General features: G+C 35.8%; 2 protein-coding genes and 1 pseudogene across 2 annotated transcripts; 1 reads left to right on the top strand and 2 right to left on the bottom strand.

The window, feature by feature from the left end:
* Positions 1-7983: 7983 nt before the first annotated feature.
* LOC125875883 (probable pre-mRNA-splicing factor ATP-dependent RNA helicase DEAH5) lies at positions 7984-12006 on the bottom strand. Its single transcript, XM_049556934.1, has 2 exons — positions 8759-12006; positions 7984-8551 (listed from the first exon to the last, which is right to left on the bottom strand). The coding sequence occupies exons 1-2, from the start codon at positions 11923-11925 to the stop codon at positions 8158-8160; spliced, it is 3561 nt and encodes a 1186-aa protein (XP_049412891.1). The 5' UTR covers positions 11926-12006; the 3' UTR covers positions 7984-8157.
* Positions 12007-13159: 1153 nt separating this feature from the next.
* On the top strand, positions 13160-13816 carry LOC125877349 (uncharacterized; annotated as a pseudogene).
* Positions 13817-49017: 35201 nt separating this feature from the next.
* Positions 49018-51929, bottom strand: LOC125877348 (uncharacterized). Its single transcript, XM_049558671.1, has 3 exons — positions 51518-51929; positions 49396-51403; positions 49018-49204 (listed from the first exon to the last, which is right to left on the bottom strand). The coding sequence occupies exons 1-3, from the start codon at positions 51927-51929 to the stop codon at positions 49018-49020; spliced, it is 2607 nt and encodes an 868-aa protein (XP_049414628.1).
* Positions 51930-72089: the final 20160 nt, after the last annotated feature.

Here is a 72089-nt window from a genome sequence, read left to right as displayed (position 1 = left end):
ACATGCAAAAGTAAGAACTTGGGTATATTTTCTTTTTTGAATCTGGTAAAATTGTATTCCTCGGCATTAGGGACATGCTGGAGACCTCCAAAATACTGTTAGGAATCTACATTACTTGCAAAGATCCTAAAAAATCTACTAATTGTTCTGCTTCTTCTATACAAGATTCTTTACACAAAAAATAAAAGGTGGCAATGCATCTACCTTTACTTTGTGGATATTGTGTGTCCCATCTTCAAAACATCCTCCATTCTTCTCCTTCCAAATTGTCCACCAAATACAGGGTGGAATTAATATCCCCCGTTTCTTTTGATTCTTGCTGCCCCCTCTCCTTGTCCAGCAACTTAAGAGATCTGTTGTGTACTCGGGCATTGTCCATTTAAGCTCTGTTAATTGGAGGAACGGAGACCATAATTGAGAAGTGAATTTGCAATGTAGGAATGTGTGGTTGTTGGTCTCTCTTTTCTCATAGCAGAGAAAACGTCAGAAGCAATGTGAAACTTTCTCTTCTGCAATTCTTTATGTGTGAGACAGGCCTCCTGGAAACTAGCCAAGCGAAAGCATTTTATTTTTGTTGGTGCCATGTTCCCCCAAACCTGTTTCCAGGGCCCTGCTGTGATCTGAGGCTGCATCCCTGCTTCTTTCTTGTAGCTTCTTCTAACTGAGATCTCATCCCTGTCATGCTTCCATCTGTAGTGGTGCCATTGAAACTTTCTAGGACCTTCATCAACTCTGCAAATCTGCTCATTTCCCAATCATCTAGGTGTTCCGAAGGTGACATCCCACCCTTGTGGTGACCAGCTGTCAGTTAGTGAGACATTAGGATCAGAAAAAATATTGAAGAGGTCTGGGAATGTCTGCTTCAGAGTCCCCTGGCCAATTCATAGATCAGCCCAGAATAGTATTTTGCTCCCATTTCCCACCTTTAAATTCATGTTATCAAGATAACTTAGGCCAAAGGTTTCTGGTAGTTCTCCACACCGATGTTCCATAAATTCTAGTAACATTATCAGTACACCATGAGAGAGCATTCCTTGGATAAACTCCATACCCTTCTTTCATCTCGAATAGGGGAGTCAATTTCTAGTCCTTCTCTCAATTAAAGGGAATGTACCCCTGCGAAGGGGTTGGGATGAACACTCTACCACATAGTAAAGTGGATAGCTAGGACTACTAAAATAGAGATCGTGTAAAAAAACAATCCTATATTTGATGTCGAGGTCCTACTTCTTTCACTACTTATGCCTAATAGCGATAAAAATAAGATTCTTCCAGGACTGAAATTTGGAGAGCAAAAAGTTGACTTCCCACCACACCTTACTTTTCCTTTATTACTATTACGTTCTGCCCTTTCATCGTAAAAGTAAGGGTTAAGCTATAAAACTAGACATGTAAGGGGAAGAGAGAAGAGCAGAACTTTACTTCTCTGCCGAGGCAGAAGCAATAACAAACAATCTCTAACGACGTAGTTTAAGTTGTCCACTGTCTAACATCTTTCATCAGTCTGGCCATATTTGCTCACACCACTGCCTTCAACAGAGCCTCATGTTCCCAATTGAATCTCCATAACCATTTCATCATTGCTCTGCCTTCTTAAATCCCTGATGCCCAAACCACCACACCTTTTATCCAGTTGAACCACCTCCCAATCCAGTAGCCGAGAGCCCGTACTTTCCTCCTTGTTACCTATCCTCAGGGAATCCCTCCCTAGTTTGTCTAACCTTTTGGCCACCTTAGCTAGGATAGGGAGCAATGACATTAGAGTGGTAGGCAAAGAATTTAAAACACTATTGATAGCAGTGACCCTACCCCCTAGTGAAAGGTACTGAGCCTTCCAGTTTGGTAGTTTCATCTCAGCCTTCTCCACTATGCCATCCTATAATATTTCCAGATATAATTCCACTGACTCATTTGTCTAAATTTGTAATAAGCTGCATATACAAACACAAGATAATCTCCTTTTTTGAATTTCAAAGTCATAACAAGGTCATTTGCACCAAAAATCTATTATACACACATGTAGATTCTGTTTATTTGATCCCACAAGGTGAAAACCCATATTGCCACATCTACAAAAATGTGCTTTATATAGTCAACCATAAATTTTGTTTATAGTAATAACAACAACATACCCAGTGAAATCCCACTAGGTGGGGTCTGGGGAGGGTAGAGTGTACGCAGACCTTGTCACTACCTCGTGCGAGGTAGAGAGGCTGTTTCCGAAAGACCCTCAGCTCAAGTACATCGAATCCAAGTAAAAGGCGAGGAAAACAGTGTATAAACATACCATCCAATACGAAAGATAGTATACAATCAACAAAGGAAGACAGTAACATCAATAAACAATGAGAGAAGTGAGACGCATTAACAACATAAGGCTATAGGTATCACAGACAAGAACTGCAAGTGCAAGACTAGGACTACTACACACGCTAACAACCCCTACCCTTGCAAGGAGAGACAACACGCTAGCCCTACTAACCTTCAACCTTAATACGCGACCTCCACTCCTTCCTATCTAGAGTCATGTCTTCGGTAATGTGAAGCTGAGCCAAGTCCTGTCTAATCACCTCTCCCCAATACTTCCTAGGCCTACCTCTACCCCTCCGCGTACCCTCTACAACCAGCCCCTCACACCTCCTCACTGGGGCGTCTGCGCACCGTCTCTTCACATGACCAAACCATCTCAGTCTCGCTTCCCTCAGCTTGTCCACCACAGAGGCCACTCCCACCTTCTCCCGGATAACTTCATTCCTAATCTTATCACTCCTAGTGTGCCCACACATCCATCTCAACATCCTCATCTCCGCAACCTGCATTTTCTGAACATGTGAGTTCTTGACTGGCCAACACTCCGCTCCATACAACAAGGCCGGTCTAACTACCACTTTGTAAAACTTTCCTTTAAGTCTAGGTGGAATTTTCTTATCACACAAGACTCCAGAGGCAAGCCTCCATTTCATCCAAGCAACCCCAATGCGACGTGTGACATCATCATCGATGTCGCCACTTCCTTGGATTACAGACCCAAGATACTTAAAACTTTCTTTCTTAGGAATGATCTGTGTGGCAAGTCTCACTTCCACATCTGCCTCATCCAACGCATCGCTGAATTTGCACCCCAAATATTTTGTTTTGGTCCTACTCAACTTAAACCCTTTGGACTCAAGCGTTTGTCTCCACACCTCCAACCTCGCATTAACTCTGTCCCGCGTCTCATCAATCAGTACTATGTCATCCGCAAATAACATACACCATGGGACCTTCTCCTGAATAGACTCATCCATCACCAAAGCGAATAGAAAAGGGCTAAGGACTGATCCTTGGTGCAACCCTATCTCAACTGGGAAATGTTCCGAGTCACCTCCAACTGTTCTAACCCGAGTCTTGGCTCCACCGTACATGTCCTTTATCGCCCTAATATAAATCATCGGGACACCTTTAGCCTCCAAGCACCTCCAGAGGACATTCCTCGGTACTTTGTCATAGGCCTTTTCAAGGTCAATGAACACCATATGTAGGTCTATCTTCCTTTCTCTATATTTTTCTACCAGTCTTCGCATAAGGTGAATGGCTTCGGTTGTCGACCGTCCCGGCATGAATCCAAACTGATTCTCAGAAATGGACACCCCTCTTCTCACCCTCATCTCCACCACTCTCTCCCAAATCTTCATAGTATGGCTTAGCAATTTGATACCCCTGTAGTTGTTACAGTTTTGGATATCACCCTTGTTTTTATACAACGGAACCATTGTACTCCACCTCCATTCATCAGGCATCTTTGCTGTCTTAAAAATAACATTAAACAACCCAGTCAACCACTCTATACCTGCCTTGTCCGTGCTCTTCCAAAAATCCACCGGAATCTCATCGGGTCCTGTCGCTCTTCCCCTGCTCATCCTACTAATAGGACGTATAACCTCCTCGCTCCTAAAACACCTGCAGTACCCAAAGTCCCGAAGTCTTTCCGAGTGTGCCAAATCACCCAATACAATGTCTCCGCCCTCTTCTTCATTTAGAAGTTTGTGAAAGTATCTTCGACATCTCTGCTTGATGGAGGTCTCATCCACCAATACTTTGCCTTCCTCATCCTTGATACACTTTACTTGGTCAAGTCGCGCGCCTTCCTCTCTCTTGCTTTTGCGAGCCTATACAATTTCTTATCCCCACCTTTGTCCCCCAGCTCGACATACAAGCGCTCGAAAGCTGCCGTCTTAGCCTTCGTAACTGCTAACTTAGCTTCTGTCTGTGTCGTCTTATAGACTTTCTTAAGTGTCCCCTTCTCTTCCTCATCTATGCACTCCACCAACTTTGTGTATGCAGCCTTCTTCGCTTCCACTTTGCCTTGGACTTCCCCATTCCACCACCAATCTCCTTTATGGCCTCCAAATTTACCCCTTGATACCCCTAACACCTTTGAAGCAACTTCCCTAATGCAACTAGCTGCTTTATTCCACATGGTGTCCACATCCCCGCTACCACTCCAAGCCCCCATCCCACTCAACTTCTCACCCATCTCCCGAGAAAGGTCAGGGGTCAAGCCACCCCATTTAATCCTCGGTCGATCAGATACAATCTTCTTCCTCTTATCCCTCTTAATTTCCAGGTCCATCACCAAAAGCTTGTGTTGGGTAGTAACATTTTCACTTGGGATAACCTTGCAGTCCTTAACGAGGCCTCTATCACCCTTCCTAAGGAGTAGGTAGTCTATCTGAGTCTTAGCTACCGAGCTACGAAAGGTAACCATGTGGTTCTCCTTCTTCGGAAAGCATGAGTTAGCAATCACCAACTCAAAAGCCTTAGCAAAATCCAGAAGCGCAGTTCCACCCCCATTTCTCTCCCCAAAACCGAAGCCTCCATGAACATCATCAAAGCCATTAGAAGTTGCCCCGATATGGCCATTAAAATCTCCACCAATGACAAATTTCTCGGTTATCGGTATACCTCTAATTACCTCATCCAAATCCTCATAAAAGAGCTTTTTGGCCTCCTCGCCCAATCCCACTTGAGGTGCGTAAGCACTAATAACACTCAAAGTACATCCTCCAATGACTAGCTTAATCAACATCAACCTATCATTGATCCTCCTAACCTCCACCACTTGCTCCCTCAAATCCCCGTCTACTAAAATACCCACTCCATTTCTATCCCTAGAGCCTCCTGAGTACCACAACTTAAACCCGTCGACATCCCGAGCCTTGGAACCTACCCATCTAGTCTCTTGGACACAAACTATATTAATCTTTCTTTTCTTGAGAATTTTCACTAACTCTAAGGACTTCCCTGTTAGCGAACCTATGTTCCAAGATCCTACCCTCAATTTCTGGGAACCCGTAACCCACTTACCACTATTCTCCCTCATCCTCGGCCTCAACCGAAGACATGACTCAAAACCACCATCAGGTACCAATTCCACTTGAAAACTACTGAATCTACTGTAAAATCTACACAGGAATACACTTCAAACAGAAAAAAATTTCTGCAACAGGTGTATATTCTAAAAGACCAGATAGCAACAACTAAACTAAAAGATCAAGTATAGTGTATTCTCCAAAAGACACGATAGCACAACTATATTATACGCTGAAGCACTGATCAGAACTATAAAAGAAACAAGCAAGAACTGATCTGAAATATATAAGATGGAGCCCTAATATGAGCTAAAATGCTAATCAGAACCAGCCAAAAAATTTAAACAGTCCAAATAATCAGATGTATTGCACAATGCACAATCAGGTAACCTTAAAAATCTACTCCTATGCTCTTCAAATTATTGAAAGTAGGGTGTGATTACCTACCAAGCAAGACTAAATTACCTAACAAGAGGGTTTCAATGAAGAAAACAAGATAGATAGAACCTGGTCGGTGAAGATGGAGGGCTTCGGTGGTCTTAGGGCTTTTTCCGGCCAGATCTGGTCGGTCTCACCTGTGAATGCCTTGCCTGCACCGGAGTTGGCTGTTCACAGCAGCGAGCAGCTGGAGGTCCTGTTTGTTGATTTCGTCCTCACTGGAACAACGGAGAACAGAGAAAGAAGCTCGCCAGTCGGAGCTGGTCCTCACGATGCTTCTGGCCGGCGCAGCCTATGCTTGCCGGCGAGAAGAACGGATCGGCGGCAGCGCCCGGTTTCCGACTGGTTTTCGCGGTTGCTCGCTGACCGTCGTTGGCCGACGCTTCGCCTGAGGGATTGGTGAAGAAGAAGAGGAACGTTGGTGCAGTAGAAAGAGAGAGAGAGAGAGAGAAGAGAGAGAATGAAGACCTTTGTTTATAGTAATAAACTAAACGTATATTCTAAGGTGAAGTATAGACTGTATCAGGGATAGTCTTTGGTCAAAATGGTGAAGCAAACTTGACATGCCTACAAAAGAACTCAAGCATATTGGAAGTCCAAAAATTCAAATACATGGCTCATAAAACAAATGGCAGCTTGAACATTACATGTTTCCAATAAAACTATGGTACTTGCATGGTTCCAAGTGCATCTTAGAGAAACTAGCCAAAGTTCATTTGTCAATTTACACTAGCTGTACGTGACTGATGATAGGTCACAGCACGGTCCAGTCTTGAGTTCGCAAATATCTCGCCCAGGTGTTCACCAAAATCAGGGCCAAACTTATCCTATACAATATGTTATGGATGGAACAACCCATGCAGCTACTCACTTCCGTCACAATTACTTTAACTACATCAAACATGAGAAATATATACCTGGTGTTTCTTGTGGGCAATCAGCAGTAGAAACAGTTGAGAAAATTCAGTAGGAGTTTCCAACCTCTGACTTGACCCGTGCCGATTGAAAGCCAAAAAATCAATCAATTGACAGTCAATTAAGTTGGAACTAAAACTTATCAATGTCTCATGGTTAAAAAGCTAAAGTTCATTACATCATAAATAGTATTCCGGCATTCATCTGGTGCCAACTACTACAATCCATGGTTCATTCAGACTCATGCTTATCTAAGACTTGAAACTACTGCAGTCCATGGTTCATTCAAACTCGTGCTTATCAAAGACTAGAAAATTAACCAATAAATATCTGCTAATAAGTAGTCTTAGAGGTGCAATACAGCAATAACATAAATAATCATACAACAGGTAGAAAGCAGAGACAGTCAAAGCAAGAAATGAAGGACAAAGTACTTGAAACATTATGTGGTTAGTGCAGTTACATCAATCCTAAAATTTACTGGACAACTTTAGATCTAATTGGTCTCCAACTAATTAACTCTTCAATAGTAACCAAAACATAATCTTTTCGGACCTTAGAACTTCAAATGCTTTTCACAGGAGAACCAGCCATTGAAGAGAACACACTTCATTTAAAAATGGATGTATAAAAATGACATTACATCAGAGAGAAAGAGCTAAAGCTGAGAAATAACAGATTTTACTAAATTCACCAACATTGTGAAGGTTAAAGCATTAAATCAAACATGGGGCATAATTTCAATCACAGCTGTCTGGAAAACAACCGTTAGACAAGAAATTTAAGGGGAAAACAACCTTTAGACAAGAAATGGAGTAATAATGAATCTCAACGTTACTAATAAAAAGAGCACTATTCACGACAGTGACAGCAACACCCAGATTCACGTAGAAAAAGCGATAACAAAAACATGTTCACACAATGTTTTAAGTAAATCCCTTATCCATGCTAAAGTTGGAACACATTAAAAATAAGTAAAAGTCGTCAGCAAACATTAACAAAGTCAACCCAGAAAAAATACAAAAAGGAAAAAGCATAAGAATGATTAATTTTGTAATCCAAAGTTATTAAATATTTCATGAAATACTCTATTTACTTTTCAAAACTAAAATATGATTTGGAAAGTAGTTAGCTTGAGTAACTAACATATTCTTTTAGCTTCTTTTTGATCCAGTTCAAAAGGCTTAACCATTCATCTTTGGAACATAAAAAAGATTAAAGTTGAATGTCAAAGATTATGTCCCTTGCAAAAAGCAAATAGCAGAAAAGTTATAACAACTTTGAGGAACTTCACTGAAAACTATAATTAGCTCAAATGGCAAAAAGGCTTATATGAAAGAAGTGCTCCAAATGTCAAAAATTATGTTTTAGATTGACCTAATATATGTCACTCTTACAGAAACAGACACTACGCATTTCAATGAACCAACACAACCAAGAAAAAAAAAAGATATCACGCTCGCCGTTTACTCAATCTCCATGAGTTTGGCTCGTGATATCTGTCGTAAAGAGGTTCAATACGTTCCTGTCTCTTGCGCTTGCTTAATTTTGTTGGGTCAGACACCTTGAAGAATCTTGGTGCCAGCTCAACAAGCCATTTAGGATCTACCACGGTCACCTCGCGCATGTACTCCTTTGTTGTCATAACAAGCTCGTGATAAATAACCCAGTCCGGCTGTCTTTGAAAAAGAGCACTGCTAGGATGGATGTAAACTGGCTGGTTCTCAACTAGAGTTCTATAACCCTCTTGAGGATCCTTTCTAGCAGCATGGAAAAAGAAACCTGCTCCAATAGCCTTCCGGATCTTTGTGAAATTCTTTCCAGCACTTACAACATCCAATTTATACCTGCAAGAGCAAGCAAGTATCAGAATCGAGTCGCAACCATATAAGTTTCTAACCTAAAAGAGAATTAATAAACATCAGGCAGAGAGATCCACAAAATAAGCCCAAGTCAATTAAGCTAACAGTCAATAAAGGTTAATAAGCAAACAGTAAGAGAGAACAAGGCTTGAAATCAGAAGTACAGTATGAAAAAGGAATTGAAATACATACTTATCCATGATGGAGAGCAGCTGTTTTCTAACATCCTGTGCCCTCCTAAGTGATCGTGACTGGACAAAATTTTCAAAACACCATGGACCTGAAAAGTTTTTTGCTTTCCAAGCCTCATAAACAGCAAGCAAGGTAAGATGATCACCCTCAGGCTGAAAAAATTTGGCCCTTTTCTGATCAGCCTGAGCTTGTTTTTCTCTTGGTCGGTAAAAGATATTTCCAGTTTGAATCATAGCAATGATGGTCAAGATCTCATCACTACAGCCAAGGTCCACGCTAGCAAGAAGCATCTTGGACAAAGGAGGATCTAATGGAAATTCTGCCATTTTTCTTCCCAGTTTCGTCAGAAGCCCCTCTTCATCCAATGCTCCAAGAGTATAAAGTTGCTCCATGGCAGATATGAGAGCCTGAGGGGAAGGTGGGTCCATGAAATCAAACGACAAAAGATCATTAATACCCATTGCTTTCATCATAAGAACCGTGTTCCCAAGATTTATCCTCTGGATTTCTGGAATCGCGGTAGGGGACATTTCACTGTGGAAAGCGCTCTCAGTATACAGACGGTAGCACTTCCCAGGTCCAGTTCGTCCAGCACGCCCTGCTCGTTGCTTTGCTGATGCTTGTGAAATTGGGGTAATAACCAGTGAATCAAGCCCCTGTTTTGGATTGTAGACATTTTGCTTTGCGAATCCAGGATCAATAACATAATATATACCATCAATTGTCAAAGAAGCTTCAGCAATATTTGTAGCAACAACAACTTTTCTCTTCCCAGGAGGGGCAGGATCAAAAATTCTGGACTGCATTTCACTGGGCAAGGCACTATAGACAGGCAGTATGATCAGTTCAGGAACATTTTTACCTAGACCTTTCATCCTCTCATAGAGACATTGGCAAGCATAATCAATCTCCTCTTGACCAGTTAAGAAGAGGAGGATATCACCTTCAGGTTCTGTCAAGTGGATCTGCATAACAGTAATTAAAGCTGCATCAAGGTAATCACTTTCTGGCTGCTTTGTGTAGAGTATCTCTACTGGAAAAGTTCTTCCTGGGATTGTAAAGATGTTGCAGTCGAAGAAATAACCAGAAAATTTCTCTGCATCCAAAGTTGCAGATGTGACAATTAAACGAAGGTCAGGTCTCCTCTTCATAAGCTGCTTAAGCAAACCAAAGAGAACATCAGTGTGAATTGTTCTTTCGTGTGCTTCATCAAGCATTACGACTGAATACTGGGATAAGTTATCATCAATCAGGATCTCCCTCAGAAGCATACCATCAGTCATATATTTGATAACAGTTTCTGGCCCAGTACAATCTTCAAAACGAATAGCATAACCAACTTCTTCACCTAATCGACAACCAAACTCCTCAGCAACTCTCTTAGCCACTGACATTGCAGCCACTCGACGAGGTTGAGTACAGCCAATTTTTCCCCTTGTTGTATACCCTGCCTCAGCTAGATACTGTGTCACCTGTGTTGTCTTACCAGAACCTGTCTCACCGATGACAACCAGGACCTGGTTATCATGGACAGCCTGAACCAGTTCTTTCTTCAATTTGTAAATAGGAAGACTCTGCCTCTGCTCCTGGAGGGATAGCTTAGACCTCTGGCCAAAGGTCAAGGCTTTACCATAAGCATCCTTCTTCCATTCTGGCATGTCATAGGCAGACAAACCAACACCCCTAAGCTCCTGTGCTAGATGCCTCTCACCTGTCTCTGGCATTGGGTCTTCCCAGGGTCTGTTGAGATCTTTAGGGATGGAATCAAGCATCGTTCTCTGTTGCTGCTCCCTTACTTCCCTTCTCTCCTTTATCAGAGCTGATTGTAGTGCAGCAGCACGACTCAATGATCCTTCAGGATTTTTAAAAATTTTAACAGGGGACATATCAACTGAATAACGACTCTGCCCTTGCAAGAAAGGGGGTTCATCTTCGTTCAACTCAACCTCAAGCTCTTCTTCAGCACCTTCTTCCTGATAGAGCATTCCGTCCCCTTCTTCATCAAACATGGGATGTTCCTGCACCCCCAAAACACCTGCAGCAATAAGTTGTTTCGCTTCCCACTTTTCAGGTGAACTCATCCTCTTCAGCGGTCTACGTGATGGAATTACATCCTCCTGGTCCATAATCCTGATTCCTGACAGACCAATCCTGGTCTTAGAACCTTCACCATTCATGGTTGAAGGATTAGTTGTCAACCGATCGTCGCCTAAGCTCTTTTTCAATGGCAACAGATCCTTTCCTGTATTCTGATCAACATCTCTCATTGACAAACTCAGCTTCTGCCCACTAATAGATATAACCTTCACAAAAACCTCCTGGTCCCGCTTTACTAAATCTTTGGCATTAGTGATCCTTCTAGTAGCAAGTTGTGAAACATGCACCAAGCCTTCTTTCCCTCTAAAATCACTCAGCTGAACAAAACAACCAGAATCCATCACCCTTGATACCCTCCCCTTATATACTGCATATAACTCTGGCTCATCCACGTGATGCCTTGATTTTCTCATATCCCTCTGATCATCATCGCTTTCTTGCTCATACTCATCTCTCCTACCTTTTGCATATGCATCATCCACATCATCCCTGTCCCTGTCTCTAACCTTGTCCCTGTCTCTGTCTCTGTCTCTGTGCCTTTCTGAAGTCCTACGTTCAGCTCTACCATCATCATAATCATCCCTATCTTGATCCCTACCTCTATCCCTGTATCTACCCCTTTCTCTTCTATAATCTCTATCCCTCTCTCGCCTACTACCGTGTTCTTCTTCCTCCCCATCTCTCCTCTTACTCTTGGCTTCCAGCTCAATCTCCTTTTCCAATTCCTTAACTCGTTCTCTATTATCTCTTATCTTGAGAGCGGAAAACTCAGAATCATTATCATCCTTATTGAAATCCTTGTCCGACTTAGACGTGGGTTTAGGAGGCAAAATAGCATGTATTATAGTTAGCAATGTTCTAACAAAATAATCAGGCATTTCAGCACCACTTTCTTTCAATTTGGCATCAAATTCATCTACTGTTGAGCAATTTCTACCAAGTTCAGTTATAAATTCAGCTAAAACTTTATCACCAAACCCTAAATGTGCTTCCAATTCAGAACATACCTTAGAAATTAGAGAGAGATATTCCAATTTTTCCAACTCATTTTCTTCAGTGTCGGTTCCCATTCTTCGAACGATTTCGAATAGGTCTTGCGCTGTTGCTAATCTAAGGGATTTCGTGTTTCCTGTATTTTCTTTTCTACTACATCTAATTACAAAGAGACAATTAAATGAAATGTGTCAATTAAGTCTTGCTTTGGTTTTTGGCGACACTTTGACTAAGAAGGGTCAAATTCATTTTAAAATATAATTAAGTAAATTTGGGACTAAATTAATATTTTTAAAATTTTCTAATCTTTTATAAAATACAAAAAAAAAACACTTCATTTTTCAACTTTTATAATTCTATCCAAACCATTTTTTTAAAAAAAAAGTAAAAGAAAATAGAATTTTCTCTTCTTCTTCTCCCAACGTTCTCTCTTTTCTTCTTCTTCCTTAGAAAATCCAAAAATCCGACTATTGAAACAAGTATTCTTCCCCATTATCTTATCTTCCTCCTCATCTCCGGTCGTGACTCTCTCCTCTTTGTGAACTGAAGATTGTGTTCGACTTAAAATGGGTAAGTCATTTTTTTGAAAGATTTTACAATTTTCGAACAATACTAAGGTTTTTCTTCGGTTAATGAACAATAAATTGTTCTATAGATGTGAAAATTGAATAATGGTGTAATGGTGTTATTTATTGTTTTTGAAAGAAAGTCAACAAACTCAAAAAACCTTAATTTTGAGGAAATGTATATGTATTGTTAACATTCAGTGAAAATTCGTTTTTTGTTGCTTTTGTTATTCTTTTTGTGACCATTTTGTTCATATGATTTTAGAAATATAATCTTGTTCAGTTGTCCAACATATATTTCATTTGTTGAAAGATGTGTCGTATGTTGCTACATTTTAGTGATATGTTGGTATATATTCTAACAGAGTTATCATATGTTGGAACATATCACCTATGTGTTGGGGCAACAAAATGGTCATCTGTAGTAACAAAAAGATTAATTTGTGGCAAATCATCTGTGGCAACAGAAGGTACATATGTGGCAACAAAATATCCATCTGTGTTAACATAAGTATAAATTGCTACCCATTATTATTTTATAATCAATTGTAAACTCTCAACCTTTTTTTATTTACCTTGTAGATGAAATGATACAAAAAGTTTCATCCATGACAACAACTCAATCTTTATTGGTGTTGCTTCCTCTTCTAACATCAAATGCTCTTTTTGTCTATGCGAAGAATGTGAGCAGCAACATGATTATTTTATTAGTCGTGTTAAAGAACTCACTGATATTTTTAAGGAAATGACTTATAATATTGATGTCCATACATCCAAGAAGATTTCACAGCCTTTGAAGTGTAAGAGGTTGAAAAAATCTATTTCCCAATCACTATATATAATTAGTGAAAGAAAAAGATCAATGACTACTGCTCCAGTATCACATTAAAACCCAAAAGGCAAGGAGGAGGAGAAGGAGAAGGAGAAGGAGAAGGAGAAGGAGAAGAAGCATGAGAAGGAGAAGGAGGAGAGGGAGAAGGAGCAAGAGAAGGAGAAGGAGAAGGAGAAGGAGAAAGTGAAAAAGAAAGTGAAAGAGAAAGAGAAAAAGAAAGAGAAGAAAGTTGAAGTTCTCAGTTGTGATGTGAAGCAACAATATCCATTTGAAGGTTTTAACATTGACAACGAGGGTCCAACTGAACTAATGTCATCCTTCTCGCAGTGGATAAACGATGGTCTTTACAAGCATCATGCAAAAAAGTAAAGTCGTTCAATTATTATTAGTATTTCTTCTTCTTGTCCACTAAATATTTATTTATAATACTTACAAAATTGCAGAAGAGACAAGGACGATCACTACTTAGCCAATTGCTCGGATCTTGAGTTCAAGCAACTTGATTTTGTATTTGCATTTCCAAAGAAAAAAGACTGGTTCTACGTAATGTCTCAACCTAATAAGTGCTAGACTGATGAAGTAAATTCATGCCCACTTTTATCTTTTGATTAAGACATGAATACATACAAATAAATTGATACAGAAAAATATTTGTTGATGCATCTGTGCAGTATGTGGATGCCAGTTTATACTATTTGCGGAAGAAGTCGAAGCAACAGAGTCATTCTAAATATCGATATATCACTACTAATTGTTTTTTTCAAAACATACATTGACAATGCCTGTGTTGTTCCTAATATGAGAATAAAATCGTTGGCACTATCAAAGGATTTGGTATACATGCTGGACTGCCTTGGCACCTCACAGATGAGGTTTATGTCCCTGTAAATTATAATGGGGAGTTTCATTAGGTCTTGGCAGTCGTTGTATTGAAGGAACGACACATAAAGGTGTATGATTCGATGTCCTCATCTAGGACTAACAGAAAATTGTGCGCTGAGATTCAAAAGTTGTCTATAATGTTGCCAAAGTACCTTGAATCCATCAGATTTTATGAGCAAAAAGACCGAACCAACTGGTTAGTTCTTGAATCTTACCAGGGCAAGAACAAATCTCACCAATTCGAAGTCATACATATTACTGGTATTGCCCAACAAGCAAGCAATAGTCTGTAAGTAGTATCACATTATTTTTTTAGTCTTACCACTATCGAAATGTGATGTTAATATTAGGTTTATTATATTTTCTAATTGATGATATACCATGCAGTGATTGTGGAGTTTTTGTTGCTGCATACGCTGAGTTTTTCAGTGATGGACTACAAATACCATATGATGAAATTATTTCTCAATCCCTTCGCTTGAAATATTCTTCACTCCTATGGAATTATGGGATTTTAAAGGCTCGGAGTGGCTATGTTAGTAACAACGAAAACCCACAGAGGCCTAGATCTAAGAAAGCAAAGTTCATAGATGAAAATGTTGTGGTTACCACCATTGATTAGATTGATGGTTATATATACAATTGTGAATTACCTTTTTGTTGATAAGTTGTATAAAACAATTGGTTAAGTGTTAATTTTTGCTGATAATATTAATATTAATGATTTTATTGTTATTTTTATTTTGTTGGAACAAATGTCAATTATGATGGAAAGGAAGAAATATGGTATCTGTGGCAACATATATAACCTCTGTTGTAAAAAACACCACAGAATTATCTGCATGTTCCCCAACAGAAAGGATACATGTGGCAACATCTATCACAAAAATAAGATATGTGGTAACATATGTCATAGAAAAGAGATATGTGGCAACATTATATTGTCATCAATTATTCACTTTTGCTGATAATATTAATATTAATGATTATTAATATTATTTTTATTTTGTTGAAACAAATGCCCATTATGATGGAAAGGAAGAAATGTGGTGTCTGTGGCAACATATATAACCTATGTTGTTAAAAACACCACAAAATTATCTACATGTGCCCCAATAGAAAGGGTATATGTGGCAACATATGTCACACTTTGAATTGTCAAAATTCAAAAAAAGATTGAAAAGGTTTAAAACAATCGTCCCTTCATTTTTCCCTCTCTCCTCTCCTATATAAAAGGTCATTTCATATTCCAAATTTAATTTATTTTTACTAATTTCTGTTTCTTGTCTCTTCTTTCCTTCCTTTCTCTCGTTCCATTATTCCTTCACAGATCAAGGTTGTTGTTGCGATATTTTCTATAACATTAGTGGAAATCTGTTGCGATCTTCTTTTACAACAAGGAGTCGTTGCCCTCATCATTTCTAGTTTATCGTTGATATCTTGTCAGGTAAAATCTAATTAGGGTTTCGAGAAATACTTACTGGTATTAAATTAGGACATTTTTAGTGGTTTTATCACTTATTTGTTTGTAGGATTGTTGGATAGTTATTCCTTTTGAAATATTATCTGATTTCAAAAACCTTAATTTGTAGTTCGTTGGTTAGGGTTTAGGGAGGGTTTTGTGGTTTGTTGGTGGGTTCATGTGTGGTATTGAATCGTATTTGTTATTTGTGTTGTTATGTTTGGTTGTTGTTATTTTTATTAAGAAAAATATTTGATTTTTGTGGTTGTAGATACAAATATAATGGCTCCTGTCAAAAAGAAAAATTATATTAACAAAAGAAACAACTGATACAAAGATCCAGAAGAGGCCTAGGACTAGAACTGGTAGGAAGAAGAATGAAAATTCGACTATCACTCTTTTAGAAGAACTAGCATCTGAATCAGTTTCTTCTTCTCAAGTAGAAACAAAGTTTTCTCAAAAAGAATATGAAGAAAGAGAAAAAGAAAAAAATGAAGTAGATGATGATGGAGAAAGAGCAGAAGAAGTTGAGGAAGAAGAGGGAAATAAAAAGAAGTTGAGGAAGATAAAGGAAAACAAAAAGAAGTTGAGGAAGAAGAAGGAAAAAATAAAGAAGTAGTTGAGGAGGAAGAACAAATAAATGAAGTTGATGAAGACAAAGGAAGACAAAAAGAAGTTGAGGAAGAAGAACAAGAAAAAAATGAAGTTGAGGATGATGGGATCAAAACTATCAATGCACACACTTTTCCTGGCATTTGCAGCCTAATGCTACTGGTGGTAGCATTATGAGGTCAGCAATGGGAAATCCTTTTGACACCTTCAGGATCATCCTCAAGCAGAATGGTTTGGAAGATTTTTTTTGGAATAGTTGTTTTGGTCATTTTCTTGATTTGCCAGAGAATAATAATGCACGTTTTCAAATTACCATGGTTTATGAACTTCTGAAAAGAAGGTTCATTTTTCAGAATACTGAAAAGAATGATGAGGTTTTGATTAACTATTGTGGCATGCCACTCTTCTTTTGGCAGAAGAGAGTTTGTCATAGTTTCAAGGTTAAAATGCCATCCTCCTTCTGAGCCAGTTCCTGAATTCATAGTAAAAAAAGAACCACGGAGACGAAAGAAAGGAGGAAAAGAAGAAACAATACAGTCAACTGAGGAGCATGACTTGATGTCCCTTGTTGGCGCAAGCTTCAAAAATTCCGATTTAATACATTTGTTGAATGTCGAGGATACACCAAGGAAGCACAAGGAGTTATTGTGCTTACTTTGGTTTGTACATAATGTACTTTTGGCCACAGATCTCAACAACAACATATCCCTTAATTGGGTGAATTTACCTCAGTATATTGAGGCTTTCAACAACTATCCTTGGGGTCATGAGAGCTTTGAATCAATTGTCAAATACTTGTTGAAACTTTTAGGACCAAAGACCAATAACTTATTTGGATTTCCATGGGCTTTCATGGTAAACATAAATGTTCTTAATCTTTTTATATTATATTGAATAATTCAACATTTGATTTGTGACATGTTTTCCTTATTTTATAGGCTTGGGCATTTGAAGTCATTCCTCATTTGACCCATCAAGTAAATGCAGAAGAAGAGATCTCATCTCTAAGATATTGAGATGGTTGAGATAAAAAAAAAAAAACTGCCAAAAATATTCTAGATCTTTATAATCCTCCTCATGATGCAGTAAGTTATTATTATATTACACCCATATATGTAGCAATATGTGACCCAAATATTTCTACAGATGACTCATATGTTGCTACATATGATCCATCTATCGCAATATATGATACAAATGTTGCTACAAATGACTCATATATTGTTACAGATGATCCCTCTGTTGTAACACGTGACACATATGTTGCTATAGATTCCCATATGTGTCAACATATCACCCATTTGTAGCGACATATGACACATATATGGCAACATCTGAACTCAAATATTCTTACGGATGACTCATGTTTATAATTTTAGGTTGTGCATTCATGGCTTGTCCCAATAGAAAAGAAATTGCAAATGCCATATCTAATTCCTCTGAGGTTGGTTGAAACCTTATTTGATCCTGTTGTGGATAGAGTTAAAATGGAATTGACTGGAGCAAGAACCATCAAAAGAGACAAAGTTGTTAATAAATTAGTTGTTTTTTATGGGGATTGATGGTCGTGGTATTGATGCTGGTGCTGGACAAGACCAATGGGCTACCTCTTGTAGAAGATGCTCTGACTTTCTCTGTGAGAAGTGCAAGAAGCAAGATGAAGATTCTATCATGTATCTTCAAACATTGAGTCAGGCTGCCAATGAATTTAAAAACAAGAGGGGGGTCAAGGTCATTCCATCAAAGAATGTTCGGCATCCATATACTCCACAGGCCAAGAGGAGGAAAAAATCCTTTATCAAGGCAATACAAAATTTGAAGAAGAAAATCTTTGGAGAATTGCCAATGGTCGTAGGAGAGGAAGTGCTGGAGTTCAAGCATGTAAATGTTTATAAGATCTGCGAGCAGAATACGGCATGCATTGTTTTCGTGGAGAAGATTCAGGATCATGACAAGCTTGGACATTTGGTGGGAAGACTGGGCAGTGTTTCTCTTCTAGTACCTTCAGTTTATAATGTTCATTTGTTTTATCTTTTCAATGATTACTCTTCTTTATTCTTTAATATTATTTTTTATTTCAGTATGTTGATGAAATCCTTAGCCTCATGTGAGAGAGGCATGTGAGATACCCTGAGTACTATGATTTCACAGATAGAATCCTGGATCTCAACTTCTATTCTAACTTCAAACTAAGATATGACGAAATGAGCGAGGAGGCAACAATAGTTGGTGGCAGAAGCTTTACGCAGTTAATTAATGAGTTTGAATGGGATGAAGATATGATTAACTATGTCAGGGGCATTAGACCATATCCTGGAGGTATGGATTGGATTGGTGCAAAAAGGCTTTTGGCAGTCATGAACATTAACAAAACTCATTTTGTGACTCTTGAGATCCTCTTGCACGAAGGTCGCATGAATGTTTATGACTCCCTGCTGATGGATATGGAACATGCCAAGTTTTTGACATTCATACAACCTGTCTTCGAGTTGCTGCCAAAATTGTTGAAGCAAAGTGGAATAATGAAGCATTTGCCACCTCAATGAACCATGGGAATTTAAAGGTTGATTGGAACCTATGGTAACAAATGATAGCAACGCCGTGTGCGCGTCATATTCGCTTGCATTTATTGAGCATTTGATTACTAGGACAACAATTCAACCTCTTAAAACCCTCTTGTGAGACAATGCAGTTCGTCGAATGCAATGGGTTTGGGCTGCTGGGATATTATCTAGAAGCTTGGAGCCTTGATAATGTGTTTGTAATTAAAGACAATGTTTTGTTTTATCAGTTATGTTATTTTATCTTATATTGAAAGCAAGTACATAGTATGTGATGTTATATTGAGAGCAAGTACTTGATCAAATCTTGTTACATATGTGTCATTTGTAGCAACATATGGGTCCTCTGTAGCAACATATGTCTCATATGTAGCAACATATGGGTCATCTGTAGCAACATATGTGTCATCTGTAGCAACATATGGGTCATCTGTAGCAATATATGTCAAATATGTAGCAACATATGGGTCATCTGTAGCAACATATGGGTCATCTGTAGCAACATATGCCTCAAATGGTCAAACGTTGCTATATAAGTGTGATATGTCACAACATTTGATGCATCTGTAGCAACAAATGAGTCATCTGTAGCAACATATGTCTCATATGTAGCAACATTTGACTCATATGTTATGCTAAGAACAAGTAAAAATGTTGGAACAAGAGTGCAAAACTACGTTTATTTATTTTATTTCCACAACTATGATAATTTTAATGGTTGTACACAACTACATATGAATTTTCCATCCTCCACAGTGTTCTTCTTGGTAATGCTTAAAAATAGAAAAAAAACCACAACAAACAACACAAAGATTAGCTTCCAGTTGTTACAACATTTGGTCTTCTTCTTCTCCTTCATCACACATTTGTTACTTCTTTTAATATGATTTTCATCATCAATTTCTAACTCCTTAATTCTGTTCGCCAATCTCAGAATAACGAACTTGGATCGAATATCAACATCTTCACGATCCCTCCATCTAAAGAAGTTGCATGCATTCTCCTAAAATACACACAACAAAGAAATTTAAATTAAAAACAAAAACAAAATAAAGATAAGTCTCTAGACTAAGATGTAGAAATGTACATACACGATAGCGTGGATAAGACCAAAATGTTTGACCTGGATTGTCCTTCGACCATGAAGTTTGCATTGAAAGTAAGTCTCCATGTTTGCAACAGATTTTCACACCCAACATGAGATCATGTTCATCATTACAAATTCGATTCAATATTGCATTTGACATTATATCAAAAGTAACAAAAACAAACAAAACTCATTCATTAGATCTAGATCTAGAATACTGATCTATATTTAAAGAACTCAAAAATTCTTACCTAACCACTATATTTCAAAATTAATGATTTTATTGATTTGACAATACATGACAATGCTGAGATTTGGTTTAACCAAAGGACAATCAAATTAGTTGCGTGTTAAAAAACAAAGAACATAAAAGACTGATGAAATAAAAAATATCATTATATCCCATGCACTCCAGAGATCCGAGATCCATGCGAAGAGAGAGGAGAGAGAGAAAGCGCGAAGAGGAACCAAAGTGACAAGGAAGAAAATGAAAATGAAAACTCTAATTTTTATATATATCTCTTCTAGAAATGAAATAATGGGCCGATTGGGCCAGTTTTAGAGGTTGGGCTTGCCTATTTTTAATCAGATGTCCCCGAAGGGACAGGGACAGGTTGGGCTTGCTTATGACTTTTATAAAGTACTTACGTTTTTAAAGCTGTTGCAACATATGTCAATTATGTGTACATGCAAGTAGTATCACCATCAATAAAGAGGAGTTCAAGCACATAAACTTGGGAAACATTAAACATAAACATAAACATGTCATTGAAAGTTGTTAGTTGAACTAGTGACATGCAAGCCTAGGCTAGACTACATATCCATATTGACAAGGCATTAACGCCAACAAAAACAACAAAATTTACATCTGAAACGCTCTAGCCCATTGATAGTTGATATAGTGACATGAAAGGCAAGGCTAGGCTACATATCCATATTTACAAGGCATTAACGCCAACAAAAACAACAAAATTTACATCTAAAACGCTATAGCCCTATACTTCTACTTCAGCCAATAAAAAATGACTTGACTGGAGGATCTGGAGTCAACATTGAGCAATTAAACCTGGAGGGGCATCATCATTCTTTTTTGAAGGGTGGTGGATCAGAGATACCCATGCACTCTGTCACAAGACCACTTACAGAAAAACAAACAACCATAGTTAACTACCCCATACACACTGTTACAGTAGACATGATGTTATATATAAAGTAAGAAGACTTACCAAATGATGAAGCTACCCTCTATTAGACAAGATCCAACAAAAACAAACAACGAACATCACCCATGCACTGAGAACACACATGAAGAAGACATCATATTAACTGAGAACAACATAATTACGTTGATCACCCACAACAAGAGCATGCAGAGACTTAAATTTGTCCAAGGTGGTAACATCTTCTCAGGGAAATTTGAGTGTGATAAGAGGAGGAGAAGAGAAAGAATAAAGGAAAGAAAATATAAAACTAGAGTTTATTTTTGTGAATTAAGGGAACCCTAATTAACCCTTTTATAATGAGTGAGAGTGAGTGGAGTGTGTGTTAGTGGAGTATTCTAGAATGATCCGTTACATTACATGTTGAATTAACCCTAAAAAGACCATTTTATGATATACATATGTTGCCACATATGCCATGTCTGTTGAGATTTATCAAACCGAACGTGTATATGTTGCCATAAATTACACTTCAAGGATCGGTTAATCGATAAATTGAGCGATTTAGGAATGAGAAACTGTCAAATTGGATCAAATTTTAGTACTTTGAACTATAATTAAGCAATAAAAATATGCTATAACACTTGGAACAACGATTTACAAGGGTGTTATATAACTATGATATGGAGTTACTTGGTCATTGTATGATGAACTACTGAGATGATAGTCTTTGTAAAAATAATTGACAGAATTGAATGAAGGTTGTTGTATTAGACCATAATTCTGTACTTAGACATGTTGTTGGACTATATATTAGTGTTACATGTTGAATTAAGTGACAATTTAATTGAATTAACCCCAAAAAGACTCTTTTACGATATACACATGTTGCCACATATTACATGTCTGTTGTGATTTATCAAACAGAACATGCATATGTTGACACATATGACACTTCAAGGATTGGTTAATCAATAAATTGAGCGATTTAAGACTGGGAAAATGTCAAATTGGACCAAATTTTAGTACTTTGAACCATAATTAAGCAATAAAAATATATTATAACACTTGGAACAACGATTTACAAGGGTGTTAACTATCATATGGAGTTACTTGGTCATTGTATGATGAACTAGTGAGATTATAGTCTTTGTAAAAATAATGATACAATTGAATGAAGGTTGTTGTATTACCATAATTCTGTACTTAGACATGTTGTAGGACTATATATTAGAGTTACATGTTGAATTGGATGACAATTTAATTGAATTAACCCCAAAAGATCCTTTTACGATATACACATACTGCCACATATTACATGTCTGTTGTGATTTATCAAACAAAAGGTGAAAATGTTGCCACATATGACACTTTAAGGATCGGTTAATCGATAAATTGAGCGATTTAGGAATGGGAAAATGTCAATTTTTTTAGATTAAACATTTTATAAAGAACAAATTCAAAAACAGAATGTGCATATGTTGCCACACATGAAAATTTAATTAATACAGAAATTTAACTACTTCATCTATTTCTAAATCACACCTACATAATTCACAATGAAAGTGGAGACTTTGAACAATGCAACAAATTGGTCTTTTTCCCAACAAATGAGGTTCTGGCACCCATCCATATAAAGTATATCGCAACTTCTCTCGACATCTTCTGAGTTTTAGTGGAGTCATGTTGACAATGAACATTAAGCCTTCTCTCACGGATTCACCGTCATTGAAGATTGAAATTATGGCAAGCACATAGGATGCACCAATGTGGCCATCATCTGCTGCTTGACTAAGAATCCCCAATCCATTTGAATCGCTACGTTTGAAAAAATCATACTACAGAAAAAATAACACATTTAAAATGCAAAATACATTGATAAAAATGTGAATACATTAAAAAAACATTAAAAATTACCACGCCTTTTATGTATAAGGCTTCTAAATTTCCTGATGCTCTACACATTTCCAGGAAAGAAGTGCATCTTCGAACAACTAAACACGGCCATATAAATATAGGAATGCTATGCAATATTACCTTCTGATACACAGAAGGTTCATTAGTGACTTGATTGAGGACACTGGAAGTGAGAAATTAAATCAAATCAAATGGTTAGGAAATCAAATTAAAGAGAGAAAATTGTTTAATACATACTTACCTTAATTTAACCCTCATTAAATTTTTGAGGGAGTAGGAAGCAATCCTTTCAACGATATCAATTAGTAGTTCCCTCGGAAGGGATTCAATGTAGTTTTTTTTACTCATAGTCATTTTTCAAGATTTCTTATTCTTCCTTTCCATCTTGGAGAAAATTAAATGAAAGGACCTTATATTGTTGTGCTATTCTTATATAATATAATCCCAATGTAATGAATGTGAAAAGTCGCAACTTCTGAAGACGGAGAGGCACTTCTGACTTTTCAAATGCAAGTACTTATATTTTTTGAAAAAAAAGTAAAATATGAAGAGTTTTAATTAATGAAGGAGGTTGTTATATTAGACCGTAATTCTATTGAATTAGCCCCAAAAAACACATTTTAAGATATACACATGTTCCCACGTATGACATATTTGTTGAAGTTTAACCTGTTAAATACAATATTTTATACCACAGAACGTACATATATGTTGCCACATATGACATTTCAAGGATGGTCAAAATGAGAACACTATGAAAAAAAACAAATATTTTTGGATTAAACATTTTATAAAGAACAAATTCAAAAATAAGTACAAAACACAAAAATGCAACCTTTTTCACCATGAATTTGGTTTGCAAGTTATGTACATATGTTGCCACAGATGGCAAATTAATTAATATCACCCAGTGGTATAAGACATATATTTAATTACATAATCTAGTTCTAAATCACAACGAATATCATCTTCATTGTCGCTTCCCATGGGCCAACCATTCCTGCATCTGATTTGCTCAAATTAATGAACAGTGCAACAAATAGATCTTCCTCCCAACAAATGAGGTTCTGGAACCCACATTCCACCTAAAATATTTTGCAAAATATGTCGACATCTTCTGACTTTTAGTGGCTCCATTTTTTTCATGTTGGCAATGAACATTAAACCTTCGCTCATGGATTCACCGCCATTGAAGATTAAAATTATGGCAAGCACATAGGATGCACCAATGTGGCCATCGTCTGTTGTTTGACTAATCATTCCTAATGCAGTTGGATCATTAAGGTTGAAAAAATCAAACTACAGAAGAAATAACATATTTAAAAGGCAAAATACATTGATAAAAACGTGAATACATATGAAAAACATAAAAAATTACCACGCCTTTTCTGTATAAGGCTTCTAAATTCCCCGATGCTCTGCACATTTCCAGGAAAGAAATGGCTTGTTGAACTATCGACCATCTACGATAAGGAATGCTGACCAATGTTACCTTTTGATATACAAAAGGTTCATTAGCGACTTGATTGAGGACCCTGGAACTAAGAAATTAAATCAAATGGTTAGAAAATCAAATTAAAGAGCGAAAATTGTTTAATACATACATACCTTAATTTAACCCTCATTAAATCTTTGAGGAAGAAGGAAGCAATCCTTTCAACGATATCAATTAGTAGTTCCCTCGGAAGGGATTCAATGTAGTTTTTTTACTCATAATCATTTTTGAAGATTTCTTATATAATGCCAAGAAAATGAAATGTGTGAAGAGTTGCAACTTCTGAAGACGAACAGAAGATAAGAGACACAACTTTTGACTTTTCAAATGAAAGTACTTATATTTTTGGAAAAAAGGGTAAAATATGAAGAGTTGTAATTAAATTTTTTCTTGAAAGTTGTTCCATGACAATAATTATTGATTGATCGCTCACAAACCTTACATGTAATTATTTATTAGAAATATATTGAAACAGATGCGTTTTCTGTGGTACTTGTAACACATAATTGACATATGTTGGAGCATATGCAATATTATGTTGTAAGATCTAACACATAATTAATATATGTTGGAACAAATGCGTTATTCTGTAGTACATGTAACAAATAATTGATATATGTTGGAACATATGCATCTTTTGTAAAATCTAACACATAATTGACATATGTTGAAACATATGCAATATTTTGTTGTAAGTAGCAACACATAATTAAATAAATCACACATTTTATATAAATAACATAACATAAGTTGATTCAAATTAAGATAAGAAGATAGGGAACATCATCCTCAAATAAAAAATAACATTCATTAAAATTCAACAACACTTATGGAGCATTTCAATTTGGGCATGTAGTTCTTTTGTGACCAAAGTCCCTACATACGGAACACTTTTTTTTCTTGTTGGAAATGATTCACCAACTCCACACCGTCTCTTATATCTCTTTCTTACAGGTTTGCTTTGATCAACATATGGAGGAGGTATTTCTCTCTCTATGACATCCAAAGGAACAATCCAAGAATCTTCAGGTGGCACTGGGTGAATTTCCTCACAATATGCCATTATGTATTTTTCCACAGAATAATATGGAGAGGAATACTCATAAATTTGATTTCCAAAATCGGCACCATATTGGGCTCGAAGCGCTGCCATGCCATGTCGACAAGGTATTTTGTCCAAGTCAAAAATTCTACAAGTACAAGTTCTTCATTGTAGATCCACTGTAGCAACATCACCATGACCAGTGACACTGAACTTGTAGTTAGCGATTTGATGAGCCAACAATTTGTTGCCTGCGTTGACATACTTTGATATGTCTTTTTCAATTGAAGGAACAAATCTATTTGCATAGTTCACCAGCTCCATACGCCTCTAGTGAAATAAAAGTGCAAATCTCCTGTTTATTTCATCAAATAGAGCGACAATGGGAAATTCTCTTTCAATATCAAACATAGAATTCACCGACTCCGCGATGTTTGACGTCATAATGTTATATCTACACAACAAAAAAAATCAATCAAAACACATAAAATTACAATAAAATCAAACAAGATGATATAGACAATAATGTACCTATTTCCCGGGCAAAATTCCCTGCTCCATGTGTGGAATCCAATACGTTCAAGAGTTTCAGCCGCCTTTGGTACCAAATCTCTTATTTGATTGAAATGGTTATTGAACTCACATCTATCTTACGCCTTTGCTGCTTTATAAAAATGGGTCACTACCTTTGAATTGTGAAAGTTATTTCAAATATTTTCCCCAAGGTGTCTCATGCAACAACCATAATTATATGCAGGGTAGATAGTCGAAACCATCTTTCGAATACTTGGATGCCTATCAGAAATAATGCATAACTCATCAGTATCATTTACAAAGCTTCTCATATTTTGAAAAAAATATTCATATGAGGCATCACATTCCTTGTCCATAACACAGAAAGCCACTGAAAATATATGATTCTCAGCATCTTATGCCACCGCCAATAGCAAAACTCCTTCATACTTGCTCCTCAGGAATGTCCCATCAACGGCTATTACTTTTCTCATTTCTTGAATACCAGTTATCCAAGATTCATATGATATAAATAAGTACTTGAACCTCCCATTTTCATCGAGCAAGAATGTCGTCTTGCTTCCTGGATTTGCAATTTTAAGCATATAATGGTACGAATTAAGCACTGCATATCTGTGCTCACGTGTTCCCCTAACATTAGACTTAGCATGCTTCATGCCCTTATAAATCTTCCAATAGCTTACCTTACAACCCAATTCTGTGCGGAGTTGATTTGACATGTCTCTTGTGGATGGGCCTTTACCATTGGAAAACCTATTTTCAAAGTACTTACCTATGACTTTTGTCGTGGCATGGGGATTATGGCTTGTAAGATGCTCTGAACCACATGTATGGTACTTTTCATAGATTCTAATGACAAACCTGTCGCTTCTTGTAAATTTCATAGCCCTCAGCCACCAATTGCACTCCAGTTATGAACATTTAAAAGAAAACACATTACGAGAATTGATCACCTTTTTCAGTCTAAAATATTTTTTCAAGCAAGCAATTTTCAATGAATTTGCCAGTTCTTCCTTGTTCTTGAATGTCATTCCCTTATAAAAACTGGTTTCATCATCTCGAACATTATTCACAGGTGATGATTGAGAAGAACATGGAATGTTGCTGCCAACAATAGGTATAGGAGGATTGTGGCTCTCAAAGTCCGGCACGTCATCTTTTCCAATTTCAGCATCGTGATTATTTATGTCCACATCATCAAATTCATCATTTAACATATCTTGTTGGTCTTCTTTTAGATTATGATCCTCCTCGATAGGATTTTCATCCACGTAGACTTTTAATATGGGCGGTTCTGCTCCTCCCAAACAAACAACCAAACTAGGCTGATCAGTTATTTTAAAAGGTAAGACCTTTTCATTATGAAAAAAAATGGGGAATGTAACTCATGACTAGATCTTCAGTTGAAAATTGTATCCACATTTTTCCATGACTAAATTCACAAAATCATCATACAAAATATTTCTTTCGATAGTTATCCCTACCGACCCTTCCCATTTCTTACCATCCTTCCAAAGCCAAATGTATCTATTTTTCTTCTCGACCCATTCACCACGACAATCAATCCCTACAAATAATCCCTCTATTTATTGTACCAGAAGAAATTAATTAAAAAATAATTAGTACTAATGAAGAAATGTGTAAGTCATATGTTGCAACATATGACTATTATGTGGCGACATGTAAGTCATGTGTTGCTTCATGTAACTAATATATTGTGACAAATAAATCACATGTGGCAACATGTGTAAGTTATATGTAGCAACATATGACTATCATGTTGCGAAATGTAATTCATATGTTGCTACATATAACTATTCTGTTGCGAAACATAAATCACATGTTGTGACAAAATGTATAAGTCATATGTTGCAACATATATAGCCATCTGTTGGAAACGCGAATGCAAATTATTGAAAAAATTGTAGCTACCCAGATGATGATGAATGATTTCAAAGAACTATTAATTTTACTTACCAAAACAATGGTGTGTGAACCCAATCACTTATGAAGTAATTCTGAATGAAATCTGGTCCACTGATTAGATTAGCTAAATATAATTCAAGAAGATGAAAAGAGCTCAAGAAGGACCAGCAGCCAAGACCAACAATGTACGAAAACAAGAAGAAGATGAGGAGAACGGGAAGAAGAAAGTTAAGCAACCAAGCAAGAAGAGAGCAAGAACATAGCAGAAGAAGAATAAGAAGAGGAATACAGGGGGGGGGGGAATGTTTTATTCCCCCCTTTTGGTACAGCTGGTGGCTTCCCTCCAATTTTGGTTCCCACCAAAATTGGTTAAATTAGGTTTTAGTCATTTACCCTTTTACCCCTCATTTAATTCAGTGGACCAAACTGCCAACTTATAAACTTGAGGGCAACTCCACAATCCTTAATCACATAATTGTCACCTACACTCAATAATTAAGACTTATGTCACCGCCCCTTTATTTTGACACCTTAATGTCACCTTTAATTCAAAGCCCCTAATTACAAGGTGTACTCTCTCTCTCGTATGATGTTTTCTTGCTTTTTGGAATCTAAATTTATATGAACTTTAATTGTTATTTTAAATGACAAAAAATGTAATTTATAATTTTTTTCTTTAAATTTTAAATGTTTTAATTGAATTTTAAAAAATTAAATTGATAATTTGATATAATTTAATTTAGTTAGTTAAGTTGCTTTTTTTGAATATGGTAGAAAGATTTGCTTTGAATTTAAATCTCTCATTTTTGTTGTTTGTTTTCCTATTCAGTGTTCGATATTTGAATTAGAGCGCAATTACTTCAGATTAGCTACGTGTAGGATTCAGTTTGGGGAATAGTGCTTCCTATAAAAAAATATATTTAGGGCTCAAATTTGAGGTCTCTGATTAAGGAAGAAGCAGTCCAATCGACTACACCATATTAGTTGGTGATCTCATTTTGGTTGCACTGTAAATGAATGGAGATAATATCTCATATTGTTACTCAATTAACAGTTTTTTCCATATTAAGTCACTTAACTAAGGAATCTTCCCTCAGAAGTTCACTCAATTTTCTTTTATAACCTAAAGGATTCTTCCCATAGAATGTCACTTAACTATGAGTATTTTACCAATATACTCAACCTATTTAATTAGTTTTTTCTTTAAAATTTATTGACATGATTTTCTTAAATTTAAAACCAACATTATAAAAAAATTCTCATTTCTATTCTAAGTTATACAGATAGTAATAGACGATCCATCCCTTTCCTATTTGCAAGTTTTTCTAGCTTCATCTGCTCAATAATCAATTATATAGAGTTTTGATGCTCTAGGTAGATATTCGAGTCAAAGCTATGAAACGATGCTCCAATTAGTAGTAGCTCCACTTGAGGAAACATCAATAACTATATGTAGTGGTGCATTTTAAATAAAAATCGAACTAAATCGATTTTATTTAGGTTTGGTTTTATTTTAGATTTTTGAAAATCGATAGTAGTTGGTTTGATTTTGATTTTGTTCAAACAAATGAAGAAATAACCGAACCAAACCGATAAATTATATACATGCATAACATATTGTTTTTATAAACAATTTTAAATATCTTCTATATGTTTTCAACAAATATTTTTTATAATTTATTTCTAAAAGCAAAAACACTCAAGACGAGAATATTTATCTTATTGCTTTCATGTATATGAGTGTCTATTGCAATTCTTGGTAAGACTAGAAATGTCAGTGTCTCTTCTTTCTAGGACAAAATAGTAAATTTTAAAACTTTATTTACAGTAACTTCAGTGAATGAACGTTATGTAATGTTGGTCGTTCTAACTATTTCTCGTTTTGAATGAATTGCTGTATTTTTTCCCTCTTATGAATGAATCATTTTTTTAATTTTTGTTTATGGTTAATAACCGAATCAAACTAAAACGAAACTGATAACAACCAAAATGCTAAATGTATATTTGTATTTTGTTTGATTTGGTTTTGATAATTTAAAAATCGATGAAATTGGTTTGATTTTTATTTTGACCAATAACTAGTCCAAACCGAGCTGTGAACACCTCATACTATCGGTCCTCTAATCTTGTCTTTGGTGTGTGCTTATTTTTACTTTCATTAGCCGGATTTTCAGAAAATTTATCAAAGAAACTTACTCTAACTTTTGTCAACTTTTATTTCCCAACTTGCTTGACTTCAAAACTTAACTTACGATCATTGGGCGACTATATCATCTTATAAAACCTCCTTCTTATCATATAAACACTCTTTGTCTTACCCTAAAGGTACTACTTAACTTAAACCTTCCGAACGGGCGGGGTGCTAGAAGAGACAGTCTTTAACTCGAACTTGTTTAAGGGAATCCTTGACCCATAACGTTAGTTTTGATTCTTTCATTTTTACAACCTCTAGCTCGTGATAGGCCATATAAACTGCATTTTGGTATTTAAAATCCAATTAAGTTTGTGTACACGAATAATTGTCAATAATTTGGGTTAATTGTCTTGGAGCTTTTCTCCCAATATATAAAGCTTTAGAAGAACCCCAATATATGAAATCGAAGGTCTATGAGTCTACTTTCCAACACATTGAATCATTTGTCCATACAACTTCAGAATTGAGAGATATTTATATTTTAGTGAGATTGCACAAGCAGGCACGTGAAGGTGGGTCCCTCGCCCCTATGTCGATTTGGCTCTACAAGATTTGGTTTTCCTTCGTTCTAACTCATTTTTTCGACCAAAATAAGAAGGAAACAGTCCTAAACCCTCTCTAAAGGTTCCCCTATCATCCAAGTAAATATCTACAAGATTTCAATGTGGTTTCACCCTCAAAATGTTCATAAAGATTATGTTACTTATCTCCTCCTCGTTGGTTGTGATTTGAAGGATTCTTCGTGGTGAAGGAGTCTCGTTTTTAGGTGGTGTTGTTGCTGTTTGGAGGTAATAATTCTCACCCTTCATTTTATTGAGTGATTCCAAGTTATAGCTATGCTATATAAGCAAGAACAAGAATAAACGACAGTAAAATCGTATTTTGATAGTTATGTGATGTTTGGCTATTTTTGAAGTATTTTCTAATATTGTTGTTGCTAGAATTTTCAGAAATGATTTGGTTGTGTGTGGTTGTTGTTGATATGAGTTTGGAAGAGAAGAAGTATATATGGGTAATTAATTATAAGATAAATAAGTGTAACGTTGGTTCTATTATTGCATTGCAATTTTCAAATGACTTCTTCTTGGTTCAACGTTTTGTGTTTGAGGAGACATGCTAAAATACTATAAGCTCCATCAATTTTAAGTTAAGGTTCTGCCCTTTTATTCTCGTATTGCTTATGAAGATAAAGACGTGATTCCAAACGTAATTATTGTACGAACTCACGAGATGGTGATTGGAAGCCGTAAGTTTGAGTTATTATGGTTATATTGAACAATTATAGGACTGTATTACATATATTTTTTCTGGCTTTAATGGTTTAAAGACTCATGATTTGGATTTGGTTATGGTTATTTTGTGGTTGGAGAGGAGGGGTGTGGCGCTACGCCGAGTTTTTATTATTGTGCAGGCATACTCTATTTGATTGTTGTTGACTATTGTGTAGGCCTCAACTTGTTAATAGTTGCTACAAAAATGTATGTTACGTCATTAATTTGGGGTTGTAATTTGGAATAGAAAAGGTAATGAAGCATACATTTAAAAATGGGTCTTGCGAGCTAATTGCTCTGCTAGTAAGATCTAAATTGCTACTTTGACCCTGCCGTGTTAATATTTTGCCTGTAATGGTTGTGTGGCATGATTTTCTGTAGATTTCATACTATGACATGATTTTCTGTAGATTACATACTGTAAGGAAGGGGTACAATCCATATTGATACAACAAGACTCAAAATTGAGGTATGTTAAAGGCTAAGCACTGTACTTCCTTTGAGCACAAATTTTGGAATCCTAAATAGTCAAATATTGTTTTACTACTGTATTACTAGAAAGACCTTTTGTGAAAGGCATTGATATTGCAGCTGGTGTATTTTTTTGACTCCATTATGTTGCTATTCCACTCGTTCAGCTAGATAGGGTATTTGGCGTCTTTATGTCATTTTGTTGATTCTCTTGACTATAGGTCCATGTGTACGAATTCTTATTCTTCTTTAGGTGTAGTAACTTAAATAGATTAGGGATGAACAATATGAATTTGAAATCAGTCCTCCTTCCTCGCTAATTTATAATTTTGAAACCTTTAAAATAAAACGTCGGTCTCCAAAACTCTTAAATGTAAATCGTAGGTTTAAACTACTAAAGTACGGGTTTTTTTGAAATACTTTCTTTTAAAAACTACTAAGGAAACATATATAGATACTAATTGAAGAACTTTAAGCTCTTTATGAACATCCTCAAGTTTAAGTTGCCTTTCTAAATCCAAGTTAAGTGTTCTAGTTTAATCTACAAGTATATAAGTTTCACGAGATATTTACATGTGATACGAAAGTGATTACGAGATTATGAGGACAAGAGTACCAATGAGCCAAGATTGGCAACATGATTCAGGTAACAAATGCATTACAAATCTATGACATTACATGTTATGCATTCTATTTCCGATTATGAAGGTATGGGGCCTATTGCCTATATTTATATGTATGAGACATAGATGGCAACAAGTTGACGAATATGATCCCGGTTCATTACCAGAAGGCACCACCATTGCTAGCACTTGGTTGGGTATGACATGCATTTGCATCTATATATAGAAATATATTCACGAGATACGATTATAAGAGCATACCATGCATATGTAATTTATATAAGGTTTGATGTCAGCCATGGTGGCTACCAGAGTTTCTGTTTTAGGTGGTATCTTTATTCCCCTTTTTACAGTAACTTTTTATTATTCTATTTTATGCCTTACATACCAGTAAATGTTTATTCATACTGACGTCCCGTTGCCTGGGGACGCATTTTTATTTCGTGCGTGCAGGTCCAGGTAGGGATTTTAATTGACCCCTCTGCTGGGATTTAGGGTTCAGCTGTGAGTTGGTAAGCTCCACTTCTTCCTGGAGCTCTCGTGGGATGTTAATTTTATTGTACAGTTTGGATATAATCGGGGCCTTGTCCCGACCAATGCTTTTTTCACTCATAGAGGCTATTGTGGACACAATATTCTCGGTTTCTTTTTGCAACTTCCAGTTTCAAAGTTTGTCCACCCCAAACTAGGGGAGGTGTGACTAGCACTCCATTCCTTATGCGATCGAGTTAGCCATTGAAACATGCCAATTGACTCAACTATGGGCCTGGACGGTTGGGCAACATAACATTTAAAATACTACAACTGGACCATCAAGGTTAGAACCTGAATATCAACAAGTGACATAGATAAAGGTAGAGTCAATTCGTATGTTTCAATGGCTGACCAACCTTCCAGGCCCATAGTTGAGTCAATTGGTATGTTTCAATGGCTAACTCGATTGCATAAGAAATCGAGTGCTATTCACGCCTCCTGCACGCATGAAACAAAAATGCGTCCCAGGCAACGGGACAACAACACGAATAAAAATGTACTGGTATGTAAGGCAGAAAATAGAATAATAAATAGGTACTGTAAAAAGGGGAACAAAGATACCACCTGAAACAGAAACTCTGGTAGCCGCCATGGCTGACATCAAACCTTACATAAATTAAAAATGCATGGTATGCTCGCATAATCGTATCTCGTGAATACATTTATATATATAGATGCAAATGCCTGTCACACCCAACCAAGTGCTAGCAATGGTGGTGCCTTCCGATAAATAAACCGGGATCATATTCACCAACTTGTGGCCATCTGTGTCTCATACATTTAAATATAGGCAATAGGCCCCATACTTTCCGATTATAGATCGGAAGTAGAATGCATAACATGTAATGTCATGGATTTGTAATGCATTTGTTACCTGAATCATGTTTCCAATCTTGGCTCATTGGTACTCTTGTCCTCATAATCTCGTAATCACTTTCGTATCACATGTAAATATCTCGTGAAACTTATATACTTGTAGATTAAACTGGAACACTTAACTTGGATTTAGAAAGGCAACTTAAACTTGAGGATGTTCATAAAAAGCTTAAAGTTCCTCACTGAGTATCTATATATGTTTCCTTAGCGGTTTGTAAAATAAGGTATTTCAGAAAAACCTGTACTTTAGTAGTTTAAACCTACAATTTATATTTAAGAGTTTTGGAGATCGACGTTTTATTTTAAAGTTTTCAAAAATATAAATTAGCGAGGAAGGAGTACTGATTTCAAATTCATATTGTTCATCTATAATCTGTTTAAGTTACTACACCTAAAGAAGAATAAGAATTTGTACACATGGACCTATAGTCAAGAGAATCAACAAAATGACATAAAGATGCCAAATACCCTATCTAACCGAATGAGTGGAATAACAACATAATGGAGTCACAAAAATATACCAGCTGCAATATCAATGCCTTTCACCAAAGGTCTTTCTAGTAATAGAGTAGGAAAACAATACTTGACGATTTAGGATTCCAAAATTCGTGCTCAAAGGAAGTACAATGCTTAGCCTTAACATACCTCGATTTGGGTCCTGTTGTATCAATATGGATTGTACCCCATTCCTTACAATATGTAGTCTACAGAAAATCATGTCACACAACCATTACATGCAGAATATTAACATGTCAGGGTCAAAGTAGCAACTTAGAGTTTACTAGTAGAGTGATTAGCTCGCCAAACCATTTTTAAATGTATGCTTCATTACCTTCTATTCTCCAAATTACAACCTCAAATTAATGACATAACATATATTTTTGCAGCAGCTATTAACAAGTGGAGGCCTACGCAATAGTCAACAACAACTAAATAGAGTATGCTTGCACAACAATTAAAACTCGGCGTATCGCCACACCCCTCTTTTCCAACCCAAAATAACCATAACCAAATCCTAACAACGAATCTTCAAACCATTAAAGACATAAAAAAATATATGTAATATAGTCCTATAATTGTTCAATATAATCATAATAACTTGAACTCGCCGCTTCCAATCATCATCCTATACGTTCGTCCAATAATTACATTTGGAGTCATGTCTTTCTCTTCATATGTAATAAGAGCTTAAAAGTACAAAACCTAAACTTAAACTTGATGGAGCTTGTAGTACATTATCATGTCTTGTCAATAACAAACAGTCTCCTTAAACGCAAGACGTTGAACTAAGAAGAAATAATTTGAAAATTGCAATGCAATAATAGAACCAACGTTACACTAATTTATGTTACAATTAAATATCCATCTATACTTCTTCTTCTCTTCCAGACTCATATCAACAAGAACCACACACATACAAAGCATTTCCAAAAATATTCCAGCAACAACAATATCAGAAAATACTTCAAAACAGCCCAACATCACGAAACTATCCAAATACGATTTTTTCCAGCCGTCTATTTGTTTTCTTGCTTATATAGCATAGATATAACTTGGACTCACTTAATAAAATGAAGAGTGGGAATTATTACCTCCCAACAACAACAACAACACCACATAAAAAACGAGACTCCTTCACCATGAAGAATCTTTCAAATCACAACCAACGAGGAGGAACCTTATTATGTCGATCTCGACTACCAAGAGAAGACTATTATATTTCAGTTCCTAGGGGAAGTAGTATGAGAATTGAAGGCTGATGGTGCAATGCCAAAATTCAAGTTTATTTGCAATCTTTAGGCAAGGAAATGTTTGCCAATGGATGTACTTATCATATTTTCTGACCGATTTTAAGATATTGATGTTGAGACCTCGAATCTTCAGCTATTATATTGGGAAATGAGTTTCTAGATGTATTTCTAGGTGAGCTTCTTGCTATTTCCCTGGAACAGGCGACAAATTTTTCTACTGATACATTACGAGATACTCTGTCGATATCAATTCCCCCATTTAGAATTGCACCAGCAAAATTTAAAGATATATTAGATAAGAACTTTAACAGGACTAGTGCATCACAAAGTGGTGCACCAATGTTATTTTTTGGACGAAGGATGCATCATTGTAGAAGTGTATAGACTACAAAAAAACTGAATAAGGTGACTATAAATAACAAATATCCACTACAAAGGATTGATGGGTTTTTTTTGACCAACTATATGATGTCGGATGCTTCCCAAAAAAATGATTTACATATAGGGTACCACTAGGTACTTGTTCGAGAGGGTAATATTCCAAAGACAACTTTCAGGATTAGATATGGCCATTTTGAGTTTCTTGTAATGTCTTTCAGATTGGTGAATGACCCAACAATATTTATGAACCTGATGAATAGTATATCTATGTCATTCTAGACTTGTTCGTAATTGTATTAATTAATGATACTCTGGTACATTCTCATTCAGAGGCAAATCATAGAGATCATCACTAAGTAGTGCTTCAGTTACCCCAAGGTTAGAGGTTGCAAACTAAATTCTCAAAGTATGAGTTTTGGTTGTACTTAATGGTTTTTTTTGCGGGGGCCATATTGTATTAGATGTTGGTATTCACGTATACTTACAGAAGACTGAGGCCGTAAAGACTTGGCCTGGACCTATGAACCTGGTGGAAGTTTGATTCTTTCCGAGGGTTAGTGGAGTATTATATAAGTTTTGTGGAAGGTTTTTTTTTTCCACTTTCAGAACCACTAACAAAGTTGACTTAAAAAGAAGTTAAGTTTCAGTGGACAATTGCCTACGAGGGGAGATTCCAAGAGCTGAGATATAAAATGACTTCAACACCAGTTCCGACCCTACAAGATGGTCAAAAGGGCAATGTAATGTATTATTATGCTTCAAGAATTAGGCTGGTTTATGTTCTAAAACATTAAACAAAGGTAATAGCTTTTGCTTCATGATAGTTAATGAAGAATGAAAAGAACTACTCGACCTACGATTTAGAGTTGACTGCAATTATTCATTCCTTGAGGATTTTGAGGCATTACTTGAATGTCTTTAATGTTGATATTTATATAGATCGTAAGAGCCCCCAGAATATTTTTAGACTGGAAAAGGTAATTCTACAATAGCGTCGATGGAATGAATTGCTGAAAGTTATTGATGTGGATATCTTATATAATCCAAGGAAAGTAAAATATAGCAGCGGATGCCCTCAGTCATAATTCTATAGGTAGTTTATCACCTTTGGGAACTAAGAACCAGGAGATGGCCTAAGAGCTCCATTAACTAGCTGGTTTGGGGTTATATTATAAAACTCCAATGATGCTAGAGTCACAGTTTAGGACTGGGTAATATCATCTCTATTTGTGGAGGTGAAGGCTTGAAAACGTGAAGATCCTAGCTTAGATCAACTCAGAGGCAAGGCTTAGCAACAAAAAAAGAATCACCTTTGATAGAGCATGAGCGACAGTCTTCAGATTCAGAGATCAATTATATGTTCTGAATGCCACATGCCTTCGATTGAAAAATATAGGACATGCGAACCATTCTCGCTTCTCTGTTCACATAGGAACCATGAAAATGTGTCATGGTATTAAGGAGATATGTTGTCAATAAGGAGAGGTAGAACATCAAAAGCTTAGTTTGCTAACTCAGGAGATAGTTATTCCATTGTGGAAGTGGAATGAGATAAATGTGAATTTTATCACATGTTTTCCGCATTCGCAAGGGAAGATCAAATTCCATTTGGGTGATTATTCACAAGTTGACGAAATCAGCCCATTTCTATCTAGTCATGACTACCTTCTAGTTGAATATGTTGGGAGGTACAATAGAGAGTTATTTATAATCAATTATGTCTCAGTATATATTACGTCAAATAGATGGACACATTTTATAGCACAACACATAGATCATTGTTGAAGGATTTGGGGACTTAAGTTAATCTTAGTACGGATTTCCATCTTCATATTGATGGCCAAGCCGAACCTATAATCTAAATGCCAAAGGATATGTTATGGGTATGTGTTCTAGATTTTCGTGGGAGGTGGTATGATCACGTGTTGCTGGTTGAGTTTTCTTATAATAACAACTTCCAAGCAAATATTCAAATAACTCCTTATGAAGCACTATATGGAAGGAGTGCAGGTCACCCATTTATTGGTTCAAGATCAAGGAAGTAGAGTTGCTAGGTCATGATCTAATCTAACAAGTTATAGAGAAGGTAAAGCTTTTTAGAGATCGGTTGTAGATATCATAGAGTAGTCAGAAGTCTTATGCAAATGTTTGACAACGAGACTTAGAGTTTGATGTAGAAGATTGGTTTTTCTTCAAAGTATGGCCTATGAAGGGTATCGTGCGATTAGTCAAAAAGGGAAAGCTGAGTCCAAGGAATGTAGGGCAATATAATATTATTCGGAGGATAGACAAGGTGTCTTACGAGCTTGATTTCCCTTCAGAATTTAAAGCAGTTCATCCGGTGTTAAATGCATCTAGTTTATAGAAGTGCTTCAAAAAATCTTCGAATTATGCCTGTTGAGGATATTCTTGTCTCTACATACTTGTTTTATGCTAAGGTGTTAGTGGCTATTTTGGGTTAGCAGGTAAAAAAAGATTTGGACTGAAGAAGTAGTTTCTATGAAAGTGTTATGGTGGAATAACAACGTTGAGGAAATAACATGAGAAGCCGAGGAGGAAATAAGGAAGAAGTACCCCCAACTATTGACGACTTAAGCTGAGTTGTTTTTCAATAATTGACAATTATTCGTGTACACAAACTTAATTGGATTTTAAATACCAAAAAATGCAGTTTATATGGCTTGTCACGAGATAGATATGCGAAGCCTTATAAATGGATTTTCAGAACTGGATTTAAGATTTGCGGACGTAACAAATATAGCCTTGCAAACAACACAATAGTGGTAAGGAATACAATCAAGAGATTGATCGAATCCATTCGCGAACGAATGTTCTTAAGGAGGGGAGAATGTGAGACCCCATTGTTCTTTCGCATAGTATGCGTATCATTGCATGAGTGTATGAGCTTTATATGATTTGGTGTATCATGTTAGAAGAATAAGTTTGCATAGGGGTTATAAAATTAAAAAATTAAACTAACGTTATGGGTCAAGGATGTTCTTAAACAAGTTCGAGTTAAAGAATGTCTCTTCTAACACACCGCCCGTTCGGAAGGTTTAAGTTAACCAGTACCTTTAGGGTAAGACAAAGAGTGTTTTATATGATAAGAAGGAGGTTTTATAAGATGATATAGTCGCCCAATGATCGTAAGTTAAGTTTTGAAGTCAAGCAAGTTGGGAAATAAAAGTTGACAAAAGTTAGAGTAAGTTTCTTTGGTAAATTTTCTGAAATTTGGGTTAAATATCTCGGAGATTTTCTCCCAATCTATAAGCTTTAGAAGAACCCCTATATACTAAATTGAAGGTCTACGAGTCTATTTTCCAAATCACTAAACCATTTATCCATACGACTTCAGAATTGAGAGATATTCAGATTTTAGTGAGACTGCACAAGCAGGCACGTGGAGGTGGGTCCCTCACCCCTATGTCAGGTTAGCTCTATAAGATTTGGTTTCCCTTCGTTCTAACTCATTTTTTTCGACCAAAAAATAGAAAAAAACAGTCCTAAATCCTCTCTAAAGGTTCCCCTATCATCCAAGAAAATATCTACAAGATTTCAATGTGGTTTCACCCTCAGAATGTTCATAAAGATTATGTTACTTATTTCCTCCTCGTTGGTTGTGATTTGAAGGATTCTTCGTGGTGAAAGAGTCTCGTTTTTAGGCGGTGTTACTGCTATTTGGAGGTAATAATTCTCACCCTTCATTTTATTGATTGATTCCATGTTATAGCTATTCTATATAAGCAAGAACACAAATAAATGGCTGAAAAAACGTATTTTGATAGTTAAGTGATGTTTGGTTGTTTTTGAAGTATTTTCTGATGTTGTTGTTTTTGGAATTTTGGGAAATTATTTGGTTATGTGTGGTTGTTGTTGATATGAGTCTGGAAGAGAAGAAGAAGTATAGATGGGTAATTAATTATAAGATAAATAAGTGTAACGTTGGTTCTATTATTGCATTGCAATTTTCAAATGACTTCTTCTTGGTTTAACATTTTGTGTTTGAGAATACTCTTTGTAATAGAGGAGACATGCTAAAATACTATAAGCTCCATCAATTTTAAATTAAGGTTTTGCCCTTTTATTCTCGTATTGCTTATGAAGATAAATACGTGATTCCAAAATTAATTATTGGACGAACTCACGAGATGGTGATTGGAATCCGTAAGTTCGAGTTATTATGGTTATATTGAATAATTATAGGACTGTATTACATATATTTTTTCTGGCTTTAATGGTTTGAAGACTCATGGTTTGGATTTGGTTGTGGTTATTTTGTGGTTGGAGAGGGGGGGTGTGGCGCTATGCCGAGTTTTTATTATTGTGCAGGCATACTCTATTTGGTTGTTGTTGACTATTGTGTAGGCCTCTGTTATACCCCAATTTAACCAAGGTCAATTAGTGTACAACATATTGGTAATTTCCAAATTAATTAATTTAAGAAGTCGCCACCTAATTATTTTTAAGGCAAATTAGGATACCTAAATTATTAACTATGTAATGCTAAAAAATGACTTCAATTAAGGTCTACTAACTTATGTGATTCTAGGTAAGAGTTCTAATTCATCCTAAAGGGAAGGGGTAAGACATCCTTTAAGATTAGTTTTAAAACTATTAACCGGCCAAACTTAGGTTAATTACTTTTTTAAAAGAAATGAATGCTAAAGATTAAGTAATTGAGTAGCCAAGTTGGAAAACATTATTTATTTTAAAGCTCTTATTACAATTGTATTAGAGTGAAAAAGATTTAGGGAAGAGTAATTTCTTTAGATCCATTTAGATAAATCCATGACTAAAAATAAGTACTTAAAAATAGACGCTTGTTCATTGATTGATAAGGTACTCTCGTTCGAAAAAGTTTAAGAAAGAGAAAAAAAAAGGTTTAGAACAAAATATTTTCTTTATAAGACATTGCCAAGTTTAAACAAAACTTAAAAAATTAGTGAGTTTAAAGTGATGCAAAATGAAGTGTTTAAGAAGATTTTTTCAAGTGAAGTTAATAAAAGCTAAAGTAACTAACAGGTTTATTGCTAGCTAAAGGTACTCAAACCCAAACATCTATATTAAGTTACCTATTTGAGAAATCAAAGATAAGAATATCTTCAAGTCACGTAAACTAGTGTAACATGTAAAGAAAAACATGTAAACAAATAATGAAAAATAATGTAAGTAGCCATAAGTGACTCCAAGACAGGGCCACTAATTTTGCTTGCAATTTCGAATGGTCAAATATGTAGTGAAAAAACTCCATGTGCGGGTATGAGGATAATGTTGAGTCTATGAGACTCAATTTTGCGAGAGTCTTTAATCGGGACTCCATTTTTGTTCCAAAGTATTCATGCAAATAAAGAGAAGATAAAATGAATTAGTAAGATATTCGACTTTAAGCAATATTATAAAAATAGATAATACTAATTAAGTAACATCATACATCAAATATAATATTTAACATATAAAGCGTACTAATGCTGAACAGAAAAACTCAAACTAAGATATTAAGGCATTTTAAATAGCCCTTACGAAACACTTGGAAGAAAAAATAAAAAAAATAAAAAAAATATCCAACTGTACTAACTAATGAATTAAGCAAAAGGATTTAAAAATATATATTTTGTACACATAATATCAGAATCTTAGATAACATGCCAAGGATCATGATCTTTCTTACTCTAACAAAAAATAAATAAACAAAATAAAGACATAAATCAAATTAAAAATAACCTGCATATCATTTCTAAAAATAATCAACAACAAATATCAACTCTTTTTAGCATACCTTTAAAGTAAAAAAAAAACAAGCTAAAAAATTTCATCTTACGAAAGACATCAGAGGGACATTAACTAACAAAAAAAAGACTGATTTCAAGTAATATTATCAAGTTGTCTAATATGCCAAGAAACAGAGCTTAAGAGCTATACCAATCTCGAAATAATTCATTGCCACTATGACTAAACTAAATAGAATTATTTACTAAACATGATTTATCTTTCTAATAAGATATGAAATCAACCCATTAATATTAACTATAAGGAGATTATCATTATCTAAAGAGATATGGCATCAAACAAGATTTGAGATTTCAATATGACATTATTTACAATTTGAAAAGAAACACATACATAATACATACATGTCTGCTAAAAGGAAATATAACAGGAAATAAGCTTAGCAAAAATTCATATCATATATAACGGAAAACTACATCTAGTATGCTTGCAATTACTTCCTAGGAAACGAGTAGCTTGCGACAGAACTTCAAGATTGGTTACCAAGTAAAGACATAGGAGGTCAATAAATCATAACAACACTAACTTGACTTAAAATAAAGATTTAAGCACAAAAAGAAATCATTTCTTAGCTACAAGATGGTTGAACATGAAAGAGGGAGAACTTTCGATTATTATGAGTCTTGAACTAAGCCGAAACACATCTGAAACGTTGTTCTTATTATAGCTAAAATGAGCAGAGGTTACTACGACATATGTAACATTTTAATATAATAACAAAGAAAAACAGAGAGAACAGGGAATGAATTTACCTGCTATAGGGCAGTGAACAAGGGCGCTTCGATCCAAGGTCAAACTTCGAACAACAAACGAACTCAAATAAGCTTCAAAAATAGAGCTTCGTCCAAGATCGGGAGAGAATAGAAAGGAAATATTTTAGAACAAAAACAGTAGCTAGCAGTACTCGGGTGCAATAGAAAAAGCTAAAAAGACGTTGAACGTCTATTCTAGAGATAAAAACCAAAAAAATCCCCCTAAAGATAGGGTTGAATGCGAGTATTTATAGACAATTTAGAGCTAGGGCTGTGTTTTGGGCGGGATTTTGAAATTTCAGATTTTTGAACTTGGTCAAGATAGCCGTTCAAACTTGAATGACGTGAGTAGTTGAACATAGCAGCCTTCACGCTATTGATATGCATATATCACGGAAATGGGGTAGTTGAGCTCTGTCAATGGTTGACAGACATTGTTGTTCTTTTTTTTTTTCTAAAAATGTGAGGGAAGAAGAGAGATGAGGCAGTTGCTGTTCTCTCAATATTAGGTCCAAATTTGGGCTGAAAAATTTGTTTTTAGGCTCGATTTTTTGGGCTATTTTGATATAAAACAATGGCTGAAGCGTTTTGGTCTCTTTTGGAGGCTTTGGACCGAATTTTGGGCTTCTTTCAGACAGATTTTAGTGTAGCAAATGGGCTGAAATGTTGGTCTGATTTGAGGGGCTTTGGGCCGAATTTCTTAGCCTTTTCCTTTCTTCTTTTAAATTATTTTGGGCTTCTAACTTGATAACTAATACAATACATATTAAAAAGTGATAAGTAATGATCTACATAATAAAATATCAATATTACAACCTGACACTAATATAAAGTACAAATACAAAAATAAGATTTTATAATCAATTAAATAGGTTAGAAACTTGAGAGAAGGCGACAACAAATAGTTATTTTAAGAAAATAAGGTGTAGAAATGAGAATAGTAATTTCAATAATAAAACATAAAATTTTAGTAGATAAATAGTCGTAGTAGTAAAATAGTTGTGAAAAAAAAGAAGAAGATAATTTTATATATTATTAATTTAGAAACTCGAAAACAATGAATTAGAAGAAAGGAGGGTCAAAATTGGGTGTCAACAGCTTGTCCCTCTTTGACCAGAGACGATGTAAGAGTTTTTGGGCAAAGAAGTTGACGTAATAGCCAATTTTGTCGCGACCCATAAATACGACCTTGGAGAGTACGAGAAAATATTATCATTGGATTTTGAAGACAAGGTAGTCATGAGCTTACAAAAGTTGCCCCAGTATTGAATTATGGTGTTACTGATATTGTGATCTAGGAGAGTTTTCAAGATTGGAGTCGACTAGAGTTAGAGGTAGACCTTTGACCTTTGTTGGAAAGCTAAACTTTCTCAACAAATTGGCCCAGTTTACTGCTTAGATGAAGTTTCACGTTGTGCTAAAGCTCCTGCAGAACTCAAACTTGACAAAATAGTTAATAATATTAAACATAAAGCATGGTGCGATAAACATATGGAAATAACACCTCCTGGGTGTGAATTTATGAAAATGCGGCCTTGCAAGGCGAAATGACTTAATGAGATGAAATCTTGCAAAATTTATGAAAAAGGGTTTAAGGCCGATGATTCATGAGAAATGATGCTTTTCAGCGATGATTAATGAAAATGAGGCCTTAACCAAATAAATTAATGTATATGAGGCTTTTAGCCAAATGATTTAAAAATGAGACTTTTTCAGTCAGGTGATTTGTGAAAAGGAGGTCTTTGAAAACAATGCAGACTGGTAAAACATTTGTGCAGTAATATTTGAAAACATATGTGCAATCAACTGAAAACATTTGTGCAATGCATTAGAAAAGCGATAAAGCAATGTGAGATTCCTTTTTAAAATACTTGAAAGTATTTGTGCATTTGAAAATATGCCTTCGTGCGAAATATAAAGCATTTGAAAATATTTAGAAGTATTTGTGCGGTGCGTTTGAAAACAATTGAAGGCATTTGTGCAGTGCATTTGGAAATATGCATTTGTGCGAAGCATTTGTGCGGTGCATTTGAAAATATCTGAAAGCATTTGTGCAGTGTGTATAAAGTATTTGAAAACATGCATGCGAAAATCTGAAAGCATTTGTGCGGTGCTTTTGAAATATATCTCGAAGCAAAAGTGCAGTGCGCTTGAAAATATCTGAAAGCATTTGTACAACGCATTTAAAGGCATTTATGTGTAGCAAAATCATGCGCAATGTTTTATTAAATAGTATTTGCTATCATCACATTTGAAAATTTATAGAGCCTTACTTTTAAGTTTTCGAATCATAAATTTATAAGTAAGTAATTCAAACCACTCGACATATAGTCCTTTCGATGCCATAGATGTTATTGACTTCTCAACCTCTATTAATCCTGACAAACCTGCACTCAGAGAAAAATTATAAGTTTTGGGGGAGGTTGATTCGCGTTGACTTTGAAGGTCTGGCTCTTCATACTTCTTTCTTCTAGCTTTGGTTGGACTCATAACCTCCGTCAATTCTAAATCTTGGTTAAATGAATAACAAGAAAATAAATAAAACGAAAACATTTGACTGAAAATCATATTTGAAAATAGGATAAAATTATATACGTATATATATCAATAAAGAATTTTGTCGAACTTCAAATTGTGACATATCATGAAACAAAGTGAACGTCCTTTATCTGAAGTCCTTCTTCTGTTGGATGATTCGATTGACCATATACTCTTCAAATATCCTGATATCTTTTGCAATGATACCCTTAAAAAATTGTCCCAGTTTTTGCGAAAGAGATGCGTTGTCCTTTGGTCACGATGATTCCAAACCTTCTATAGGCTGCACACTATTCTATCATGGCACCGAGCCAAACATAACCTAAGGATACAATTATAATTGAAATAATGGGGCCGAACCCTCCTCGGGTTGCCTACGTATCCGAACGAAATCAGGCCATACGTAGTTCGCTACATACAAAGAAATGGAGAACTGAAAAAAAATCTAATAAAGTGACCGAAGCCGATATAGGCCGCCTACGTATCCCACCAAGGGTATCAGGCCAAGTGTAGTTCATATTACATAGAAAGAAAATTTTGCAAAACTTACTAAAACACCAAATCCGACGTGGATTTCCTACGTATCCCGCCATGGGAATCAGGTCAAGACGTAGTTTCAATACATGACAAGAAAATGAAATAGAAACCTCTAGATGTAGTATCTCTTAACCGCATCTGCATTGACAGCTTTTGGCCATATCTTGCCATCCATTTCTGCTAGAATCAAAGCTCCTCCAGTCAGTACTCGGTGAACCATGTAAGGTCCTTGCCAATTAGGTGCAAACTTCCCCTTAGCTTCATCTTGGTGTGGGAATATTCGCTTCAACACCAATTGTCCCGGTTCAAACTACCTCAATCTTACTTTCTTGTTGAAAGCTTTGGCCATCCTGTGTTGATAAAGTTGCCCGTGACAAACTGCATTCATTCTTTTTTCATCAATGAGCATCAATTGTTCATACTGGCTTTGCGTCCACTTGGCATCACTTAACTCAGCTTCTTGGATGATCCTCAGAGATGGTATTTCAACTTCCATTGGTAATACTGCTTCTGTTCCATAAACCAAAAGATAAGGTGTTGCCCCAGTCGAAATCCTGATTGTGGTGCGGTAGCCAAGAAGGGCAAATGACAAACTCTCATGCTAATGCTTGTAGTTATCAATCATTTTCCGTAATATCCTTAAGATATTTTTGTTGGCGGCCTCAACTGCTCCATTCATCTGAGGTCGATGAGTGGAATTGCGGTGAATAATTTTAAACTTCTCGCATATCTCATGCATCAAACCACTATTGAGATTAGCTCCATTATCTGTAATAATTGACTCGGGGATCCCAAATCTACAAATGATGTTATTATGAATAAAATCTGTCACCACCTTCTTTGTCACAGACTTGTATGAAGATGCTTCTACCCACTTTGTGAAGTAATCAATAGCTACCAGAATGAACCTGTGTCCATTTGAGGCGGCTAGCTCAATAGGGCCAATGACATCCATGCCCCAAGCTGCAAACGGCCAATGAGAACTTGTCACATTTAGCTTATTTGGTGGAACCCGAATTAAATCACCATGAATCTTACATTGATGACACTTTCTTACAAAACGGATGCAATCTGTTTCCATGGTCATCCAAAAATATCCAGCTCGTAGAATCTTCTTTGCCAAAGTGAAACCATTCATGTGTGGCCCACATGTACCCCCATGTATTTCTTCAATCAACTTGCTTGCCTCTTGAGAGTCAACACATCTTAACAATCCCAAATCTAGAGTCCTCCTATAAATGATTTCTCCACTTAGGAAAAAGTGATTTGCGAGTCTCCGAAGTGTCCTCTTTTGAACATTGTTTACTCCTTCTGGATAGTTTCCTTCTCTAAGATACCTCTTAATGTCATGGTACCAAGGTTCTCCATCCGGTTCTTCATCTACATGGAAACAATAGGCTGGTTGATCCTGCACATTGACCTTGATTGGATCTATATAGTTCTTGTCTGGATGTTGAATCATAGAAGCCAGGGTTGCCAACGCGTCTGCAAACTCGTTTTGAGCTCGTGGAATATGCTTGAATTCTATCTTGACGAATTTCTGGCATAATTCTTTCACACACAACAAATATGGGAGTAACTTCACATTCTTAGTGCTCCATTCCCCTTGAACCTGATGAATCAATAAGTCGGAATCACCTATAACCAACAATTCTTGTATATTCATGTCAACAGCCATTCTAAGCCCAAGAATACCAGCCTCGTACTCCGCCATATTATTTGTGCATAAGAATCTGAACTTTGTTGAGATAGGATAATGTTGACCTGATTTTGAAATCAACATTGCTCCAGCACCGACTCCTTTGGAATTCGCAGCACCATAAAAAAACATTCTCCATCCAGGATATTCTTCGGAAATACCCTCTCCAATAAATAAAACCTCTTCATTAGGGAAATAAGTTTTAAGAGGCATGTACTTTTCATCCACGAGATTTTCAGCGAGATGATCAGTTAGCGCTTGTCCCTTGATGGCCTTTTGAGTGACATAAACAATGTCGAATTCACATAGCAAAATTTGTCACTTCGCCAACCTTCCAGTGGGCATAGGCTTCTGAAATATATACTTGAGTGGATCCATCCTTGAGATGAGAAAAGTGGTATACGCACATAAATAATGTCTCAGCTTTTGTGCAACCCAAGTCAAAGCACAACAAGTGCGCTCCAATAAAGTATACCGAGTTTCATAAAGAGTGAACTTTTTGCTCAAGTAATATATAGCTTGCTCCTTCTTTCCAGTTTCGTCATGTTGTCCCAGCACACATCCAAATGCATTGTCAGACACTGACAAATACAACAACAACGGTCTTCCAGATTCTGGGGGTACCAAGACTGGTGGACTAGATAAATACTCCTTGATTCTGTCAAAAGCTTTCTGACAATCTTCCGTCCATTTTGTTGCAGCATCTTTCCTCAGCAATTTGAAGATTGGTTCGCAAATTACAGTAGATTGTGCAATGAATCGACTAATGTAATTGAGGCGACCAAGAAAACTCATTACATCCTTTCGACTCTTTGGAGGAGGCAAGTCTTGAATAGCCTTTATCTTTGAAGGATCCAGCTCTATCCCTTTCCTACTCACGATGAAACCCAACAGCTTCCCGGTAGAGACACCAAATGTACACTTTGCGGGATTTAACTTCAGATTGTACCGCCTTAATCTGTCAAAGAACTTCTTCAAATCTGTTATATGATCTGAGCTTTTCCGTGACTTGATGATGACATCATCCACATAAACTTCAATCTCCTTATGGATCATATCATGAAATATGGTAGTCATAGCTCTCATATATGTTGCCCCTGCATTCTTGAGTCCAAAAGGCATTACCCGATAACAATATACTCCCCAAGGCGTGATGAATGCAGTTTTCTCCGCATACTCTTCATCCATTAGAATCTGATGATATCCTGCAAAGCAATCAACAAATGACTACAACTCATGCTTTGCACAATTATCAATAAGTATGTGAATGTTTGGGAGAGGAAAATCATCCTTCGGGCTAGCCTTGTTGAGATCTCGATAATCTACGCATACTCTGATTTTTCCATCTTTCTTTGGCACTGGTACTATGTTGGCCAACCACGTGGGATACTTGGTGACTCGGATGACATTGGCATCAAATTGCTTGGAGACTTCTTCCTTAACCTTTAAACTCAAATCAGGTTTGATCTTTCTCGGCTTTTGCTTTACTGGGGGGTAAGAGGGATCAATTGGCAACCTGTGTGAAACAATATCTGTGCTTAGACCCGGCATATCATCATAAGACCATGCGAACACATCCATGTATTGTCTCAAAAGATCAATAAGTTCTTTTCTTTGGGACGGAGTGAAATGGACACTAATTCTTGTATCTCTCACCAATTCTATTGAATCTCCCAAATTTATCGTCTCAGTTTCATCCAAATTTGGCTTTTCTTTATTCTCAAATGTTCAAACTCCTTGGTCAACTCTCCAGGCGGCGGCACATCTTCTTCATATTCTGCAAAAGTTTGTTCATTGTTCGGGGTTTGTTCGCTTGTTTCATTACATGTCACATTCTTGGCATTGACAGATTTATTAGTTTGCTTGCTGAAAGAGAGAGAAGAAATAAAATAAAATAAATAATCAAAGACAAATTTTAAAATTTAAAGCAAAAAAGGTAACATAGATTTGGCATTTAAGCTTTCAAAAGATGGAGGCAAAACACATCAAATTCAAAAACACAATTCAGGCTTCAATTTGAATCATGTTGTTTTGTTAATTCTAATACAATCATCTACCAAGATTCCCGGAGAATCGGGGACGGGTTACAAGTCCAATTGTTGAAAGCATCTCTAGGCATAGCATCCCATATGGTCGGGGCCTTGGTGCATTCCTCCAAAATCATATTGCATTCAGCTTCTTCAATGAACAAGTTTTTGAGTCCTTCTGTGAGGTTATCTTCAATAGCTTCCTCTAATCCTTGTGCAACAAACGCCTTGGAAAATGACTGATTCAAGGGCATGATAGGTTGTGGTAAGGGAATGTCACTTTTCCTTTTGAGATTAGCCGATGAGATTTCTTCAGAAGTAGGCTCGTATCCAAGACCAAAGGTGTATTTCTGACCAGGCAATTGAATTGGTTCCACTATTCCATCCAATTTCGCTCCAAGACCTTGACCCGGGATAAAACCATTCTTCAACATTTCCCAAGCCACCATCATAAGCACACGTGGCAAATTTGCCTTTCCAACTTGAGTAGCACACATAATTTCCCTAATATGGAATACAAACCCATCCAACTCTTCCATACTTTCAATAACAGGGACTGAATTCTCAGGATATATTGAGTTGTTACCTTCTCCATGAACAACAATTTCCTGATGGTTCCAAACAAATTTCAAGGTCTGGTGCAAAGTGGAAGGAACCACACCAGCCATATGAATCCATGGCCTTCCAAGTAATAAATTATAACTAGCAGATATATCCAACACTTGGAATTCCACAATGAACTCCACAGGTCCAATTTGCAATGGCAAATCGATATCTCCAATGACTCCCCTTTGTGTCCCGTCAAAGCCTCTAACCCTTACATGACTTTCACGAATCTTTCCAATGTCGATTCCCAAAGCTCGAAGAGTAGTGAAAGGGCATATGTTAACAGCTGAACCATTATCAATCAGAACTCTTGAAATAAACTTATCCTTGCATCTGACAGTAATGTTCAACGCTTTGTTATGTCCCAAACCTTCAGGCAACAACTCATCTTCATGAAAAGTGACTTTGTTAGCTTTTAAAACTTGTCCTACCATAGCAGAAAAGTTCTCACTGGTGGTCTTAGCTGGAACATATGCTTCACTTAAAACCTTCACCAAAGCGTTCCTATGAGTTGCAGAATTCATCAGTAAGGCCATTAAGGAAATTTGAGTAGGAGTTTTCTTCAGTTGTTCAACAACTGAATATTCCTTAGTTGGCATCTTCCTCCAGAAATCTTCCACTTTAGCCTCTGTCACAACCCTTTTTTGGTTGTTTTCCTTGTTTGGTCCTTCTCGTACAACTTCTTCAGGGGTATAACAACGCCCGGATCTTGTCATTCCTGCAGTAGCGGCTTCTACAATTATCTTTCCTTTTCCTTTGTCCCTTGCATCAATCGAGTAATCCCAAGGAACTGCTTTAGTGTCAAAAGGGGATGATTGAGCGACAAGGGCCATGATCCTAGGCTTGGGATGAAAAACTTCCACTTCAATTGGTGCTCGTGCTTGGACTGTGATTACAGGAGAAATCAAGGCCGATGTCTCGACATTATTCTCTATCTTGACTGGTACTATGGTCCCTTCCAAGTTGCAATCTTCATCAATGGTGATCATGTTAACATTGCCATGATTTGGAAGTGGGTTGTTGTTTACATTGGGGGCAACACCTTTGAGTTGAATGATTCCTTCTTTGATCAATGCCTCAATCTTGTCTTTGAGAGTGAGGCAACTCTCAGTGTCATGTCCAGCAGCTCCAGAGTGATATGCACAATGCTTGGTCTCGTCATACCATCCAGGAAGGGGATTGAGAATTTGTCCTTTGATTGGTTGGAGTACTCCTGCAGTTCTCAACCGTTCATATAGTTGGGCTAAAGGTTCGGCTAAAGGTGTATAAGTTTTGGCTGGTCTTCTTTCAAAGTTTGGGCGGGGTCTGGGTGCATTTGATGGACGGTTTTGTGGTTGGTAGTGGGATTGGGCTGGATATGCGGGTTGGTATCGTGATGGATTTGGATAGGCAGGTGCTCTAGGTGGACAATATGTTGGTTGGGTGGTGTAAACTGGGTAAGGGGCAGGTGAAGGTTGATAATATGGTTGAGGAATTTAGGTATACTGACTATAGTATGAAGGTTGGGGTAATGGGTTTTGGTAGGTTAACATTTGGTTTGGCCTACGTTCCTGGATGGTCATGACAGCAGACACACCGTCCTTCCTCTTCTTAAGGGCTCCTCCGATTGAATCCGATTGAATTGCCTTACTTGTCGCCTGCAGGGCTGCCAAATTAATGATTCTCCCAGTTTTAATACCTTCTTCAATAAATTCTCCCATTCTGACAACCTCAAAGAACTTTTGCCCTACAACACTTATCGTCTTTTCATAGTACGTTGCATCTTTTTGGGATTGTATAAAAAGAGAGGTCATCTCACTTTCTGCCATTGGAGGTTGAACTTTTGTGGCATCTGCTCTCCACCGCATTGCATACTCTCTGAATGATTCTGTTGACTTCTTTTCCAACTTCATCAAGTAGAACCTGTCCGGAATTGCCTCAGTGTTAAACTTAAACCTATCCATGAATTCTTGCACCATCGCACCCTAACTATTCCATTTCTGTGGGTCTCGACTCGTGTACCAATCAAGGGCCTCTCCTGTCAAACTCCTTATAAACAACTTCATTCTAACGGCCTCATCTTTCCCCACTCCAACTAACTTGTCACAATACGACCTTAAATGAGCTCGAGGATTTCCCTTCCCATCACATCAAATTTTGGTACCTTATACCCCACGGGTAATTCAACATCGAGATGAACACATAAATCCTTATATTCAAGACCTTCAACCCCCTTATGGACTTGGATACTTTTGAAAGCTTCCTTCAAATTACGAATCTCCCTTGCTACATTGTCATTCGCTCTAGACCTTGCTTCTTTCTCCATCTCTTCATATGGATCGACTTCTGGCATGGTTGGCATTGGATTAAGGAAAGGTTGAGCTTCCGTTACATATACTTGAGGCACATATTGAACATTAGGGATTGTAGTGTGTGCCACCGGTATATGTTGGGTCATTTGGTATTTTTGGGAAGGTAAGGCGGTTTGGGTGAGTGGGGTAGTTTGGGTAACGGGAGTTTGGGGCGCATATGGGGTAGTGAAGGGTAAAGGGTTGGCTTGTTGCGAATTATTTTGCGGAAAGTTGGGTTGTTGAGGGTTGGTGGATTATTTGGAAGCAGTTGGATTGGTCTTGTGAAGGGAAGGGTTTGGTGGAAAGTATTGAGGAGTAGGAGAGTCAACATGTGGAAAAAGAGGCGGAGTAGCTGTGTTTGTTCCATGCTCGGGAAGTGGCGTGTTCAAAGTGATGGACAAATTGGTGAGGTTTCGAAGTCGATCAATCTCACTTTGCATATCGGCCATTTTTTGCATCAAATTGGCAATGTGTACATCATAAGGGATTGGTTCCATTCCTTCCGAAGTCTCGGGTTCATCTCTCAGGACAGAGACAAGTCACAAACCGTTTTGATCAGATGCACCTGAATCAGTCATGTCTGCACGTGCTTTTGATCTCGTAAAAGTATGGATGATCCGCCAGTTCGTAGTCAACGCAAATCAACCTTTGGGGAAATAAATCAAAAGGAAGAAAACCTTCAAAAAGAGAGAAATATTAGTATCAAGTGGGTGATCGTTGTTTCAATAATATTAATAATTAGGTAGATAATTGAATAATAACAGTAATTAAATAGAGAACAAGCATGTGTTACGCAACAAGTAAATCATATAACAAAACAGATATTCAAAAAGAAAATGTATCCTAATATGCACGGGACCTCTTTTTGCCAGAGGTGGGCCTAAATGCCAAACATAACGTTTTATGATAGATTGATCCAAGCCATTAATTTGTGACAACTCGAGTTTGGGAAACAAAAGGCCAAGCTTTCATTAATGCAAATAAAAGAGTACAACGAAGAAACTAAGAAATACATAAAAAATGACATAAAATAAAGACAAATCTAAGACTTGGCCTAAACTGCTATCAATCACGCTAGTGGAGGAAGTGAAGATGATGCTCCTACGTTGCTAGGTCCTGCTCCCGCATTGTCCAAATATCGCATTATATTTTCCATTTGAGCCCACATTTCAGGAGTAACTATTTTGGTTCCAAGACGAGAATGTCTTATCCAAATCGTCGTTCCAATATCCTCAAAACCTTGCTCACCTTCTGAACTTATGCTATTGCGACCTTCTTGAAACCATACCTGGTATTCTGGAATTTCCTTTTCAGGCCCATTTCCTATATCTATCGTGAGGATATTGTCCCACTCATGAAGAATCTCTTTGGCTCTAGGGATTTCAAAGTTTGGTCCAAAGGAAATTTCAGAATTTCTCATATTTGCTCGAAGAGGAATTACTTGTGGTTGACCAAACTGTTGAAGCACGCGCACCGGAGCATATGGCTGGAGACCTTTTAACCCAATAAGCTCGATATAATAAAACCTTCTACATCTTATATAAGCAGGGGAACGTGGGAGTAATGGATATTTCCACTGAATTTGGTCATTAGTGCGATGGGCCAGAAACTCATACCAATCATCAGTACCAACCGGATACACAAACTCTTTCATCCTATCGTAAAAACTGTTAATATGATTTATGTTGCTAAAACATATGTCATCCATGTTTTTACGTTGGTGAAAATGTTCCATTGCCCACATTTGTAAAAGAAGATTGCAACCTTCAAATAAGTTTGATTCCCCTCTTTTACATTTCCCAAGAGCTCGAAATATTTCTGCTAAAATCATAGGAACCACAGTGAGTTCTTCGCCATCTACTCCCTCAAAAAGTACTTGAGCCACAGAACGTATGCAAGTGCTAATGCATCTGTGTTCTCGTGGGAATACCAAAGTCCCTAGTAAAGCCACATCAAATGCAATAGGACGTCTAACTTGCTAATGAACTTGAGTACACGAGAATTCTTTTCTAAACAACTTGTAACTATCCGAGCGTCCATACCTCTCATAAAGGTAGTCCAAAGAAACCCAATTATTTTCGAAACACCGAAGTTTCTTTTCATTTTTCAACCCTAATTAGCGAAGGAATTTCTTCCCTGATTGACCGTGTGGAATAATTTGACCCATTCTTTGATACTTCAAACTGGTGAAATAGAGGATTTCCTCCAATGTAGGTGTCAGTTCAAAGTCTTTGAAGGCGAACACAACACGGTCTGGATCCCAAAACTGAATTAGTGCTCTAATCACATGTTTGTCAGGGATGATTTTGAATAGCAGAGGGAGGCACCCCAACCTTCTTGTAATCGCTAATTTCTCAGTTGGAGTGAAATTTTCCCACCATGTCCTCAATTTGTGCGGGAAACCCTCGACCATCCTAACTTTGGGCACTTGGGGGACTGAACTCATCCTACATTACAAATCAAAAAATAAAATGAACACATAATTTCCAAACTCGCTATGTCAAAATTAGGCTTGGATCTGTCTATCATGTTGCATAAAACATGCTTGTTGGTCGTTGGGTCATGAAACCCTTCGACAATAAAGGTGGATTTCTTAAATGTGGATTCGATACCTGGGATCGATCCACCTAAGGTGAATGCATGCATGACTTAAATTAAGGGGTGGTTTAGCTCTACCTTATGTTTTCTAAGATTTGGCTTACTAGACACAAGGTTCCCGAGTGGACAACTCGAGTGAGAAGGCTACGCGGTCACACGAAAAAAGATCCGGACACCCCGCGTATATGCCAACTCTCCTAAATTTGGGACTTTGAAGAAAATTTGCGGGTGCGCAAAACACACCTCGCGTGTACGTGTGATAGTGTGAGTTTTCCAGAATTGGAGGAATTATGATCGGAATGATAGTTTATATGAAGAGTAGCAAATAAACAATTTATATAAAACAGTAACAAATAAACAGTTTATATCATATAAGCATGATAAGTAAAGCATTTAGGCCTTTAAAATAAAACCAACAACAAAAACGAAACCAACAAATGTTAAAAAATTTAAATATTAACCTAACTCTGTTATGGTTTAGAACCTAAAGTACCCAGTGAAGTCGCCAAGCTGTTATACCCCAATTTAACCAAGGTCAAATTAGTGTACAACATATTGGTAATTTCCAAATTAATTAATTTAAGAAGTCGCCACCTAATTATTTTTAAGGCAAATTAGGATACCTAAATTATTAACTATGTAATGCTAAAAAATGACTTCAATTAAGGTCTACTAACTTATGTGATTCTAGGTAAGAGTTCTAATTCATCCTAAAGGGAAGGGGTAAGGCATCCTTTAAGATTAGTTTTAAAACTATTAACCGGCCAAACTTAGGTTAATTACTTTTTTAAAAGAAATGAATGCTAAAGATTAAGTAATTGAGTAGCCAAGTTGGAAAACATTATTTATTTTAAAGCTCTTATTACAATTGTATTAGAGTGAAAAAGATTTAGGGAAGAGTAATTTCTTTAGATCCATTTAGATAAATCCATGACTAAAAATAAGTACTTAAAAATAGACGCTTGTTCATTGATTGACAAGGTACTCTCGTTAGAAAAAGTTTAATAAAGAGAAAAAAAAAAGGTTTAGAACAAAATATTTTCTTTATAAGACATTGCCAAATTTAAACAAAACTTAAAAAATTAGTGAGTTTAAAGTGATGCAAAATGAAGTGTTTAAGAAGATTTTTTCAAGTGAAGTTAATAAAAGCTAAAGTAACTAGTAGGTTTATTGCTAGCTAAAGGTACTCAAACCCAAACATCTATATTAAGTTACCTATTTGAGAAATCAAAGATAAGAATATCTTCAAGTCACGTAAACTAGTGTAACATGTAAAGAAAAACATGTAAACAAACAATGAAAAAAAATGTAAGTAGCCATAAGTGACTCCAAGACAGGGCCACTAATTTTGCTTGCAATTTCGAATGGTCAAATATGTAGTGAAAAAACTCCATGTGCGGGTATGAGGATAATGTTGAGTCTATGAGACTCGATTTTGCGAGAGTCTTTAATCGGGACTCCATTTTTGTTCCAAAGTATTCATGCAAATAAAGAGAAGATAAAATGAATTAGTAAGATATTCGACTTTAAGCAATATTATAAAAATAGATAATACTAATTAAGTAACATCATACATCAAATATAATATTTAACATATAAAGCGTACTAATGCTGAACAGAAAAACTCAAACTAAGATATTAAGACATTTTAAATAGCCCTTACGAAACACTTGGAAGAAAAAATAAAAAAAATAAAAAAAATATCCAACTGTACTAACTAATGAATTAAGCAAAAGGATTTAAAAATATATATTTTGTACACATAATATCGGAATCTTAGATAACATGCCAAGGATCATGATCTTTCTTACTCTAACAAAAAATAAATAAACAAAATAAAGAAATAAATCAAATTAAAAATAACCTGCATATCATTTCTAAAAATAATCAACAACAAATATCAACTCTTCTTAGCATACCTTTAAAGTAAAAAAAAAACAAGCTAAAAAATTTCATCTTACAAAAGACATCAGAGGGACATTAACTAACAAAAAAAAGACTGATTTCAAGTAATATTATCAAGTTGTCTAATATGCCAAGAAACAGAGCTTAAGAGCTATACCAATCTCGAAATAATTCATTGCCACTATGACTAAACTAAATAGAATTATTTACTAAACATGATTTATCTTTCTAATAAGATATGAAATCAACCCATTAATATTAACTATAAGGAGATTATCATTATCTAAAGAGATATGACATCAAACAAGATTTGAGATTTCAATATGACATTATTTACAATTTGAAAAGAAACACATACATAATACATACATGTCTGCTAAAAGGAAATATAACAGGAAATAAGCTTAGCAAAAATTCATATCATATATAACGGAAAACTACATCTAGTATGCTTGCAATTACTTCCTAGGAAACGAGTAGCTTGCGACAGAACTTCAAGATTGGTTACCAAGTAAAGACATAGGAGGTCAATAAATAATAACAACACTAACTTGACTTAAAATAAAGATTTAAGCACAAAAAGAAATCATTTCTTAGCTACAAGATGGTTGAACATGAAAGAGGGAGAACTTTCGATTATTACGAGTCTTGAACTAAGCCGAAACACATCTGAAACGTTATTCTTATTATAGCTAAAATGAGCAGAGATTACTACGACATATGTAACATTTTAATATAATAACAAAGAAAAACAGAGAGAACAGGGAATGAATTTACCTGCTATAGGGCAGTGAACAAGGGCGCTTCGATCCAAGGTCAAACTTCGAACAACAAACGAACTCAAATAAGCTTCAAAAATAGAGCTTCGTCCAAGATCGGGAGAGAATATAAAGGAAATATTTTAGAACAAAAACAGTAGCTAGCAGTACTCGGGTGCAATAGAAAAAGCTAAAAAGACGTTAAACGTCTATTCTAGAGATAAAAACCAAAAAAATCCCCCTAAAGATAGGGTTGAATGCGAGTATTTATAGACAATTTAGAGCTAGGGCTGTGTTTTGGGCGGGATTTTGAAATTTCAGATTTTTGAACTTGGTCAAGATAGCCGTTCAAACTTGAATGACGTGAGTAGTTGAACATAGCAGCCTTCACGCTATTGATATGCATATATCACGGAAATGGGGTAGTTGAGCTCTGTCAATGGTTGACAGACATTGTTGTTCTTTTTTTTTTTCTAAAAATGTGAGGGAAGAAGAGAGATGAGGCAGTTGCTGTTCTCTCAATATTAGGTCCAAATTTGGGCTGAAAATTTTGTTTTTGGGCTCGATTTTTTGGGCTATTTTGATATAAAACAATGGCTGAAGCGTTTTGGTCTCTTTTGGAGGCTTTGGACCGAATTTTGGGCTTCTTTCAGACAGATTTTAGTGTAGCAAATGGGTTGAAATGTTGGTCTGATTTGAGGGGCTTTGGGCCGAATTTCTTAGCCTTTTCCTTTCTTCTTTTAAATTATTTTGGGCTTCTAACTTAATAACTAATACAATACATATTAAAAAGTGATAACTAATGATCTACATAATAAAATATCAATATTACAACCTGACACTAATATAAAGTACAAATACAAAAATAAGATTTTATAATCAATTAAATTGGTTAGAAACTTGAGAGAAGGCGACAACAAATAGTTATTTTAAGAAAATAAGGTGTAGAAATGAGAATAGTAATTTCAATAATAAAACATAAAATTTTAGTAGATAAATAGTCGTAGTAGTAAAATAGTTGTGAAAAAAAAGAAGAAGATAATTTTATATATTATTAATTTAGAAACTCGAAAACAATGAATTAGAAGAAAGGAGGGTCAAAATTGGGTGTCAACAGCCTCAACTTGTTAATAGCTGCTGCAAAAATGTATGTTACGTCATTAATTTGGGGTTGTAATTTGGAATAGAAAAGGTAATGAAGCATACATTTAAAAAAGGGTCTGGCAAGCTAATTACTCTGCTAGTAAGATCTAAATTGCTACTTTGATCCTGCCGTGTTAATAATCTGCCTATAATGGTTGTGTGGCATGATTTTTTTGTAGATTTCATACTATGACATAATTTTCTGTAGATTACATACTGTAAGGAAGGGGTACAATCCATATTGATACAACAAGACTTAAAATTGAGGTATGTTAAGACTAAGCACTGTACTTCCTTTGAGCACAAATTTTGGAATCCTAAATAGTCAAATATTGTTTTACTACTGTATTACTAGAAAGACCTTTTGTGAAAGGCATTGATATTGTAGCTGGTGTATTTTTTTGACTCCATTATGTTGCTATTCCACTCGTTCGGCTAGATAGGGTATTTGGCGTCTTTATGTCATTTTGTTGATTCTCTTGACTATAGGTCCATGTGTACGAATTATTATTCTTTTTTAGGTGTAGTAACTTAAAAAGATTAGGGATGAACAATATGAATTTGAAATCATTCTACCTTCCTCGCTAATTTATATGAAGTAATGTGTGATTTATGTGTTTCCATGATTTCCTTATGTAGTGCATGTTCATGAAAAACTTGTTTTTTGAAAGGAAATGAGTTTGCATGCTTGATTTACCCATATTGTTGTGCATTGAGTATGAGTTTCCTATTTGACTTCATGAGATGAATCAATGAACATGCTTTAGTTATCCTTTTTGAAGAGTAAATTGCATATTGACTCCTTGAGATTGTGTTAAGCATGGTTTAAAGCTTGGAGAAGGTAGTCCCTCCAATGAATATGTGAAATGTTGAGTTTCCATGCATAATGGGTTGTTAGATGTAGTTCCTACTTCCTTGTGTTGCATTGATTATGTTTGAGATGGAGTTGAAGTTTCCTCCTTTAAATTATGCATTATTTTGATGTTGCATGCATGATGGGTTGTTAGTCTTGAGTCTTTACTTCCGTAAGGTGTCTAGATCGTCATTCGAAGACGAATGTTCCCAAGGGGGAGATATTGTAACACCCCGGAAATTAGGAGGCTAAACTAGAGCTTGACGTGAGGGTTAGAGTCATGAATATAACTCCCCATACCTAAAATAGAGGTTTTCATGTTAGAACGCCAAGGTACCAACCCTCAAGGACCAACTAGGGGCCCTTGAGGAAGACCCCTAGAAAAGTGCCCAAAACAGTGACCATGGAAGGACCCACGCCCCGTGGGTGGGTCCACGCCCCGTAGGTGGAGGTTTTGTGGTTGGCCAAAAACCTGTAGTCACCAACCCACACCCAACCAACACGGGCCGTGGGTCAAACCAAGCCCCATGGTCGGGGTCTCGTGGGTAAGGCAGTGACTGGTTTTAAGCAGTTTAGTTGGGAACTAATGGAACTTTCCAGAATTAATTAAGTTTTAAGTGACGCCGTTTTACCCTAGTTTGGACCACCTATATAAAGACTTTAGACTCTTAATTAAGTCATTCCATATCATTATTTCTAAATCACCAAAAAGAACCCAATACCCTCTCAAATATTCTCTCTCTAGAAGGTGAAGAAGAATAAGAAGAGGATCAAGCTAGGTCAAGTCAAGACTCCATTGTTTCAAGCTTTGTTGTCTTTGTAATCAATGTATGATGGCTTATTCATTCATGGATTCCTTTCATCCATGAATCCCCCATGTTTTCCACAAATTAGAAGAAGAATTCCCTAGGTCAATCTAGGATTTCTTCTAATGTTATGGGTTATGATCCAATAGAGTGGATTTTGATTGTTTGTGATTGTGTATGATAGAATTACATGATTTTAGTATGATTATACATGTATCCATGATTAACCTATGATTCTAAGGTGAAATTGATATAGTTGAGTTTTATGTCATGAAAGGGGAAATTGAGGGCTTAGATGCGATCGTCTAAGATTGATGAATTACTTTATGTATTGTTTGAGATTAGAGCACCTAGCTATGAATTTCTTAAGAGTAAAGCATATAGACATGAATTGATTAAATTAAATCTTATATGTGTGAATTGATGATTTCTTATGGTTTTTATGTTGAAATCCCTAAGAACCGAAGAAATCCCCTTATTTCCCACTTATGATCTTGTGATGTGAGTTGTTGATGAAATAAGGATATTATGCTTGAAGTAATTGGGCTACTTGAATTATGTTAATATCCATGTCTAATGTAGTGAATTCTAGATGTGTTGATTTGATATGGGCCTCGATCCTTGAAAGAGCAAAGTATGATATTATGAGGTTATGTATATGTTTTAAGAACACTTTGAGAGTGAAGTGTCTATGATTATGATCTAGTTGTTGTGTTGTTGAAAGGTTATCCTCATATACACACTTATGCATGAATATGATATGATGTGAAAAGTTTTCTTATAATATGATGATTCCAAGGTTGAAAGGCTTTCTCACCTATTGAATATATGCGTAGACATATGGACGGTTAAAGGTTGTTCTCACGCATGATCTATGAGCTATCTTATGAATTATGTTGGATTGAGTGTCAAGACATTCTTCCATGAATATGAACTTAGGTCAAGACTTAATATGATCTCCGTGGGAATTAATGCTTTGCATCGAGTGGATATTATATATGAGATGGAAGCTTTTATGCCAGTTGAGTCCGGCTTCGAAATGGAAGCTTTTATGCTAGTTGAGTCCAGCTTCCAAATGGGTTCCTCCTACACTAGTTGAGTCCGGGTTCCTAAAGTATGTATCTCATGAGATGGAGACCTTTTAGCTTAGTTGAGTCCAGATTTCTAGTAGCAATCTCCTTATCCCATAAACTTACTTAGCTAATGGATCCACCTAATATAAGATTATGGTTCTACCTTAGGCAAGTAGAGCAACCCTTTTCGGTGTGGGTAACACCGGATTCCATGTTACGCTCACATGGTCTATGTCGGTTAAGGCTTATTCCCACAACAAGAATATGAACATGAATAATGAACCAAGATTTACTTCAAGGAAGTATTGTAAGTATGTTTCTACATGAGATGGATTGTATGATGTATCCTTATCTCGGATTGTTGCTATAGTTGCCTTCTTTGATATGTTTGACTAAAGGTGAGTGTTCCCTTGTCTATGAGAAATACACTAAGGATGAGATCAAAAGATGATGTATATGAAAGAGGGCCTAAAGTGGTTTACTTAGCATGGGTGAGATTTATGGGGTCTTATTCATTCATTGCACAAGTATGCCATAAGGTTACTTATGAAGTATTCTCTTATGTCATGATGATTTAAGTGTATTAACCATGCTTATGACTTATTTGATCTAGATGCATTGATTATGCCTATGACTATGTTGTTACCTCTTATGCTTATGATTTATATTATGGTCTCTTAGGCCTATAGCCTATGCCTTATGATGATGTCTCTTATGATTATGGTATATGTCTTCTGTTGACTAATGCCTTTATTGTGCTTATGTTGATGATTTATGCTAGCCATCATATTTAGTACTTTATTGTACTAACGCATACTCTTGCCTACATTCTTATCAAATGTAGGGTCTGGTGATATTAACTTCCATTCCCGTGGCTAGGATCTTAGTAGAAGCAAGCAAGTGAAGATTTGGTGAGTCCTCATAGCATCGAGGATTTGACCACTATGTTATTTATGTCTTTCTTTATATTTAGACTTTTATATGGGCTATCCCTATGACTTTCATGTATTAGATGGTTTGAGACAATGTTAAAGACTTCCACTTCATTTTATGAGACTTTGATTGTATTGGAAAAATGTTTTAAATTTCCGCACCATTTTCTATTATCTTGTGTTATGATATGCTAAGAGTCTTGTATGAGACTTTTCAGAGTCTTGTATGCCATGTCACATCTAGGGGGTACCCTAGGTCGTGACAGTTTCCCAATACTTTCTTTCCTTTAAAGATTGTTTTTGAAAATGAATATTTTTAGAATTCTTATTGAGTTTAAGTTGAGATGATTTTATGTTTTAAAGCTTATTTATGCTTGAGTAAGTCTTCCGCTAAATATGCAGTTAGGCCAAGGGTTCACTTGGGGATAAAAAATGGTTCTCGAGTGCCAGCCACGTCCAGGGTGTAGGGTCGGAGAGTGAAAAAGTTAGTATCAGAGCAGAGAGTTAAAGTGTCCTAAGGTGTCTATAAAGCCGTGTCAGTAGAATCTTATTTATGGTACCGACCCACTTCTATAAATGAGGGACTATAGACATTTAAGAAAAGTTTCCCTTCTTTCATACTCTAATTTATGCAATAAAACAGTGTCATAAGAAACTTATTCAGACTCATGCGTTTCTCAAAATCCATCGACTACCCCTCATACTCAAGGTGGTTGAAAAGTAAAGCCCAGATCCTTACGACGAGTCACTTTCAACAAAAAGTCTTGAGAAAGTCACGAGACTGCATAAGGTCTTGAGAGAAGCCCATGAGTGAGCTTCAGTGTTCAGATTCAAAAGAATACACTCTTATTCATATAAATCATGCATTCAAGCTAAACATAAGATGTACTCATAGACTCTCTTCTCGAAGTCTTGTTTTAGATGATACCCTTTAAGAGGGTAGTATGTATTAGAGCTTGGGTAGTATTTTCACTCGAAAAGATAGTATGAGTTACGATGTTATTAGCAACAGTAGTAAAAGTGCCAGAGTTAGAAGAATGCATGCAGAGGTATAGTAATCTAAGAAAGGGAGATAGTGATGGGATAAATTATGTTGTTGCAGTCATGCACCAGTAAGTTATTAATGAGTTTGTGTAAATTTCATGATAGAAGGTAGAGTAAGAGTTACTAGTATTGATGAATCATAGTAGAATTTAACAAAAGGGAATTTATGTCAATGTAATATTGTGTTAGTGAAGGCCAAATATAGGTGTTGAATAAAAGAGCAGAGTATCATGAGATGATAGATCTAAGCTAGGCTTATGACTTTTTTTGGGAGCCATGATGTTCAGAGGGTTATAAAACTAATCTGGCAATGATGTATAGTGGATGGGTAAATGGTACTTAAGTTATGAAAAGGAATATGACAATAATCTATGAGTAGATAGATTGTAGATAAGAATGACCTACTTGTCATGAGGTCTTAGTAGGCGAGTGTTTCTTAATTTTATCTAGTAGTTGTAAATTAGTATAGTATGTGAGCAATTATATTAATATATGTGTTTGGTACTAGACACTAAGCTTGAATTTGAGATGAGGGTCATGATAAAAAGGATGGTAATATAAGGGTAGGTTAGTTTTGAGATCTGATCTAGTAGGTTTGACATAAAGTAGGTGAAGAATTAAGGTGTTAATTTTTGATAATTGTGAGTGGTACAAGTGTGGTATAATGACCCTTAGATGAGAGAAATGAAATGTGACAAAGTCACTAGATTATTAAGAGTATTGGAAGGTGTACCCGAGATTGTATGTTGCCAAATGAGGTTCCAATTAAGTTTATGATTTTTCATGTGTACCTAGATAGTATATTTGACCTTTTAATGTGGAGTAGGTTGATGTAAGCATTATTTTTCCATTAAGAGTTAGCTTAAGCGGCTCTATAAGTCAATGCGGGTAATAGTTATAGAAAGTTTATAGAAGCCAAAAGAAATTATGAGAAGCATCTGAGAAAGAATACTTAGAAGGAATATTAGTGCATACGCATGGAGAGTTCAGTAGCCATAAGATTAGCATTTTCTGAGTAAGGAAAATAAATATAAACTAGTTTATATATGATTGATAGATCCATAGCTTTAAATTATCAGCTTTAGACCTAAGGGGGAGATGATGAAATAAGAAACCAAGTCAAGTGTTGAGAATCAGATAGTGATAGGTTCAGAAAGAGTTAAAGTGATATATTGATCCATTCATACTCTAGCGTATTCCTCAAAGTTCAATCATTACAACATCCTATTGATGCCTCTAATATCATAAATGTGTTCATGACCTATGTTCATACACTTTAGATAAATTCACATTTATGCTCAGCTCCCAGAACGAGGGGCAAAGCCTTTAGCCCATTGATCTCAATCTTACTCCATAAAATTTTGAATATCAGCCTCATTATATGAACATATTCATATAAGCACTCGTATCTCTTAGTATGCCCAGTCTTGTGAATTCATGATTTACTCTCAATGACTAGCAACATAATGTTATGTCATGCATATTCTTATATCAGATATCTTGAATGAATCATACTTATGATCTTTCGCCCTAAGCTCTTTCAGTGATCCTTTTCTGTTTTGGTAGCGATGCTGATGATAGTAGTTGAGTAGTGATAGAAGGAGAAGGTTGATGTTTTTTATTGTGGTAGTGGTGGTGTGCTTATCCCATCTAAAGTTATAGTGCGGAAAAGGAATAAGATGGTGTTTTACTATGACTAATAATTATAAGGTGAAAATTAGTTAGTTAGTTCCTGATAGTAATGTGTGAAATTTCAATTGATAGAGATAATGGGAGGAGGAGGAATTCTTAAAAGGATTGGTTAGTAAGTGTCCATGGATTTTCTATAGTACTAGGCTTGAATGAGGTTATAAGGAGAAGTATTCTAGGAATGAGATTCCCTATAGAGGTATAAAACCCGAATCTTGTGGTTTAAATTAGCATAACCATCTCATATTTAGCACCTTGTGATTTAGATATTAGGCTTGAACACAGTAAGAGGAAGCGATTTGACTTAGACATTTGTAAGAGTAGTGATATACTCTAGTGGGAGCTATGAGTTGCAGTTAATGAAGTGTAGTAGTTAGAAAGGAGAGCATAGTTGAGAAGTGCTGCTAAGCTTAAAAGCTACTAGTCATATCACTCAAGGCATAATATTCGTTTTCTTATTTCGTGCCCAGATATCCTAACTTTATGTCAAATAGATTCAGATAGAGCGTGACTATGTTCAAACTCATAACGTTCGCAACTTATGTGCTATAGATAATTCCAAACTCTTAGTATGAATCAACTCTGCCTATGTTAGTAGACAAGTTCAAAAGTTAGAAAGATAGTAAGAGTAACTCCTCTCCTTTCCATCCTCAGTTTAACCATCATTCAAGGACGAATGATCCCAAGGGGAAGATCTTGTAACACCCCAAAAATATCTAAGGTAAGGCCCAAACCATTCTTTATTTCCATGAAAAATCATTTCGAGTGATTCTTAAATTGCTCATATGTGTAAAGGTCATTTCTTTGGTGTTCGAATGGATTTAGATATGACATAAGGTCACAAGAATCCCTTAACACAAAGTTGAGTTGAAAGCTTCATTATCAATTAAGTTTGGACATAAGATTCTACATATGTCAACTTCAAATGATCATATCTCCCAGCACATACTGAATTAGGTAGCCTATAACCTACCAGATTAAAGGCATTTCATTCCTCTTTCCAATGCCACCAAGTTTACCTCATTTCATGTTCAGAGTAAAAAGTTATGACCATTTTATCAGAGATTGTCATATTAGAGTTTTCTGAGTCTGTGAATGACGACTCCAATCGATGGGCCGTAGGTTTAACGATGACCCGTTCTGTTAAGTCGTTGGTAGAGTACTGGGAGTCAACTTTTGGGACCCAAATCCTACGAATCCAACCAACAGGCCATCGTTTGCACCTGTAAATGGACTTTTGAGCCTTAAAAATTCAATATCGATTCCACGGATGGGTGATCTATGATCAGTAGGTCAAATCGCGAACCATATATAGTCTTGTGGACAATTTTCATCAGCTTTTAAAGAGGGGCAGTTCAATCTTTTTCCACCCCTTCTAAGCCTAAATCACGACCCCTTTTCACCTAATTAAAGGTCTAAGCAGTGTTAAAACATTGTTTTACGTTCTTTAACACTTCAAAAACTTAGAGCAAGGATTCAAGAGGAGAAAATCTAGGGTTTTCAAGTGTTCTTCAAATTTCATCGATTTCTCCCAGAACTTTGTTCTTCCCAGGTATGTAAGGCTATTATAGTGTTAGCCTAGTTCATCCTAATGCTCTACATCTAATTTCAAATCAGTAAAAGAGTAATCTAAGGTTCTATCCTTAGATTTGAGTATTCTTGAGATGAGTTATGCATTGAGATTCTTGAGTTGATTCGGTCATGTTTATATTTTAGCATGAACCCTATGAATTGAGTTTTCTTGAGATGAGTAGTATCGCTGAGTTCTTGAGTTTTGAGTTTGAGTTTTCTATATTGTTATTGAGATCCTTGAGTTGATTCGTTCATGTCTATATTTCAGCATGAACCCTATTATGAGTTATAAATCTTCAAAAAAATTTAAAGCCAATATTTATGTTTGTAACTGAGTTTTGAGGAAAAGGATTTTGAGAAAGACTATAAGGAAACTAAGTATTTCTCAAATGTTTCATTTTTACATGAAGAAAGAGAGTATTATTAACTTTGATTTCTAAACGAGTTCATAAGTTCAGAGATATTTCAGAGCAGTTACCTCTTTTAAGAGGATAGTTTTAACAATTATCTCAAACTAGAGAAAGAATATGTTTTTATACATTTGAGCAAGAGTATATATTATTGGGAGTAGTATTGAGCACCGATATGGGGGAGAGTAACCATGTCTTACCAACATGGGTACAAGATCATAATTTTTAGATGAATTCTTATTGCTTAGTGGATCCACTTAGTTGAGGTGTTCTATATTCCGACACGATATAAGACAGTTTTGGCAGCGTGGACAAGACGTTGTATCATCACTTATATCATAGTGAGGGTTGTTGATTAGAGAATATCCCAATAGAGTTAAAGTGTATTTTTATATATCACTTACGATGTTAAAATTCAGAGAAGGAGAAAGTATTTTGTAAAGTTAAATGGTTTCATTCCTTTAATTCTTTACATTTAGTTGAGTTTATGTTATACCTATTGCATTCCTTTATTCAGTTATTTCACCCCAACGATATTACATACTCGTACATTCAAATGCATCATCAATAGGCGCTTTGTTGAGATCATTTGACACTCCAGTCAGCTTTGGTGAGCCTCCTTACTTTCTGGAGGATTTCACAATTTACTTTCATGTCACTATAGAGTTATCGTGGGTCTTGTACCGACTTCTATGCTAGTATTAGAGGTTTCATAAATAGTTAGAGTTGAAGAGTTTCCAAGTACTTTCTTTCCTTTAATGAATGTTTTTGCTAATTATTTATTTTTATTGCAAGTGAGTATTTTCAGACATTATTATTGAGTTTAAGTTAAGATGAATTTATGTTTTAAAGCATCTTTATGCTTGAGTAAGTCTTCCACTAAATAGTCAGCCAGACCAAGGGTTCGCTTGTGGATCAAAAATGGTTCTTGAGTGCCGGTCACGTCCAGGGTGTAGGCTCGGGGCGTGACAATTTCTTAGTGAATATAAGTTTAAAACAGGTTATAAAGACGTTATTGAAATGATTGAAATTTTTTTCCTATTCCCTCTATTTACTTAGTTGGTGTTATATTGTTAAATCCATACATGAAATTTGCTATTATATCTATCTATCTCTCTCTCTCTCTATATATATATATTTATATCTTTAAAAATGTGTAAAGATGAAGAATCTTCTATGTTTAAGGCACTGAGTGATGCAAATTAACACATTCAAATATTATAAAATTATTATGTTACGTTACTTGACAATGTTGTACCGATTCATACTGCTTTCTTTATCTCGTTCTTGTGACAAAATATCATCTTCTATAATATAGGCACTAGGTGTGCCTGTTCATGTTGTAACTAGTCTATCTGTTTGATCCAGAATATAACAAAAAGAAACGTAAAACATGATGAGATTATATTATTATTTCAAAAGATGTCCTATCAAAATCAAGTTAGCACGATGGATTGATGAAAGAATGATCAAAGATATTATTTCGTACTTTCAACAATGGGTAGAGATGTACTAAATATTCCGATGTCAAGCGTTTGCATTAGAGAGCGCATTTACCCAAGGAAGATAATATATCAGAGATAATCGATACTCAATGAGAAAAAGTGTCTTAAATGTTCAAGTTTACCACAAAAATTGAATTAGAATGGAGCGAAGAAATAAAAAAAGATCATAATATTTGAAGAAGGAGGAGGAGAACTTGAAATAACGTAAGTTGGAGAGGATTCGGCACAAGCAAGTCCAATGTATGTATTTGTTGAATTTGAAAATTATGAGTCAATTTTTGTTAAAGTTAATACACCGAAATTGAAGAAAATGATTAAAAAATCTAGATTTTGTAATTTATCTATTGAATTTTCATTTTCTAATTTACGTTAATGAAATTAGAGAAAAATAATTGTAACTTTGTAAGTTCCAAATTTTAAACTTCATTTTGCAATCAATCTATTAATTAAGTTAAAGGTTCATAGAGTCTTTGCATTTTTTTTCCATAAAATTCTTATATCTTGTTGAGTTGAATAATTTTTAATGTATGGTTAGAAAACATTACATAATCATATATTGAAACTCAAATTTAAAAACAATGCAATAAGTCAATACTTGAAAAATAGTGTTAGGAAATATTACATAAATAAGTATTGACGTATAAAAATTTAAGTTTATTTGTAAATTCCGTAAGTTTTAAGTTGTATATATTGTAAGTTATAAATTGTATATCATGAATATATTGCGTGTATATTGGTAAATATATTGTATATATGTTTGTATATTTGCGTATATAGTCTTGTATATATTATCTATATAGTATATTTTGTGAATATATTGTATGTATATTGTGCATAAATTTATATTTTTTGTATATCTTGATTCAAATTTCAAATTGATAAATGATAACACTATACTATATTTTTCTTAAAAATATTTTCATTCATTTAATTCCATAGAAGTTGAATGTTGAAAATTGGAACTTCAAAGTTAGACATAAAGTAATAGGAAAAAACTAAGTAGAAAATATATAGACCGATAGAGAGATGACTATGTGGAAAATAAATTTTAACTTTTAAATTTTAAATCACAACAGTTACAATTATTTCAAAATTAAATTGATAACACTACACTATATGATTAGAACTCAACTTTCAAATTTCAAATTGATAACACTACTACACTATAAATTTCTTAAATACTTTAATTTATTTAATTTCATGAAAGATGAAAGAAGAAAAATGAAACTTGAAATTGGAAATAAAACAATAGGCAAAAACTAAGTAGAAAATATATATAGCTAGAGAGAGGATTATGCGAAAAATGAAATTTGAACTTTCAAACTTTCAAACTTAAATAACAAGCCATTGAAATTATTTAAAAATTAAATTGATAATATTGCATTGCATGATTAGAACTCATCTTTCAAATTTAATTCACGTTGGTTAAGTTATTTTTTTTTTAAAAAAATAATTATCAGACCACGGAAATGGCCCACGAACCTGGCCCATTAAAGTTTGTGACCCAAAGTGCGATCAGGACCACATAGCTAGACTCCTAGAGTTAGGCGGGTCATGGGCTATCCGAACAACATCTCTAGTACCCCAAACTCGACTCATGACCAGATCAGCTTAGAACCAATATCTGATTGCAAAATAGCCAATGGATCGTGTCACAATTCGAGACTATTCCCTAGTCACAACACGGTGTTAAGAGCCACAAGTGACCCTAAGCTAACCTCATAGCATGACATGACACTATGATTTTCATAATAAGATGGAAATTAATACTAAATGCGGAAGTAAAGTCTGAAAGTAATTTATTAAATCAAATAGATAATGTTTGAATATCATAAGTTGAGTCTGAACTAACAGTCTGAATGCCTCTACTATAATGGTTGCTAGGACTACCCCCCTAGCTTACTAGTATCTGAAACGAAAAGTAAATGACTGAAAGAAACGTAGGGTCTGTCCTCGGAAAGATGATGACTCACCAAACGATAATGCTAGCTGATCATAGATGATACTAATCGTGGGCAAAATACTGAGCGTCGGAATCTATATTATCAAATAATATATGCAGAAAATATATTGTCAGTATTTTGAATGTACTGAATATGAGGAATATGTATAATAAATAAGATATATGAACATACTGAATTTGTAAAATATGCTAATATTATGACCAAGTAAATAACATGAAAACTAAATAACCTGAATACTTGATCATGCAATGCTAAAAAGACTAGCTATGGGAGATATCAAAACTGACATAAACCATGTGATCTACTACATGAAGTTTAGTGTATTTCCCCCACACCGAAAAGAGGGTGTCTATTACTTGTCAAGGTAAGGGGCCTGAGCTAAGCTAATGTGGATCCACTAAGCTAATGTCAATAAAGAAAAATCTTATGGTGGCACGTTTTGGGATTTAAGGACTGTTACTAAAGGTTCACAGACGCTGACCGAAATCTTTCATCCTTAAAGCCGCTCGGTGCTAAGTATAACTCCCATGGAAACATGCATAACAAACTTAAAATAGTAATAATTTGATAATACTGTTAACTGAAAAATATTGAGTAGCTCATAAATCATGATATTTGAAAATAATTTGAAAGTTATTTTATCTTAAAGCATCTAAATCATGATAATTTGATAATCTGAGACATTCATCTGAAATAACATAATTCTAAATCATAAAAATACTTGCATGCTATGAGTTCATGAAAATACCATTAAAACATGAGATTATATTAAAAATCATCTAATTGAAGGCTAATCATGATGAAGAACTGGAATTCATCCAAAACCCTTGAAGATCCTAGAAACTCTAGGTTTGTAGAAATCACAATCTTGAGAAATTGAGGTTTTTTTGGGACTCAATAGGTAAAGGGTTACCTATTGATGAAATTCCACATACCTGGACTGAAGAATCTTAGCTTGAATTCCTTCAATGGAGACTTAAAGCATGGAACCCTAGTTCTTGCTTGGGAGAAGACTTGAGAGAGAATAGATTTGATTTGGGGTCTTGAGCGCGAGTCTGAATGATAAAAATTCTTTAATCCCACTTAGAATAGGTTAAACGACATAGTAGAGGAATTGAAAGAGTGAAAAAGACTAAAGCGATCCTCATTTAAAACCTACCTGAAGTCATTCACGAAGAGCATCTAAGGTCCGTGGTTCCATCTACGGACTGTAAAACTCTCTTCGTACTAGAACTATCTATGACCCGTGAAAAATTTTATGACCCATAAACCTTGCTCATCATGTTCAAGTTGAAAATCAAGTTTCTGAAGTTGATCCACGACCCGTAACAGGTTTTACAAGTCGTAACTCCCACTCGTAAAACTCAAAATTACATTCCAATTTCTGATGTCCCATCTACGGATCCCTATCTATGGCTCGTGGTTTCATTCACGACCCGTAGATGGGGTCTGTAAAACCCAAATTCTGCAAACTTCAGTTTTCTATACTTTTCAAAACCTTATATATGCTGAGAGACTTCTGAGGTGTTATAGGTT

This window comes from Solanum stenotomum, chromosome 9 (assembly GCF_019186545.1).
Source record: "Solanum stenotomum isolate F172 chromosome 9, ASM1918654v1, whole genome shotgun sequence".
Classification (NCBI taxonomy): domain Eukaryota; kingdom Viridiplantae; phylum Streptophyta; class Magnoliopsida; order Solanales; family Solanaceae; genus Solanum; species Solanum stenotomum.
Note: the sequence above shows the minus strand (reverse complement) of the source record. Positions and strands in the feature narration are given on the sequence as shown.

What these genes read in the sequence shown, in the direction of transcription:
- LOC125877348 (XM_049558671.1), bottom strand. Translation starts at nt 51,929, where the DNA reads ATGGTGCAAGAATTCATGGATAGGTTTAAGTTTAACACTGAGGCAATT. An exon ending in TGTCATGACCATCCAGGAAC is followed by an intron (nt 51,404 to 51,517) that starts GTAGGCCAAACC and finishes CCCCTTACCCAG; the next exon opens with TTTACACCACCCAACCAACA. An exon ending in CCGATTCTCCGGGAATCTTG is followed by an intron (nt 49,205 to 49,395) that starts GTAGATGATTGT and finishes TCTCTCTTTCAG; the next exon opens with CAAGCAAACTAATAAATCTG.
- LOC125875883 (XM_049556934.1), bottom strand. Translation starts at nt 11,925, where the DNA reads ATGGGAACCGACACTGAAGAAAATGAGTTGGAAAAATTGGAATATCTC. An exon ending in CTGCTCTCCATCATGGATAA is followed by an intron (nt 8,552 to 8,758) that starts GTATGTATTTCA and finishes TTGCTCTTGCAG; the next exon opens with GTATAAATTGGATGTTGTAA.